The sequence below is a fragment of the Diachasma alloeum genome, unplaced genomic scaffold (assembly GCF_001412515.2).
Source record: "Diachasma alloeum isolate Michigan unplaced genomic scaffold, Dall2.0 Dall_scaffold_00374, whole genome shotgun sequence".
Taxonomy (NCBI): domain Eukaryota; kingdom Metazoa; phylum Arthropoda; class Insecta; order Hymenoptera; family Braconidae; genus Diachasma; species Diachasma alloeum.
The window spans coordinates 411645-478462 of NW_021680513.1; the positions used below are offsets into that span (position 1 = coordinate 411645).

The 66818-nt window shown below is 37.5% G+C and overlaps 4 protein-coding genes across 6 annotated transcripts in view; 2 read left to right on the forward strand and 2 right to left on the reverse strand.

The window, feature by feature from the left end:
- The window catches only part of LOC114841396 (NADH dehydrogenase [ubiquinone] 1 alpha subcomplex subunit 1), a 39171-nt gene extending 36234 nt beyond the window's left edge, over positions 1-2937 (reverse strand). Inside the window, exon 1 of the mRNA XM_029126364.1 lies at positions 2709-2937. Coding sequence (XP_028982197.1) covers positions 2709-2807 — 99 coding nt within the window. The 5' untranslated portion in view covers positions 2808-2937. The remainder of the gene's footprint in view (positions 1-2708) is intronic.
- On the forward strand, positions 1749-9443 carry LOC107041733 (uncharacterized protein C18orf19 homolog A). Its single transcript, XM_015262442.2, is given in 9 exon segments — positions 1749-2603; positions 2685-3081; positions 3171-3424; positions 5157-5442; positions 8585-8730; positions 8939-9006; positions 9094-9116; positions 9219-9312; positions 9314-9443. Coding segments are annotated over 7 exon segments (810 nt in total). The 5' UTR covers positions 1749-2603; positions 2685-3081; positions 3171-3282; the 3' UTR covers positions 9365-9443.
- A 10050-nt stretch (positions 9444-19493) lies between these two features.
- LOC107041734 (LIM domain-containing protein jub) lies at positions 19494-28899 on the reverse strand. 3 transcript variants are annotated; one of them, XM_015262443.2, is made up of 5 exons: positions 27406-28899; positions 25198-26223; positions 22633-22695; positions 22363-22545; positions 19494-20116 (listed from the first exon to the last, which is right to left on the reverse strand). In XM_015262443.2, exons 1-5 carry the CDS (start codon positions 28300-28302, stop codon positions 19895-19897), a joined length of 2391 nt encoding a protein of 796 aa, XP_015117929.1. In that variant the 5' UTR covers positions 28303-28899; the 3' UTR covers positions 19494-19894. The 3 variants fall into 3 exon arrangements, with proteins under 3 accessions (XP_015117929.1, XP_015117930.1, XP_015117931.1); XM_015262444.2 differs by having other exon boundaries at positions 25198-26199; positions 27382-28899; XM_015262445.2 differs by lacking the exon at positions 25198-26223 and having other exon boundaries at positions 26380-28899.
- A 12468-nt stretch (positions 28900-41367) lies between these two features.
- LOC107041721 lies at positions 41368-60524 on the forward strand. Its single transcript, XM_015262408.1, has 6 exons — positions 41368-41875; positions 42106-42322; positions 57516-57772; positions 57861-57924; positions 58009-58257; positions 59168-60524. The coding sequence occupies exons 2-6, from the start codon at positions 42116-42118 to the stop codon at positions 59558-59560; spliced, it is 1170 nt and encodes a 389-aa protein (XP_015117894.1). The 5' UTR covers positions 41368-41875; positions 42106-42115; the 3' UTR covers positions 59561-60524.
- The last annotated feature ends 6294 nt before the right edge of the window (positions 60525-66818 follow it).

A 66818-nucleotide genomic window follows, 5' to 3' on the forward strand; every position in this document is an offset into this window, starting at 1 on the left:
GAGTTGAAGTTAATTTGTTAATATCTTTTCCAACTCTAATTTCTCTAGACAAATACCGACACGATTCTGTTGGAAAATGCCAGTTGAAAATTTTCTTGACTAAAAGTTGAATAGGACCAAATTGTTCGATGTCCATTTTACCCCACTTTTGAATTTTTCGGTTGTGGAGTTTTCGGTTATGGACTCTGCCAGGAAGCAATTTAAAAAAATTCGATTAGTGAAATTTTTCGAAAATTTTTTGAACGTCCATTTTAGTCCATCCTATACGGATTTATCAGGTATCCGGACTGTCCGATGAAACAATTTTAAAAACTTTTGAATTTTGAAAAAAACAATTTTTTTCGTAAATTTTTTGAATGTCTACCCCCCCTAGTATTTTCGAGCCCAAAGCACATTGATTTTCATCATCGTCTCTTGTAGATTGATGTGTTTAGATTTGTAAAAATATCGATAACTTTCGGCAGGAAATTTGGTCAAAAATTTTGAAAATTTGTGGTATTGTGTTGCCCCTTCAGAGAAAACGGTACCCTTTCAGTTTACCGACGAATTTTCGAAGGGACATTTGGAAGTGAAATAATTAACTGAGACTTTTGAGATTTTGTACATTTGTCATTGGAGGGATTATCTATGTCCCGAATAATTTTCATATTCATATGAGGAGTAAAAAATTACAGATTTATTTACCACCGGAAACTGTAATGAAAAAAGTCAAATTTCTTGTCTATCATTGGACGAATTTCAAAATACAGATATCAGAACCAAGGATTTATATTGTACAATCCAATGAAAGTTCAAGAGTTGAGATTCTTCGAATAACTTGGGCGTACGGACCATTTGAAAATTGAGTGATAAATAATTAGGAAGATAAAGTGAGGACTCTGCAAATATAAATATCTATGAATTCGGTAGATGGGTTTGGTCTACCCCCACTCCTCCCATTTTCCGAAGCGTATGGCATCCCCACTGTGGCGCCCAACCCCCAACATGGCTTACCAGAATTCTTTATCGACCAGCATCATTACATTTATGCTAATGCCATCTATCGGTTGGGAGGTATCCATCTAAAGGAGGGTAGCTCTACTACAATTTTTCCGGGGGTACCGTTACCTCTTAACGATGTTCAAGTGAGGATTTTTTCATTTACTTTTTTCACATATTATTTAATGCATTTAGGCATCTCTTGCAAAATTTCAGAAACTCCAAGTTCAGGAGAAAAACAAAAATGAATTTAAAGTTGCTGCTTACATATAAGGTTAAATGGGTCATCGATAAATTCAGTATTTTTTCCACATTACCGACTGGTCGATAATGTAGGGAAAATGTACGAGTTATCGATGCACCCTTTAATCTCATGTATAGATAGCAACTTTGGAATTCATTTTTGTTGTTGTCCTAAACCTGGGATTTCTGAAATTTTGCAAGGAGTGCCTAAACGGATTAAACAATAGGTGAAAAAAATTCATGAAATTGGCTGCATTTTTCGAATATCCTACTTCTTTCCTGAACATCAAAAGTATCAGGGGTAACAGAATGCCCTTAATTTTCCAAATTTTTGAACAAATTTCCTGCCGAAAGTTATCGATATTTTGACAAATCAAAACACATTAATCTCCAGAAGGCGATGATGAATATAAATGTGCTTTGGATGCCAAAAATATTAATAACTTTGCGCAGGAAATTTGTTTGAAAATTTCAGGGAAACGGTGGCCTTCTGTGACCCCTTAAGGAGTCTCCGCAGTTGCGATAAGCGCGTGGGTGAGTGGAGTGTGAAATAGTCAAGTTAGTGAGGTTGGTTTCAAGAGAGACGGGACATCAACATGGCGTATGTTGGATAATGACAGACATCGCCATCGTATTTTTATCATTAATTTATTGAACAAATCAACGATAAAACCCAATGGGACTTCGTACCCATATTGTTTAGGGCTTAATATACAACAATTCAGCTTCCTTTGCTGGCTAGCACCTTAACAGTGTGAGGGGTATGGGACAAAGTAGCGTCCATAAAGGTTGTGTATAAGGCGCAATTTGAATAATTAATTAAACACGAATGAAACCATAAAAGTAGTTCGAATTGCTTTTACAAATACCTTTTTAACATTGTTTATTACTGTATGATATATTTAATCGCAAGCACATTGTCATATTTTACCCAAAAGTACTGCGGAGACCCCTTAATGTCAAGTAGAAACATAACACGCAGCAGTGATATTATCGAATAGTAATGATCAAGGTGACATTAGGTCATCCATAAAACGTGAAATGAAACGAAAGATGATATACATATTCTCCCGTTATTATAAATATATAGTGTCAAAGATTCGGATAGTTTAACTGCTCTCAAATACCAGTGACAGAAAAAGGAACATGGGTAATTGGGGAGGGGACCCAGTAAGTGACATTTCTCGACGGATCGCGTTATTTAATTTGAAATGTTTGTAATTATGTGATTACGATCAGCTTTTCTGACCAGAAGAATAGAAAATTCTTTTTGCACTAAGATGAGTTATTTACTCTGCCTCGGTAAATTTTAAATTCCATCCATTAACAAATCACTAAGGGTCTCGGAAACCAGGATAGTGGGAGTTACCGGGGCATTGAAGGTATATGAAAATTTTTTTGAAACTAAAATTAATTGATGTTTTTTTTTGAAGCAGCGATAAATCTATTTTTTAAACCCACAGGTTATGTAAGAAAACGTCACTTACGTTTCCAAAAATGGCTCTATTCCAGTAATACGCCGCGAATTGAGGGAGTGCAACGCATGTCCCGATGATGACAGCAGCAGGCAACACCTCGAACCACATTGTCTCGGTTTTTCACCTCGAAATTCACTTCAAAACTTCAAAAATTAATTTTCAATAATATTAGGGTGCGATCAGATGTTCGGCCTGGTTCGGCTAACGGCTCTAGCGCGTACTATATGTATACTAAATACCAAAATGGAGTCGAGTCCAGTCTTCGATTTCCCTCATCAGTGGATAATAAAGTTCCCGGATTTCTGTGTCGAAGTGACCGAATTACTGCGGATACAGCCGTCAGTTCTGTGATAAAGACAGTGTAATTTTGGACAGACTAAAGGTAAAACTCGAAAGCAATAATCGGGGAATGTAATATCAAAGAATTATCGACTTGGTTAGTTTGAATTGACTGAATAATTAAAAACTCAGCAGACACAATGATTTGGGGTTAGAGCCATCTGACTGTGGGTTTCAATGGATGCATAGTAAAACCACGTTTTAATCTCTCTCCAATCATCGGATCGACCTTAATGTATTTGAAATGGAATTCATAATAAGTAGAAATTTAAATAAAGCAGGAATTTTACTGAAATCTTACGGAAAATTGCGAGTAACTAGCACTTTGCGTAATATACGATGCTTCTGCCAATTCAACGACACGAGATGGCTCAATAGAGTATATGGTAGGTGAGCAAGGCAGTAAATATTTTTATTTATTCATTTTTATTTTATTTTTGAGTGGAAAAGAAAAAAATTCACTTCGACTCGATTGTACCAAGCCCAGTTAAGGTATATCTCTAGAAACCACGTTCCTGAGATTGTCCCCATAGTTTTCATAGATGTGTATAATAGTCCCCAGCTATTGAAAACATGCTAACTAGCTGTACTACACTTTTTAGGAAATAATAAATAATAATAATAATAATTTATTTCTGCATATAGGGTACATAGCTTGATTGTTGGGTGGAAGTAATATACACATCATGTACAATAAATATAAATATAAATGCAGTTTTAAAATTTGGTAACGCAAAGTGGAGACAAAATGATAACTGGTAAAAAACAATAATACGGGAGGGTGGGGTAAAATGGGCACTTTTGACATTTTTTAACATATTCATGACTCATAAACAGATTTATCAATTGAGCTCAGTCTAAGCTCATCACAAAGAGGAATCTTTCAATTGAAAAATAAAACTGCCATTTCATGAACAATTCAACACGCCATGAACATTTTAAAAAAGTCAAAAGTGTTCATTTTACCCCACCCTCCCCTACATTGATCAGCTAGTGGTCTATCAAAAGAAAAGAGTGATGAAAGATAGAGACAGCTGCTACATTACGCACGGAAGCTAAAAGATTTTGTAAAGTCTCATTTGAACCGAAAAGTATTTGTAATTACCGCGATCTTAATGATATGGATACTCTTGAACACCTCTTTTTCAATTGTTCAGTGACTTTCAACTTGCGTTCAATCCTTTTTGACGGCTTTCCCCACTTTCCCCACTAGTTTTACTGAGATTAAAGCCATTCGTAAATTTACTCTCCATTGTTTATTGCTAGGCGAAATGTTGACAAGCTAAATGCCTCACTACGCTCTTGTACAAAATCCGGGCTTCTAACACGCAAGGCATAGACCAAGGGGGGTATGGATCCCCCCGAACTCGATTTTTCCATCTTATGAGAAAACGGTTCTTACGATGTTCTTGAAAAACTAATCCTTGATAGATTGATAAATTTCGAATACGGTAAATTTTTTGTAAAATTTTGTACTGCCTACTTTCTGCCATATTCAACATAAAAAATGGAAATTCCATGATAACATGTCTTATTTGATTCAAACAGTTATTGTTGCCTGCATTAATAACACATGAAGATCTCAATAAGTTATGAAAATGCAATAAATTGAGTCATTTAGAATTTTTTCCGGAAATCCATAGGGACTAACTTTTGGGTCCGATTGTTTTGAGATGTACATTAAGGAAATCCTCAGTGAAGTGTCAAATTAAATAAAAATACTCTGCCGATCAATTCTCATGTATCATCACGACTTGCGAATAGTGCCACTAATTATGAAGTATTTATTCGATATTCCCGGCCAAATGGCTGAATTGAAGCACTCTACGACGTATTTTTAAAATTGTCCAACTATGAAATAAATTTAGCCGAGACATAAATTTCTCCTGCAAAATTTATTCGGCTAGCAGGGCTTGGTGCAACTGGCCCTTCATGGTTCAGTATTCGATAAGTATTTTCGAAGTTAAATTCTGGAAATTTTTTTTGTAGGGAATTTCAAGAGGAAAGATTTTCATGAAAATTTATCTCTTAAGCTTCAAAATATTTAATAAAAACTCACGAGTTCGGAAATTAAATCGGAGCAATTTCATGATTTATTGTGAATAAGTTTTGTTTCAGATAATAAATCAAGGAATTCGGTCTCTTGGCATAATTTCCTCATCTCCAGCTCTCTTCAACCATTCAGAAACCTCAGGAATCATGAATCCATCGACCAAAATATTTATTCAGTGTATTACAGCACTGCTCCCAAGGACCAGTGCAATCCTCTGCCAGAGGCACAGAAGAAAGTCTCGATTTTTCAGAAAATGAAGCAGTTGACTAAGGACTACTGGCACATACTTATTCCAGTGCATATTGTCACTTCCATTGGATGGGTGTCGATTTTATATGTTGCTGCGAAAAAGTATTTCTCATTTTTATCTACAGGGTGCCCCTAAATGCGATAGCGATTTATTTCAGAGGTGCATTTAGGGGATAATTTGGAGCCGATAAGTCGAAAATTTGTCCAACGTGACGGAATTTTGTTCAACGATTTCTCCTGAACCAATGAACTGATTTAACTTTTTTGCTTCCGAATGGAAGCATTGTAATCGTTCAAATTTGAGTTTTAAACTTTTTGTGTTATATCGATCCATTACGAGAAAAAATAATTTTTTCACTTGTATACCCTTTCGGGTTTTTACGATTTGTTCCCTTTCCACCCCCAATCCCCCGCGAATCTGGTACAGGGGTAAATTGATGGTAAGCTTCCGAATGATTTGGGCAGGATTTTTTTCTTAGTAGAAACCTGTACCAAATTTCTAGTTTATATCTTGTTTTTTTTCAATAGTTAGAGCTCGCACAGGCATTTTGAACGAATGCAATGCTTCCATTCTGAAGCAAAAAATGAACGGAAATTGAAAATAAATCTGTAATTATAGTATCCTTACTAAATGAAGTACAAAAGTTCATACAAAATTGAATATCTCAGGAACTAATCATCGGATTCAGCCCAGGTTCAATACCAAACGTCACAATGATAAGAAATAACTCCATGCCAAAATTCAAGTTGATATCTCGATTTTTGCGAAAGTGAGAAAACGTACAAGGATTTTAAACAAAAAACGGAAAAATGGAAATATCTTGAAAATTTTATAAAAACGGGTATGCATATTTTGATTGATTGAGATAGAAGACATCGAGGTGAATATTAAAAAAATAAAATATTGAAATCGGTTGCACAGTTTTTGAGATATTCACAAAAAACCAACCAAAAACAAATTGCTTTTTCTCAAAAACTAATGGACCGATCGGGCTGAAATTTTACAGAGAGGTAGTCCAATTCAATACCAAATATCTGACAAAATTTCAATTTTTTTGGAAGTGTTTTCGCCGTTTATTCATTTAATTTACGAAAAAATGACCACCCGATGACCATTTACACACACACACACACACGGGGTGCTCAAATTTCGAATTTTTTGGTTTTAGACCATTCTATATCATTTCCAAGCAAAATTAGAAAAAGTAAAAATTGAACGATTGCCAGGGTTCTATTCATAAGTGAAAATTTTCTGAATTGATTGAATGATGGCTTAAAAAAATTGTTTGGATGACCCTTTGACCGACATCGAAGATGAAGGCGGCAGCAATAATCGTTACTTTGATTTAATCGAAAATTTTCAAAAATTTTGTATTCTTTGAAAATCAAAAGTCCGGGGATATCTTTGAATATCCTGCTTCAAATGAATTCCATCATAACTTAAAATGTTTGTTTTGATGCCTTTAAGTCGAAGTTAGAAAATGATTACGATAGATGTATTGGTTGATATAATTCTTATAATGATTGTTGAAAATTTTGAATTTTTCATGAACTTCCCTGAAAGTGCGCTTTCTGATGGTTTCTTCAAATGTGATGTTTCAAATTCATTCAAGTATGTGTAAATAAAATTTTTCTATCAGCATTTTATCGAAGGGCTGAGGGGAGAGATAGAATTGTAATAAAGACAATCGTTTGTATAGAAGAAAAGGGATGATAAGAATAATGTTACTGATAACATTCAACTAAGTTGAAAATCGAACAAAATTAGGTCAACAAAAATCTTATTCAATTAAATAAAATTAAATAAACAATGAATTGTATATGATAGAAGGAAATTATGAGCAAAATAACCATTCGGAACCATATTGCTTATTTATTAGCAAAAATAACTATACTATATAACCGACGGCGGGGCTGTGTGGTTAGAGTGTGGGATTGGCATACGGGAGACCTGGGTTCGATTCTCGGCTAGGGGGGCCAAAATTTGTGACACTCTAAATCTCACAGTTTCATTGCCGAGCGGGAGTCTCGTAAGAGAGGACTGTAACTGGGCAGGTTTTTCTCTCAAATGAGGTTTTCCCTTGTCCTTCGGCAAATGTGGTCCAGGGGTCTGGGGGGTGGGAATGGAACAAATCGTAAAGACCCAAAAGGGTATACGAGAAGAAAAAATAAAAAAAAAACTATACTGTATACAATACAAAAACAATTTTTCAATCGATGCGTCTTCATGTAGCTCAGAACCGATTAGATCATGTAAATAGTGGCTTTAGCGGTTTGTTAGTTATTTGCATGAAACTTGTAAGGAAAACGCCAAAAAGCGACAATTCCATTGAAAAGTCGACTATTTTACCTGAGATAATGATGGAATATGAATTAATTTTGTATAATCGACGCGTCTTCACAATCGTCTTAGCGGTTGTTCTGTTATTTGGATTAAACTTGCAAAATTTTTTTTTCCTAATCAACAGAACAAATGGAATCGATCGGGATGTTATTGGTTCGTCCCATAATAGGTCACACCCCAACCCGGGAGTGACCAGCACTGATTGTTTCGGTCAGATGGACTTCTATCAAATTAGGGGAACTCGAAGATGGCCGAATTTCTCCGATTAATAAAACATAAATCTGTGTGAATGAAAGTACAATATTGTATGTTGAACAAGACATCATTTTATGCACAAATTACACATAGACTTATTTTTCGTTGATAGAAGAATCCCATTGGCCTTCTTTGCAATTTATCTATTTTGACAAGTACATCTGATCCAAAAAATCCAAAAGACTTTTCGGCTCAAAATAACCCCCTAAAATTTTTCTACCCTGTTTAAGGACACCCTGTATTATTTCCAATGTTGCGAGCAGTGATGGGCAATTCGAAATTTCTTCAATCCTGAATACTTAAATGCACAAGCACTTGAGAGACGGAAATGATGTGCAAAATGACCATTCAAAAGTATATTGCTAATTAACTAGAAAAAATAACCATACTATATTTAATACAGGAGCAATTTCCCACTTGTTTTCCAATGGTATTAACTATCTTGGAATTTAGCATTTAGACATTTTGAAGTACTAAATCCATTGACAGCTTAGTACGTGAATAGTTCCAAGTGCTAAGTGATTCAATAAATTGTACTCAATGGAGAACTAATTAGTAAGCATGCTTAGAAGTGTCCATCACTGGTCGAGAGATTGATAAACAGGTTATTCAGATTGTATTTCAACGGATAAACTCAATTTTTAGCGGTGTCGATGTCGTACAGCTCATGGAGTACCTTCATCTGAGTGAGAAGTACATAAATATTATCAAGAATTCCAATGCCGGACATTGGGCTGTGGTTTATGCACTCTATAAAATAGTCACGCCATTAAGATACACAGTTACAGTCGGTGAGTTATCGTTTGCCAAACATCTTTAAAACTAGTGAATCTAGCAAGAAAAAGCTAAAGGACCATTTGTAGAGAATCCTTATGTTTTTCTCTGCACTCAGAAGCTTTAGATATATGTGCACAACAATCTATTTAAAATTTGGTAAAAAAATGAATTTTATAAAATTAACTGCGTACTTCTGACATTGAAAAAAAATTATATTTTCAGGTGGAACAACACTGACCATCAGATACTTGGACAAATTGGGTATAATGAAGTTCAGACGATCGACTGAGGTTCGTAAACTCAAACATTTTGTCACTCAGAACTCTCCTTCACAAATAAAATTAAAATCTTCACTTTTACATGCTAACAATGTGCAGAACATCCGTAAGAAATTACCTAGGTTACTGCTTTCACGATTAACCAAATCTCAATTATGTTTTATTATTTCTGTAGCTGAAAACTCTCAGAGGAATAAATAATTAGACTCGATTTCGTTTCGCAGGCAACGCTTACGAGCAGTATCAGCGCCGCAAGCAAGAAAAGCCAAAACACGACTAGTCCGAAAAATATCAAGAACAATTAACAAGATCTACAATCGACCTAGAAAATCTAAAGTTGACAGAACAACAATTGCCACAGAGAATTTAATTTTTATTTTATTCGTGTACAGATATAAATGTTAATGAAGCTTGTTCAAATAAATAAAGTGGTAAGGAGAGATAAATTATCCAAAGCAGATCAGTTCTTACGTATATCTTCTAAGGGGATGCATAGTATTTTTCTGGGCCGTTGCGATAGGGTTTTTAACTCGTGTGGGGTTGGCGTCCGAGCCGAACGACTAGCCAGCCACAAGACTAAAAAAACCCATTGCCACTGTCCAGGACACGATTTTTTGAAGTGATTTTCAAGTTTTCGAGTTTGGGAAGTATGCAATACCGATTCCCAGACAAGAAATCGTGAGAAGTAGTGCAGAATAGTATCTTTGACACTGCTGTTATATACCTGCGGGACACCCCCAAAAAAGCGCGTTCAAATTGACCGATCGACCGACCACTGGCATTCTAATGCGTATTCTTTTTTTCAACAATGAACTATAATCACGGGACGTTAAGTAAACAATTTGCAATCAATTTTAGGCATTGCAACTATTCATTGTCAACAATTTAATTGTTCAAATTGCCCTAGTGCCCAAACTATGAAAGATATATGGGACATTCCATGTTAACTCAGCCACCCTGGATTTTTTTGGTTCTCAGAATCCTGAATTAGCATGCTCCCAATTAAGTACTACATGAGTACATACTTTCTCTAAATTTTCGCTCCTTTAACGTTAATTGTTTGGCCAGGACAAATAACAAAATCTCAAATTTTTGAAAAAATAAAAAAAGATTTTTTTCGTTTTTTTATATGAATAGGATGAATACTAAGCCATTTTTTAAGTTTTTCGTTATTTTAATCCCTGTTTCGCAGGGGCAATTCGAAAATCGAATAATTTTTTTTTTCTTCGATGGATGATGATATCACTCAACTTTTCCGGGGTATTTCAAAATGGGATAGCCATATGGAGATGAGAAAAAGAAAAAAATGCCGTGGAAAAATCGATTTTCCGATCATACATGGGACATTCCATGTCAATTCAGCTACCCTGNTATTTCTAATAGACATTTCTACGAGCAATATCGCAGGGAGTTCTTTGAGATCAGGTAATTCCTTCCATTCAATTGATCCTGATGGNACAAACTTTTACCCCCATAACTTCACTTTTGTACCTGGCAGACATGCCCAATATCTTTCGCAATAGCGTTAATTGCTCGAATTCACATGATTTTTCACTTATCATGATTATTTTTCCACGTACGGATTTTGGACGGTCAGGGCCAATCAGAATGCAGCATTTGATGACAAATGATAGGCTCGAGGAAGTTTTATTTCGGATATTTCGCACTAGGTTATATATATTTTTTCGGTTATTTCGTACTCATATTTATTTTTCCGGATATTTCGTACTAACTCTTCAATTGTTCTCGGATGTCATTTTGAGGTTGCGTAAACGACACTCCTGACCAAAATCCGTACGTGAAAAATAATCCGACAAATACCCCTCGTGCTTCAAAATTATCTGGTATTTCCCTCAAACTTCCCTGCAAACAAACGATCGTGTCAAGTTTTGCAGGTTTACAAATTTTCCTGCAAAACTTGACACTTTTGTTCGTTTACAACGAAGTTATCGAGAAATACCCGATAATTTTGAAGCACTCGGGGTATTACCACTTAATAAAAATTAAAAGCCAACGATAGCTCGGTCGGTAGTGCGAGCGATTTCTAATCCGACGAGTCGGGTTCGAAATCCAATGGCTGCCAATCGGGTTTTGGACTCCGAGAAATCAAACGCCGCATTTCTTTGGGAAATGACCTTGGGATTTCAGTACACAAACATTGGACAATGGATACAAAAAATGGAAGCGCAATGAAATCAAAAGTTCCGAGTGGGGGTGAGAATAAACAACCGATTTCTCGGAATTCAATTTCCATACGAGCCATAGAGTTGCCTCAATAATAACCGTTTGATTAGTCCTCATCACACACTTGAGTGTTGAACATCTTACACGGTTCATTACAGTATCGTTGACAGAAATTCTCCGACCGTTATTCTCCTGTATTTATTCCCCATCAACTTTAATCAAGGTAAGTGATGGTATAAAATATTTCAGTAGTGAAGTTGTAAACTCAATGGATCGTTATTATTTTTTTCCCTTTTTTTGAATGATCAGAACTGTTCTTCATTCCTATTCCACAAGATGCTGCATGTCGAAAGATGTGCAAATCCAATGCAAGTTCCTGGGGAGAAAGGTCACAATGGAAAAGACTTGCGTTGAATCTCAAGAAGACTACGACAGACATTTCCATTCTTGCCAGAAAATGCAAAACTATGTAGCTCCTGTAGGAAAAGAGCTTTGACTTACATTCCTGGATCACTACCCTCTGAATCTTCATCGAATCGGGAAGTCTCTTCATCGTCATCAAATGTTCCAGCCGATCGTTCGTCCAGTGCCACACTATTTCTAATAGACATTTCTACGAGCAATATCGCAGGGAGTTCTTTGAGATCAGGTAATTCCTTCCATTCAATTGATCCTGATGGGGATGTGATTTTCAACGAAGCTTCAGAGGAGTACGATGTTCCAACAGCAGATGATGATTTAGAGACAGAGCACCACAGGAACATTCCAGCAAATTTTCGTTCTCCACGAGAATTGGAATTGGAGGAATTGTTGGATGGACTCAAGCAAAAATTCAATACGACAGAATATTCTGAACGTATTCAACTCTTGACTATTGCTCCACCTTCATAGAGTGAGCGAAAAGTGACCCGTGAATTTGGTACGACAAGGTACATGGCTATGAGAGCAAATGTGGGATTCAGCAAGTTTGCGGAATTGAGGCCGAAACACTGTAGTGGCAGGAGCGAGTGGTACGCACATGGTATGTGTCTGTACCTATCATCAANGGTCAGGGCCAATCAGAATGCAGCATTTGATGACAAATGATAGGCTCGAGGAAGTTTTATTTCGGATATTTCGCACTAGGTTATATATATTTTTTCGGTTATTTCGTACTCATATTTATTTTTCCGGATATTTCGTACTAACTCTTCAATTGTTCTCGGATGTCATTTTGAGGTTGCGTAAACGACACTCCTGACCAAAATCCGTACGTGAAAAATAATCCGACAAATACCCCTCGTGCTTCAAAATTATCTGGTATTTCCCTCAAACTTCCCTGCAAACAAACGATCGTGTCAAGTTTTGCAGGTTTACAAATTTTCCTGCAAAACTTGACACTTTTGTTCGTTTACAACGAAGTTATCGAGAAATACCCGATAATTTTGAAGCACTCGGGGTATTACCACTTAATAAAAATTAAAAGCCAACGATAGCTCGGTCGGTAGTGCGAGCGATTTCTAATCCGACGAGTCGGGTTCGAAATCCAATGGCTGCCAATCGGGTTTTGGACTCCGAGAAATCAAACGCCGCATTTCTTTGGGAAATGACCTTGGGATTTCAGTACACAAACATTGGACAATGGATACAAAAAATGGAAGCGCAATGAAATCAAAAGTTCCGAGTGGGGGTGAGAATAAACAACCGATTTCTCGGAATTCAATTTCCATACGAGCCATAGAGTTGCCTCAATAATAACCGTTTGATTAGTCCTCATCACACACTTGAGTGTTGAACATCTTACACGGTTCATTACAGTATCGTTGACAGAAATTCTCCGACCGTTATTCTCCTGTATTTATTCCCCATCAACTTTAATCAAGGTAAGTGATGGTATAAAATATTTCAGTAGTGAAGTTGTAAACTCAATGGATCGTTATTATTTTTTTCCCTTTTTTTGAATGATCAGAACTGTTCTTCATTCCTATTCCACAAGATGCTGCATGTCGAAAGATGTGCAAATCCAATGCAAGTTCCTGGGGAGAAAGGTCACAATGGAAAAGACTTGCGTTGAATCTCAAGAAGACTACGACAGACATTTCCATTCTTGCCAGAAAATGCAAAACTATGTAGCTCCTGTAGGAAAAGAGCTTTGACTTACATTCCTGGATCACTACCCTCTGAATCTTCATCGAATCGGGAAGTCTCTTCATCGTCATCAAATGTTCCAGCCGATCGTTCGTCCAGTGCCACACTATTTCTAATAGACATTTCTACGAGCAATATCGCAGGGAGTTCTTTGAGATCAGGTAATTCCTTCCATTCAATTGATCCTGATGGGGATGTGATTTTCAACGAAGCTTCAGAGGAGTACGATGTTCCAACAGCAGATGATGATTTAGAGACAGAGCACCACAGGAACATTCCAGCAAATTTTCGTTCTCCACGAGAATTGGAATTGGAGGAATTGTTGGATGGACTCAAGCAAAAATTCAATACGACAGAATATTCTGAACGTATTCAACTCTTGACTATTGCTCCACCTTCATAGAGTGAGCGAAAAGTGACCCGTGAATTTGGTACGACAAGGTACATGGCTATGAGAGCAAATGTGGGATTCAGCAAGTTTGCGGAATTGAGGCCGAAACACTGTAGTGGCAGGAGCGAGTGGTACGCACATGGTATGTGTCTGTACCTATCATCAAAATTGTAAGCTGATGTTGGATGCAATCAACATTTCTACTCTCACTAAAAACTCATCATGTCCCCTTACCGACTATAAAGACTGCCTTACAAGACTCATGTGCCCTAATCCAACGCCTGAATGCCACTTAGATGAGTGTAAAAACTCCTGCAGTTGAAGGATTATCGCTCGAACTGAAAGAACTCCACGATGCTGTGATTGAAACTGTAGAATTCAGGACTTGGCAATCTGTGGATAGAACAACATTACAGACCCAGAGACTTCCAGTGTATGCATTTGTTGATGTACTTTGTGAGAGATTGAAAGTATTGAAATCTCATCATTTTATTGCCATACAACAAAACGCTTTCGTGAAAGAACGAAAGGAAAATTTAATTGAGGGTGAAATTCTAGTGCAGGCCGATTTTTCGGAGAATTATTCTTTCGTAGCTCAAGACGCTGCTCAATCGTTCCATTACAACAATGATCAATGCACTGTCCATCCTGTGGTGTATTATTATCGCCACGGCAATGATATTCGACATAGAAGTCTAGTCCTCTTATCTGACAGTCTCGTTCACGATACTACTGCAGTTCATTTAATGCAACAGATTCTGATACGACACATAAAACAAGTCTGTGCTGTCGTAAACAAATTGATCTATGTTACAGATGGTGCTGGACAGCACTATAAGAATCGATATAACATGGCTAATCTTTTGTTGCATAAAAATGATTTTGGAGTTGAAGCAGAGGCGCACTATCATGCGACCGCGCATGGAAAGACGGCAAGACGAAGAAGTCTGCAAATTACTAATGGTGAACCTATTCTCACTCCAGATGGTCTGTTCCAGTGGGCAAAGAATAATTTCAAGGATCTCGATGTGTTTTTCTACACTAAACAGGAACACGAGGATATCAAAGAACGGTTGAAAACAAAATTCGACAGTTCAAAGGCGATTCCAGCGATACAAAAAAATTACGGCTTCATTCCTGTGGGAGAAAAGGAATTATTGATTAAGAGATATTCTTCTGCGACTACGGGAGAAGTTTTTCCAAAGGCGAAGAAACGAAATGGACGACGTACATTAAGATAGCCATTGTGATTCAGAAAAGTTCGATTTCAAATTGCTTTTTCTCTATAATTTAATGTTTATTTTTCAAATTACAAACTTAAAACAGACATATACTCCATGTTGCGTTTTATTGCGTGGCACTGAAGGTACGAGTGAGACGGCAAATGCCTGTGCTCGTCGTTAGCCAGTGTAGCGAGATGCAGAGATTATGAGATTGTGGTGTGATGGGAAAGGCTTGAATCAATCCACTACTAACAATTAATGTAAAATTATTGTTTATTACTAAACGCGTCTTGGGGATATTTATAAGTGATGAGAGAAGATGGTGACTCCCGAGTATTCGGCGGTCAGTGCCGGACTGAATATAATATTCGCAAAAGGCCAGAATTCGGATACGCATTACAATAGGTGCGAGTGAGAAGTATACATTTTATTGGCGCGTGACAGAGAGCGATAATGTCACTGATGTCCAGTCGTCTCAATTACGTACGAGTCGTGTCCGTGTACTAATGCGTAAATGTGGAGTAGCGAGGCGCTACACCCCCCCCCCCCCGCCCTCTTGTAGACCACTTAGTTCGTTGGCGAGTTTTTCAAGGATATCTCCGAAACTAAGGAAGATAAAATTTTTACTGAAGCGAATTTTTACTGAAAAATTTGGCAGGAGGGGGGGGGGGGGGTGCATTGAGAATTCACAACCAAAAAAATTGAGAACCCCCCCCCNCAAGACGTAGACTACATGCAAAAAGTGAAAATAGATAATGTAAGGAGTAGGTGTTCACTCCTGAGTATTCGGCGGTCGGTGCCGGACTGAATATAATATTCGCAAAAGGCGAGAATTCGGAAACGCGTTACAGTAGGAGTGAGAAGTATACATTAGACGGTTGAGCGACAGAGAGCGATGATGTCACTGATGTCCAGTCGTCTCAACTGCACGCGTTGTTGTGTCCGTGTATTGACACGTGAGTGTGGATGTAGCGAGGCGCTACATGACTCCCCTTCTTAGTGAAAAACGTAGTTTCTCTAAACTGAAACACTAAACAAAAAAATAAGAAGGGGAGTCATGTAGCGCCTCGCTACATCCGCACTCACGTGTCAATACACGGACACAACACGCGTGCAGTTAAGACGACTGGACATCAGTGACATCATCGCTGTCTACGTCTCGTAAATATACTGTGATTGTTTTATAACTATTGCATTTGTTAGTGAACCGTTACATCCCTCAACAACCTCGATTCCTACACCCCCTCTCCCAAAATTTCATAACTCATCGACGAGCTAAGTCGAGTACGGGGGGGCTGTGCACCGAAAATTCAGTACAACACCCCCCCCCCCNTTGAAAATCGACACGGATCAGACCGAAAAATCTACTTGAATCAAGTCGCTCACGGAGAGAAATTTTTGATAAAAATTATCCTACCGTTCTGTAAAAGTGTATCATGAGTCGTCGTTTCTTCATTTCTATCCCGAAATTGAGTAAAAACTGATATATGATGATCAAATTTTATTCTATGTTAGAGCCTGATAAAAATAAAAATTACCCTGCCGGTAGAGTAAAAATTACTGTACCAGTAGGATAAAATTTACCAACCGTTGAATTTTCGTTGTCATCTACATAAAAATTACTGGACTGGAGGGGTAAAATTTATTACACTGAGAAAAAAATTTATTCCTTCCAAGAAAATGTTATTGGTGATATCTTTTTCATACTCTTAGTAGAAGAAAATATCTCTTTTGGAACGTATTTCTCCAGGCCAGTCATTTCCAGGTGCTCCGAAATCAGTTCCAAGCGTGAGAATTATGGTGATCTATAAGAATATTCTTCTGCATATGACCTCGAAGAAACTCCAATAATAATTATTAACATTTGGAATTATTCCAATTTTCTTTACCTGAGAAAATCGCCAATTTGTAAAATCCGGAAGATATCGGAGAACATTTTGTCAAGGTCATATGTAGCATAATAATCAGATTGTTCAACATCACTGTAATTTTTGAGGATAGACTTGGACTCTGAAAATGACTGTCCTGGAAAAATTCGAAAAAATATTATCTTCTGACGAAAATATCAATCCTTGGCAGGAATAATATTTTCTCTCAGTGTATGCGTCAGGATAAAATTTCTCTAACGTAGAATAAAATTTAATCATCATATATTAATTTTCACTAAATTTCGGGATAGAAATGCGGAAACGATGACTCATGATACACTTTTATAGAAGGGTAGGGTAATTTTTATCAAAAATTTCTCTCCGTGTATCTACTACTTGAAACAGGCAGAATTTCGGCGTGAATCACTCCGTTTTTCAGTTTGATTCTCATCGATTTTTCGGCTTCATGCAAACCGATGTCGGCGTGACACATTTCTACTCGAAATAAACCACTTTTCGACTTATGTCACACCCGGAATCCGGATTGGTGTAGTCCGAGTCACTCGGCTTGAATCAAGCCGAACATCGGTTAGAATCAAGTCGACGTCGACTTGAATCCGTACTTTTTTTGAGTGCATAAAAAAATATTTTATAAAGCTCGGACGAAGATCGTGTGAGATTCTCTCGCGGCGCAAGTAAAGTCGATTGTGTGGCTCGCTTACATCGAGCGGTTCCGTGAGACGTTCGATGATACTTGGCAAGTAAACCAGTCCCACGGATAGCTCGAACATGTTTGTCTAACTAGTTTTCGCGCAATACGTCAGAGATTCTCTCTCGGCGCGAGTAAGAGTTCTCGGTCAAATGGCACGTGCTGTCGCAGCCATGATTATAGAACACCCTCGATTTTCACACTGAATTTTCAGATATACCGACCACTTGCGTCCTACTGCGTAATTCTTTTGTTAAACAATAAAATATGATCACTAAACGTTAAATAAACAATTTTCAATTAATTGTAGACATTGGAATTATGTATCATCAACAATTAAATTGTTTAAATCGCCCTAGCACCCAAATTATGAAGAATAGAGAAAAATTATTCCTTATTAAATTCTAGATGATCCATGATTTGAAAATTTTTGTAGGAATAGTTTTTGTCTATTATCAATGTTAGGTATTTTTCGTAGATTTCGAGATGTGAGCAAGAAACTAGTTACGCGACCCCACATAGCGCTCTCTGCTTGGGGTGCGCGGTGGGTTTGAGAACGCTATGTTGGGCCAGCCGACTCTTTCCTCGCTCATATCTCGAAATCTAAAATAGGTGCATGAAATTATTCTACAAATAACAGACAAAAATTATTCCACAAATTCTAAATGATTTGTGATCCGAAAATTTTCGTATATCTTTCATAGTTTGAGCGCTTGGGCAATTTGAATAATTAAATTGTTGATAATAAATAGTTGCAATGCTTAAAATTGATTGGAAATTGTTTACTTCACGTTCCCTGATCATATTTCATTGTTCGAAAAAAGCATTACGTATTAGAACGCGAGTGGTCGGTCGGTCAATTTAGAAGCGCTTTTTTGCGTGTCCCACAGTTCCATTATTGATATCATTGGCTTCCGGATGGATGCCGCGTATATGCTCTCAGTGTTGCGCCGACGTTTCGCATACATTGCAGTCTGCATCTTCAGAGTTATGAGCTCCGATGTCTAGGGGTATAGTCCTTATATGCCCTGCCCTGCGATGGTGCGCGGTGTATATAGGAGGTGGGGGTGCCAATCATTTTTAATTACTCAGCTGGTCAATTGAACAATCGAGCGGACGGTTTTCCAAATAGGATTCACTTGATATCCTCTGTCCCTGTTGAGGTTGTTAAGGTTTTTATAGATCTCCAGGCGCTCTCGATATTTCCTTTCGAAATATGCTTGAGATTTGGCTAACATTCTTGCTTGATCATACTGGATATAATAGTATGTCCAAAGTGTCAGTGTTCAAACTGGATAGTATATCCAAAGACAAATTTGATGATTGAAAATGGTGGAATCTATAGTGCAATCTGTACCAAACTGTAAAAGATATCCTTAAGGATATCCAAGTTGTTTGGACATTTTGTTCTGGGGAAATCCTCTTCAGAGTTTTATTTATTTATTTATTGCTTTACAGGGGACACCCTATAGCAGTGGAGGTACAATTAAAAATAAAACATACAGGTCAGAGTAGGCAAAAATATGATTTAACAAAGAATATTAACCTATAAAATATAAAGTCTAGTTATATAATTTTTGGAATGAATAATTACACTTAATTCTGAACCATTTTAAACAAGCGCTTCAATTTTGTACAAGAATTTCTCTTCCCTCTTCAGAGTTTATAGAATAGACCAAGAAATTTTTAGGCGCAATATTAACCTTAGTTTCCGAACGTTTGTCTGTGAAAACGAATTGCGAAGAACAGAAATTTAACACATTGTGTCCATAAGAGCTGTACACTCCCATCTTCAATTCAATGGGTCATAGTCTTAAAGCGGTTTCTCGTACACATAACCGTGTATGACTTTGTTCGTTATACTCTCTAGTTTTTTTTGCGACATTAAAAAACATAAGTTTCTGGACAGATAATTGTAAACAATCAAATTAAAATCTTCTTGCGCAATGAAGTGGAGTTGTATCTATAATAGGAGCTGTGAATAAAATCTTTAAACATTGAATTAGAAGGTTTTATTGTATTAGTCAATGGTATACACCGTTTGTACGTTGAATATAAATAAGTACTTATCTACAACGATTTCAAAACTACTGGAGTATATAGCTGATGCTGGAACGATAGTGATTTGAATGACGATAATAATCTAATAGATATTACATTACCAATATTATGGACATCGAAGTTATGATAGATATAGTATCCTGTGAATTCGCATTACCTAACGTTAAAATTATAAAAAAATATCCGTGTCAAGATGAATTAAAAATAAATTATGCTATTATCATTTATCACAGCAACAGGCTCCTCTTGTCGATTCAAATAAAAAAGAATGTTAAAATAATAAATATTGATCTCTAGAATTACTTAATAAATTAGTCTGCAGGAATAAAATAAAGAATTAACCCATGAATTGATAGCTAGCGGAGACTGGTTGTGGTGCACGTGGTTGAGTATGGGATATTCTTTGAATGTGACACGCACGACACATGAGTCTACCGTCCAGTGGATAACAGCGTTTATCCGGCTCATCAGTCAGTTGCATACCACAGTCCTCGCAAACGTAGCAATCTACGTGGAAATCACGATCCATTGATACTACTCTGACAGTTTCTTCCGTACCCTGAGACATAAAAATGTATTACATAGCATGATTCGAAGTAGAACATTAAGGCCCAGGTGAACTATCTTTCAAACGTTATCTCGATGTTTTTTTCATCTTTCGTCATCTGAAATTGTCAATGGAGTCCTGCTGCATCATGCAGAAGTTTTGAAAAATTATGAATGAATAATAAAAAAAAAGTAGAAAAAATTCTTAATTTTTTCAAAGAGCATTTTTAATTTATATTTAGAATAAGTTGAATAACAACAAATTGAAAAATGTATCTGAATTACGGTGACAAATGGCAGCCTGTCACCCAACATCATGCAGGGGGAAGACTGATTTCGTAAATCTTTTCCCACACTGCACAGAGACATTTATTACGGAAAAGGCTCTTTGAAAAAAGTTGTAATATTTTGGAGAATTTTTTAATCACACTTTTATCACATAAAAATGGCAGGTGACTACATACCACTATTTTAAAAATTGAGATACCTAGCTGTCACTTCCCATGAGGAGTTAGTGTTTTGTTATTCACCATGGAAAATGACAGCTAATAGATAATTTGCCACAGCGAATCAGATATTTGTAATTCAACTTTATTCAACTCATTCTGAATCAATTAAAAACGCTTTTTAAAAAAGTTCAGAATTTTTTCCATTTTTTGATGTACCACTCAATTGACAATTTTGGATTCCTAAAGATAAAAAAAATCCAGGTAACATTCGAAAGATCGTATTCCCGGGCCTTAAATTGAATATAAAAGAGTATCTAATAAGCGTTATGCACTTTCAAAGGAAGAAATACAGAACAAAATGTCTTTTCATCTGGTTGTTTCTAATTGTTTTTTGAAAATAGTATGCAAAAAAGCTTTAAATTTTTTAAAGATTTTTGCTACTTTAATGCTGTCATAATACGATGAGATAATTGTTTAAATTAGTGAATTAGAAGGAAAACGTCAAGAGACATCTTTTGTGGAAAATTTAATAATTTTTTAAAACAGGTCTCTCTATTTTTCGCTGCACCTATTAACGTCGGAAATATTTGAAGAATAGTCGTTGTGAGATTGTTCAATCCATAGAATCTAAAACAAGTAGTCAAGGGAAGACCGTACCGGAATTAAAAAATCGTATTCTCATGGAAAATGTATTAGACTTGATGATACGGAGTAAAACAAAATTGAAAACGAGAGAATTTTGATGTACTTTCAAAGAGAAAACTGGTAGAAAGAAATGTAAAGAAGCGGGGTTTAACGTATCAAATTTACTAGAAAAAGGTTTTTTAATATTTTTCTCTACAGCTAGTAGTTTCTGGCATCTTTTAAAAAATCAGCATGGAATTTTTATTGTTTCTCCAATCGTTACTATTTTACTATTATAATAACGCAATGGGGTCATTTTTGAAATTGGTGAACTTGAAGGAAAATTCCAAGGAAAAGGTCAAAAGACCTCTCTTGTGGAAAACTTAATTTTTTCCATTTTTCTCTAAACCTGACACTGCGAGAAAAACAGCAGAGTTCTCAAACAATTCTTACTTATGCCAAAAAAATCGTTTGTTAAAAATGATCAAAAAAGGACTTTTTTGTGCTAAACATGCGAAATGTGCGCCGAGATTGAATATTTTTATTGCAAAAAATAGATTTAGTCTTTTCAAAAAAAAATTATTCTCTGTGCAAGCAAGAAATGTAATTTCTAGCACTACTTCTTCGTTATTCGATGCTCCTATATATATTTTGTTCCCGAAAAACGCTTGTTTTATATGAAACAAGGGATAGTAGTTTGTCATTTCAGAACTATTTAATTATCACAGACAAAAATGAATTCTTAAATTAAATAATAATAATAATAATGATATGGCTGCAATCTTCTAACTTGGGGACAAAATATTTTTTGGTAAATTTCCCTCTATAAATGATATTTTTATTTTGAAAAGGCACAGTCTTATATGAATGATCCGCCTCTTGAGCCAAATATTTCGTTGTTGTTGAAAGCAGAGCAATTATTCATTTTTGAAACTTTCAAATTCAAACCAAACAATTAGTTTTTTAATAATTTGCAACTAACGATTTTGTTGGCCCAAACAAGACTTGTTTGAGAATTTTTTCGTTTTTCTCTCCGTGAACAGTTTCAGAGATAATGGCAAAATGTGAAATTGTTTATGGAATTTTCAACCATTCGATAAAGCCCACATAATCAAATAGCTTTTCTCTCTTAAAACATTCTCTTCTCAGTACTGCCTATAATGACGACAAAACGAAAATAATTTACCTCAACCGGTGTAATGCCTTTACCACAAGAAGCACACTTGGGCGCAAACATTCTGTGATAATCATTAACACAATAAATTTTATTATCTACATCAACAGTGAATGGAACACCATCAAGGCATTCATTGCAAACGCAGCATCTAAAGCACCCAGGATGATACGATTTACCCATGGCTTGGAGAATCTAGAACATAACCAAACAATTATTTAATTGAACCACCTCGGAACAATGGTACTATATAAAAAAAAACATTAAATAAGAATAACATACCATTTCCATAATGAGGTGTCCGCAAATCGCGCATTTCTCCGCAGTCTGTTGGAATCCAGAGTACTGAATGGAAAAGTAACACGTTTAGAAACAATGACTTCGAATATATTCAAGTGGAACAGTTTCTGCAGTGCAATAATTTTTGGAGGAAACTGTGAAATCCCAGCGAGAAATCGTTACCGATCTGAATCGTAAACGGCAATAGCAAATTCCTCCACTCATTTCCGACGTATTGATGTATTGTCGGCTGCGAAGTGATTACTTCTACTTCATTGGCGTCGATCAAGTTCAGTTGAATGAAATATAACTTAATCAAATGGATTCCATGAAACAAGTCTAATCATTCTTAGAATGCAAGTCTAATTAATTTTGAGAAATTGATTTTTTTGCATTTTCTTCGCAATATTTCCCTAGTAGAATTGGTTTTTATATTCAGATTCGGTTTTGTTTCTACATGGAGAATAAATACATAGCCTGATGAGGGAACCTTGTGCGAGGAACATGATTTTATTCTTTCAATTTAATTAATAATTAATTAGACGTGCACTAATGACTGTGAGTGACTCAGGAGTTGAAGTATTTCTGAATAAATGCAACAAATTGGATAATTTTCGTCATAAATGTAATTGTCTAATGAAAACCCAATGTTTTTCACTCTCACTTTGCCAGCCTCAACTTCTCAACGGTTAAAAAGGTTCCATTTTACGTTTCTTCCATACATTTGGAGATCTCAAAAATGTAATTTCTTAAAACGAACTTCAACTCCCCAGTGATTCACAGTCCTTAATCCGAGTCTAATTAATTTTGAGAAAAGAATTTTTTTTGCATCTATTGCTTCGCAATATTTCTGTAGTAGAAACGGTTTTCACATTCAGATTGAGTTTGGTTTCTGCATCAACAATAAGTGCATGGCCTAATAAAGAAACCTGGTGTCAGGTGATGTTTTTTTTTCTCTCAATTTAGTTAATATAACATAATTCAACAAAATTCGGACGTATTCGACCTCGAAAACGAAACCGACCCCTCTTATAGATATTTTAATGCTGATTTTAAATTGTTTTTGAGAAATCTTTCTAGCACGTCTAGTTTTCGAGAAAGAGAACGCTGAAATGTTGACAAATAGCTAAAATGAATAATTTGAAAAATTTGTAATAAAATGAATTTGGACGTAGTTTTTTTCAGAAAAAACTATGAATTAATGAAAATGCGATTTGTTTAGTGGATTTGATTTCATCCCAAGTGGTTCAGTCGAAACGAGTAAAAAAAATCATGAAAAAGTCCCAATTTCATGATTTTTCGTGTGAAATCAAATGATCGGAAGTTGGTTACACACACTTTGATGCACAACTATTTTAAATCTATCTCCACCCGTATGTTAACCTCGACTTGACTCAGCATGAAGTTTGAAGATTCCTGCTAGGTAACCGGTTAATTGCTCTTACGAGAAGTCACCCTCAATTGTTGAGTGATTTAGTTGCCGAAATAAAGTTGAAAAATAAAGAGATTAACACACAAGGTTAACACACGGGTGTAGGTAGATTTGAGATTGAAATGCATTAAAGGGTGCGTAACCAACTTCCGATCATTTAATTTTCCAAAAAAATCATTCAATTTTGATTTTTTCAAGATTTGTTTTACTCACTACGACTTAACCAATTGGGATGAACCCAAATCCACTAAACAAATGGCATTGTCATTAATTCATTGTATTTTTTCTGAAAAAAGCTACGTCCAAATTCATTTTTTAATATTTTTTTTAAATTGCCATTTTCAACCACTTTTCAACACTTAAACATTTTTTTTTTCACAAAAACTAGACGTGCTAAAAAGATTTTCCGAACGAAATTTAAAATCAGCATCAAAGTATCTATAAAATGGGGTCAATCTCATTTTTGTGGTCGACAACGTCCAAATTTTGTCAAACCGTATAATTACACTACTAGAAAAAAAAAGAAATTTCACGGACAGTTGATTAGGAATGTTCAGAGCAGACACTGAATGCGATTTAGGGGAAAAAAAATTATGAAATTTCAGGTTTCAGTGAAAATTCAGTAAAATTCCAGAATTGTAAGCGGCATAAAGACGAGAATTACTTAATTGATTGGAATTTCCAATCTAATACGAATATTCAATGTCAAATTACATTGAACTTTCTGTGAAATCTGAAATGTCATGATTTTTTCCCCAGTAAATCGCATGCAGTGTCACTGTCCTGAAAATTCAAGAATATATTTACCAGAATTTTCTGGATTTCTTTTCATTTTCAGGGAAAAATGGAATGGAAATTTACAGTTCTGTTTAATTTTTCCACGAAATTCTGAATTTTCAATGATAAGATTTCCTAAAATTTCAGTGGAACTTAAACACGATAAAAATTTCCGGAATTTGGCACGGAAAATTCAAACGAAAATTTTTAACAGTGTAATCAGACGTGCGGAGTAAAAGTTTTTCTGAATGAATGCACACGATTGTAGGGTTTTCGCCAAAAATGTAACTGTTCAATGGAAAACCGATTTCATAGCCGAGACTCCTTAAAGAACCCACTCCAAATATTTAGTATCTCACCAGATAATCCTCCTCGCAGTAAACCTTGCCATGTACATTATAGAAAGCCTTCCCCCGCAGAGCTCGTCCGCACGAGCAGCAGATGAAACAATTGGTGTGATAAAGATTTCCCATAGCTTGACAAGCCTGTCCCGCACCAGTGACTTTCTCCCCGCACGTATGACAAATCCCGAAGTACTCTCCCTCCTCCTCCTGCTTCTCCATCTCCTCCTCGAGTTGTCTCGTGAGCTCCTCGATCTTCCTCTCTGCCTCGGTGGGGCCAGAAGGCCTGGGTGGAGTGACATTATAAGGTAGCAGACCCTTCCCCCCAACAGGCTTGGGACTCGCAGTTCTCTTCTCCTCGAGTTCAATCGACTTCTGAAGAACAGGAACCCCAGCATTAAGGAACACCGGTCCAGCAACACCACTGGTGACACCCGGAGGTAGACTCGTGATCCTGGGGGCATTCCTCGACAAATCATCGCTTGATATTGTCGCTGCACTGGTTACAGCTGCCTGAACCCGTCCTCGAACAGGAGACCCCGCCGAAGTAGCTGAATTCGAAGCTGAAACTTGTCTTGAGACAACGGAAGAATTCAAGTGTCCTTGAGGACTCATTGGCGCATGAGTGGGACTCGTCTTGGGTGAACTCTTCACCTCCTGACTGGCATTCCTCTGCTCTCGACCTGCGTGAGGAATCGCATAGAGTGGAGAACTCCTGTTCGACGTTGGCGACTCATGTCCCTCGGAATTTTTATCATTTTGCTGCATATTAATCCTCATCTCTGGACGATTAGGTGGGTACATCCCCGGATTCCTCGGATAATCCCTCCGTTCGTTCTGAGGAGTCCAGGACCCAGTGACACTCCTCTGGTACCCCGCAGGCATCGATCTCGATGATGGAGAGGGCACCTGGGGGGCCCGTCCCTGACCTGGCTCAACGTAATGCTTGTAATTCTGTCCATTCTCCTGACGATAGCCCTCAGGTTGGATGAAACTCCGGTAGTTGTGGCCTCCATGGATCTCGGAATTCCCTCGGTAATGAGCCTCTGTTGGCAATCGANCAGACGTGCGGAGTAAAAGTTTTTCTGAATGAATGCACACGATTGTAGGGTTTTCGCCAAAAATGTAACTGTTCAATGGAAAACCGATTTCATAGCCGAGACTCCTTAAAGAACCCACTCCAAATATTTAGTATCTCACCAGATAATCCTCCTCGCAGTAAACCTTGCCATGTACATTATAGAAAGCCTTCCCCCGCAGAGCTCGTCCGCACGAGCAGCAGATGAAACAATTGGTGTGATAAAGATTTCCCATAGCTTGACAAGCCTGTCCCGCACCAGTGACTTTCTCCCCGCACGTATGACAAATCCCGAAGTACTCTCCCTCCTCCTCCTGCTTCTCCATCTCCTCCTCGAGTTGTCTCGTGAGCTCCTCGATCTTCCTCTCTGCCTCGGTGGGGCCAGAAGGCCTGGGTGGAGTGACATTATAAGGTAGCAGACCCTTCCCCCCAACAGGCTTGGGACTCGCAGTTCTCTTCTCCTCGAGTTCAATCGACTTCTGAAGAACAGGAACCCCAGCATTAAGGAACACCGGTCCAGCAACACCACTGGTGACACCCGGAGGTAGACTCGTGATCCTGGGGGCATTCCTCGACAAATCATCGCTTGATATTGTCGCTGCACTGGTTACAGCTGCCTGAACCCGTCCTCGAACAGGAGACCCCGCCGAAGTAGCTGAATTCGAAGCTGAAACTTGTCTTGAGACAACGGAAGAATTCAAGTGTCCTTGAGGACTCATTGGCGCATGAGTGGGACTCGTCTTGGGTGAACTCTTCACCTCCTGACTGGCATTCCTCTGCTCTCGACCTGCGTGAGGAATCGCATAGAGTGGAGAACTCCTGTTCGACGTTGGCGACTCATGTCCCTCGGAATTTTTATCATTTTGCTGCATATTAATCCTCATCTCTGGACGATTAGGTGGGTACATCCCCGGATTCCTCGGATAATCCCTCCGTTCGTTCTGAGGAGTCCAGGACCCAGTGACACTCCTCTGGTACCCCGCAGGCATCGATCTCGATGATGGAGAGGGCACCTGGGGGGCCCGTCCCTGACCTGGCTCAACGTAATGCTTGTAATTCTGTCCATTCTCCTGACGATAGCCCTCAGGTTGGATGAAACTCCGGTAGTTGTGGCCTCCATGGATCTCGGAATTCCCTCGGTAATGAGCCTCTGTTGGCAATCGAATTGGGGGTGAATCACTCTGATAAGGATTCGATAAGGATCTCGGGGAACTCGGGTGCTGGAGCTCTGAGGGGGGGACGTAGGCACTCCTCCCGGCTTGGAGATCCCCGGATGAGTTCGATGATACTAGGTATCTCGAGGAGTTTGTACCCAGTGCTGCGTCGAACGATTGGACACGAGTGGGTCTCTGCTGCTGAGCTTTTCCCGTCATCACGACGTAGTCACCTCCGTTGATGTTGGTCGAGTGGTAGTAGTTTGGCACCTGGGGGCCAGGTTTGTTCTGCGGCTCTGGGTCGTGATAAGCGATTTCTTGGATGTTCTCGTAGACTGGGGGTGCCTCGTAGGGGGGGAGTTCTTTCGCTGGGGAGGACGTTTGGTAGCGGTTGCCAGTGGGCACCTGTGGCTGAGCTTTTCTGAATGAAGCTTCGTAGGATTCAGCGAGCGAGGCTCGAGGGCTACCCCGCGGGCTCTTTTTATCTATCGCGTGGTAGTAAGGGGGGTGCGTTGGTGCTGAGGGCGGATAGTACTCTATATTTTCGTACAGCGGTGCGTGACCTCGACTCTGATCCTGATCTATTGGATCCATGGACTTTGGGGGAAACCTCGAGACGGAAATGTTATCTCGGTCGTAGTGCTTGTAATCTCCTGGTGGTTGTCTAGGATCCCCCGAGTCATCGATGAAATTATCGATGGCTACCAATGATCTGTTTGATCGTATGTCACGGTACTGTGGGTAATACTGGGGATGATGGTGCTGGGGGCTTGGCACTGGCACCTGGCCCTCTGGCTTGGAGCCAGTGCCATGCGAACCAACTCGTTCCACTTCATCCCCCAGGTGGAGGTAACTGAGTTTTTGTACATAAGCGTCAGTCGAGTCACACATTGGCTAGTGCTGGTGGAGTTGTTAACCACCTGCCAACACTTGAAATTTATTCAAGGACCTTTTGATTATAGCTCTTGGTCTCTTCCGTTTTTGCCCCTCTTTCTGTTTTTTTTAAAAGGTGTTAATTCTTGCGCTGACGAGTCATCGGTTCCATGGAAATCTCCGTGACGAATTCAGCATTTTTTTCTGAGGTTGATGATTAGTGAGAAATTGTTTCTTTGTTCTTGTTCGTGCTCTTGGAGAAGACTCATGGGTCGTGCTGGGGTCGATTTTAATTTTTCGGAGGTTTTGGTATCACAGTCTTGGCAGTGGTTTGATTACGGGTTTCGTTGATGTATGAGTGTAGAAAATTGTTGGAATTGTGTCAAACAAATTGGAGCAATGAGTCCCCGAATTTTTGGGATACGCCCCGGCGTCATGAACTCGTTATTGCTGGTTTAAAAATTGGGAGTATTAAAGTATTTAAAAATCACTTGGTCACTGGGAATTTTTTTGATATTTGGGGATTGTAGAAAAACTATATTTTTAACACCATTGTTTGTACTTAATGGGAGAACACGCACTGTACGTACGACAAGCTTGATGCCAGTGAGACATTTTTTCTCTCTCGTTTTATGCTGAGTGTCGGTGAAAATCGGAGAACATCGGGGATCTTCGTGGATGTGCGGCACTTGGTACATAACAACTGTCAATGTATCACTGCATCCAGCGACACACAGATGTCGCTATCAACGAATTATGGAGAACATGAGAATCAATAAATTTGTGAGGATGGAATTTTAAATGTCTGATTCAGACGATATCTTTATTGAATGCCAATGCCTATTTTGTGTTTCATCAAACATCAGAGGTCGAATACATTACGATAACGAATACTAATGCGAGATGAGATGCGGTTAAAAATAGCAAAGATATGTTTTCATTCTGGGTATTAATTCAAATGAGTTGTGCGAAATGTAAACACAGTATTTTCCTACTACGCAATCGATTCGCGGAAGACATTAGCGGGTTTCTAATTACCACATTTGCTTCACGCAAACGAGGGGTTAAAAGTGCAACGCATCACCGCACCTCTCGCCAAGGGTGTGCCGAGGGTGTGGCGAGATTTATAGAGCATCAACTGGACTTTTTTTATCGGGTTTCAACCCCCATTAATACACATCACCAGAGTTGGGTCGTTCACTGAAAATTGGAGTTTTTTACGGTACATAGTAGAATACTGGTAATTTACGTCTAAATGGTAAAAAACGTAAATAAGGCGCAGAAAACCCTTTAACGCGATTAGTGATGCCGCGAGAGACTTTACGAAATATCACGAAACAATACTTTGGAGGAATTGTCTCGGTCTCAGTGAAGACGGAAATTTTTGGTCTCATCTCAGTCTCGAAATACATAGTATCGACTCCTCTCGTGATGACTCCGAGTCAATTTACCTCATCTCGGTCTCCAGTTTTCCGCGTTTTTATATGTAGAAAGAGGAAACGAGATAACCGGAGAGAAAAATCGAGATTTTACATTAAAAAACACGAAAAACTAGAGAGGAGTCGATACCGCGTATTTCGAGACTGAGACAAAACCAAACATTTCCATGTTCATCGAGACCGAGACCATCTCTCCAAAGTATTGTCGCGTAAAGTCACTCGCGTCATCACTAAACCCGACTATCAGTGCAGTAATCCTCGTGATTGAATTTCACGAGGGTTGTACCTTGCGAGGGTGACAGGTCATAAGGGTCAATCGTCAAACGTCATGTCTCATTTGACATTTAAGATTGTCCTCTACCTACCTCTGTTGTTTAACCGTTACAACATTTGACCCTGGTGATGTATAACCCTTGCGATGTTTGATCCTCGCCAGGTATGACCATTGCGATGTTTGCCCTTTGTGGGACATGGCCCTTGCAACCCTGTCAACGGGGTTATCCTCGCACCAGAACAACTGTGTTATTCTTAATCACGCAGTAAAATACTTGTTTTTTTACGTGTAGAAAACTTGGTAAAATACCGGTCGTATTTTACTTGCCCAAGCCTGCACATTACATTAAGTCGGATTTGATTTGTGGAGAAAGGTTTGATGGAGTCGGGGGAATCGGGGAGGATGAGGAGAGACGAACAAAAAGAGTTTTGATGCCGAGTTGAGGCTGTGCGGGATTTTTATCAGTGAAAATTCCGAACGAGTTAGATCGGACAACACAGCAGTGTTCCAGAGGGCAAAAGGGAATTATATATGACCCCGGAGCACCCTTTAGATGTTCAACAAAGAGACGGTTTATTTTTTTGCGAGGCAATCTTATCTTGGTAAATATTTCCCTTGAGTACTTACATTGGGTACAATGAAGATCGTGGAGAGTTGGATTTTGACGGGAAGTATTGTAGGGTGGATAGCTATGTGGTACAGTTCTTTACGTGAGATTGATTCTTGGAGAATTTTACTTCCGGATTTTTGAACTAGGTGAGGTAGAATCTCAGTGGAAGTGTCACGTTATATTTTTCATCTAATTTTGATGTCGAGGTCAATTTATTCGTTGACAGATTTCTCTTTAAGTTCCTAGACAATTTCTGTTAGATGAATCATGACGTTTGGACGTTCATTAGTTGTGTCTTATGAAAATAACTATGGAAATAAAATCATTACAAAAATAGGGCCATCATTACAAAAAACTGGGTCAATTGGAGTGGAATTGATGAAAAACTGTGGCATGAAAGAATCTTTTTGAGGTGGATTTGAGGCGTAATATTGCCCGTCTCTACTAATGACAGTATCCAATGAACCGATTTTTTCCAGCGATCTTAAGGAGAAACTACTATGAGGTTTTGAAGTCGCGGGCTATTGAAGTGAGATTTCTCATGCAGTGAAGATCGATTATATGTATATGTCTAGAAACGAATAATTAGTGAAAAAAATGTGTTTATTGTTCGTTTGCCCCGCAGACGCTTAAAATGTTAAAAATAGTCCAGGGCCTCCAATTTTTGAGCTACAGAAGTTTTTTTTCAAAATTTTTGAAAAAATCTGTACAATAACAATTACGAATTAGTTTTTTGAAATTTGACTCCTTCACAGCTAATTTCGTTTTGTTTCATATAAAAATTTACGCCATTCATGTAAAATAGACAGAAAAACTATCCTTAAAATATTTAAAACATATTCTCGATTCTTTCAGAAACATTTTTCGTGCTATTTTATATGAATGGTGCAATTTTTTATTAAAAAACAAACGAAATTGATTGTGTAGGAGGTGAATTTCAGAAAACGAATTCGTAATTGTTATTGCATCTATTTTTTCAAAAATTTTCATATACAAAAAACCTCTGTAGCTGAAAAATTGGCGGCCCTGGACTATTTTTAACATTTTAAACGTCTACGGGGCAAACGAATAATAAACAATTAATTTTTTTGCACTAATTATTAGTTTTTAGACATATATAATCAATCTTCAATATATGAGAGATCTCATTTCAATAGAGCCTGCGACTTTTAAAACTCAGAGTGGTCTTCTCTTAAAGTAGTATAGACATAGCTTAAATTTTGAAGATAGAAATGTGAAATAAATTCTAAATAGAAGTTGATATGAATAAAAACAATCTGTTTGAGTTCGTACTCAATCGGCAGTCTAGTATGATTGATAGTAATTCATTCGGAAGTGGCAAAATAACACAGTCTTATGAGAAAATTAATTTTTCGAGGTTGGAGAGAAGATTAAAATGTAAAAAAAATGTCAAAATATCAGAAGAAAGTAAATTCAATTTTTATATCTAATACGAAAACTGTCGTCAGCGTCAAACTTTTGTGATAAATAATCGGTTTCTGGGTACTCCGAATGTACATTACTCTAACTAAATGAGAAACTATTGTTTAAAAAAATAATGGTAGAGCGAATTTGATGGATCAATTTCTTCCCTCTCCAATGCACCCTACAGTGACCGAGTAGGAGAAATTCCATTATTCGGATTTCACATGAAATTCACTCAAGGACACGTCCCGAGCCGGGAAAATAAAGGGAACACTACTGTACCATGGTTCTAAATTTCGATACGGTGTTGCGAGAAACCAATTTTTTTTTCTGTGTCCATTAAATATTACTGTTACTATGGAGAGCATTACTGGATAGTGCCACGGAATTAAATACTGTGGCTCTAAGAAATTTTATTGTACTTATAGTACAAGAATGTTTGCCAGATCAGCCAGTAATTTTTTCCTGATTTTTTTTTGTGCTGAGAGAGTGAGTTGATTTTGTTCAACGGAACGATTTTTGTCTGGATTTAGAGAAAACAAAAATGTATTTAATTCTTTTTTTAAAATTAATTCTCGTATTTCTTTCTCCGTGCAGTTGAAATATCACAGGAATTCAATAGGTATCATCGAAACAGATTTTGCTGCAAAGACTGTCCCAGTTAGATACCCTCAAAATCTCCAGTGCAGGATGCAACATGTAATCGAATAGAAAAATGTAAAAATAAATCGAATGATTGGAATTCCCGCGGTGATACGCAACTGTCGATTCGGCCGAGTGGACACAGGTATCACCTTGCCACCTCACGGATATATCATTCGCTCATGGCCGTACTGAACATGTAGGATCAACGAAAAACCAGTGTCCCACACACGTGTGTGTTCACTCGCGCAATTCTTCGATGCTAACGCAGGTGCATGTGGGCGATCCTCCCGGCGATTCCCCACACCCTTCCCTGTGTTGTTGTTTTTTATGCGTTTTCCGCGTTTATTATGTACGTACACAAGTGGGACTGATGCGTTGGTGGTGGTGTATTCGTGAAAGTTGGGCTGATCGCGGTGTGGGAAAGTAACGCAATACCATGGGACCCTAGGGATCCACGTTTGGAAGAGCTGGACCGCGATTCCCCGCTGTCAAACTCCCACGAAGGTGGAAGTATACGACATTTTTCGAGAATTTTTAGTTTTCTATTTGAATAAATTCGCAATGCTCTTCCTTCATGTATTCAAATTTGAATTGAGATTTCGTCACGATCAATTTGAAATATGATGAACGAAAAAGTCAGAAGTAACAATTGTATCGTTGAGTGATTATGGGAATTCCTGATTGGATTAAATTTTCAACCATTGATCACATCTAGAATTTTTTGGGAATGAATAAATTCAAGAGTTGAGATGAGGAGAATTGGACAATGTGATTTTTTACATCTTGTTGGATTGAGTTATGACAAAATATGTGAAGAGATATTGTTGACAAATTTGATTCAAGCACTGAAAATTTTTCTTATCGTTTTTTTTTGCTTGAATCGTTCTTTTTCGAGATAATTGAGAAACTTTGAAATGTAAAGGAAGTGATGAATAGCAATTGCTTTATTGAGAAATTGTGGAAATCCATTCTATGAAATTGTTATTAATTCAAAAGTGAAAATGAGTGAAATAGGGAATTCGATTGTTCACATCTTGTTAAACCCAAAATTATTTCACTAGAATAAAATTATTTACTTTATTGTTTTGGTGAGTAATGGTGGAAGAAACGTCGAGGGACATTTTTCCAAAGATCCTCAACAACAAAAATTTTTCCGTCATTTTCTTTTGGAATCAACGATTTTTAAGATAATGAGGCAAATGAGAAAGGCAAATAACAGTAAATGGACAACAATTATTCGTTAGATAATAGTGGAGATGCTTGATTCCACAACATTATTGAGAAGTCATTACCTCCATTAATTTATGAGAATGAATCAACTCGTCAGTGCAGTAAATGACGCAATCCATTTTCCATAGTGTGTTTGAACATAATTTCGCTTCCATAATGAGCGACATTAGCAGAAAACACTCGCTGACATTTTTAGTTTGGAATGCTATCAGCCGTGAAAGGTTTTCTGTAATTATCCCATAAAAACATTCGTTTCTAAGATAACCTATCTTTACATTATGAGCGTCGTTGCATTTTCGGACCATTTTGTCTCTTCCCCACTAGGATTTGCGCAAATGTTTGGAGAATTTAGAGAATAGATATTCTTCTTCTCAGGATGTGGACAACGACACAGGACTTCCGACTATCTGACGATGACCGGGGTAACAGAACAAATCTCCTGACACCTGACAATACTGTTCAGTGTTCAAAAAACCATAAAAAAGAATAATAATCAATTTTTGTTCTGACTCTGAATACACTACATACGACAGTTCGAATCCAACCGCGGGCAATTTTCCTTCTGTCAATTGGTCTATCAATTGGTTATTGAGAAAAATGCAAAAAGAAATCGGTCACATACATATATGCATACATACGAACATGGTCTAAAAACATTATATTCTGATTTCTGAATCTAAAATCAGTCATTCCAACACAAAAGACTTGAAACTTGTATTTTGAAGATTACAACGCTTACTTCAAAAGCCCAAATGATAAATTCAAGTTACGTCAATTCGCAACAGTATCAACCTGAGTATCGCAATAAGAACTCGGGGATTCCCCCGTTCAATTCCTTGAAACTCTCCACTATCAATATGTACACCGTTTCACCTGGAATTACCCATGAAAATTCCTGAAGCCTTCAACAGAAGCCGACCAGTGAGTGATTAATTGAGACCTGATTGAGCTTTGAATATTCATGACATTCAACGCATCTTCATCTCCAAGCTCCAACATAAATTGCGACTCTATTATAGAACTACCACTTCAACCTCTCATTATTCATCTCAACGCGGCTGATTCCACTCCCCAACCCCAATTAAAAATCAAATGTTTCTAAAAAAGTTTCTCCATAAGTCAATTGAAAAACCCTATGGGAATGAAAAAGAATCCCGATTTCCGAATAAATCAACAGGGTTAGAAACAAAAATCGAAATTTCATGGATAGTTTGGTAGTAATTTTCAATATTTTCAAGATCAACACAATTTTCAATACCAAATTACACTGATTGCGCCGCTCGCGGCAGAAAATTAAAACTTGTGGGCATAAAAAATGGTTGGATTGGAATAATTGGAATGTTTTTTTTCTCAATTTTAACCTGTCACTGGATGTCATAACCACACTTAAATGTAATAGACTCATACCACCAAATTCATCCCTAGATCAAGAAAAGGGTGCATATCCACTATCTGACTGGAATAATTTACATCAAATGATATACATTTTTCGGTTGTGTTTACTTTGATGTTAATGATGTAAGTCATTTATCTATTGAAAGGTTTAGTGTGAATTGAAAATTCAAGAGACGGAGCTATCAAGTCGGTCATTAACCCTAGATTGGGCACCATCCCGAGTGGAAATTTCACTCAGTTAGCTTGGGTCTAAATCAGTCATAGGTCCATACTGGTCAGACTTTATTGATTAGATTTTCGGATCAGGATCAGATGAGATTCTGAATGGTTCTGAATCTGGATCCAATGTGGCAGAGTGAATTGTGTTCCTATTTAGAGCTGGGAGAAATCCCCAGATAAGTGCTCGAAAATTGACCGATCGACCAATCGCGTACTAGTGTCCATTTTTTTTCTTACTCAAGTCCGTAATATTCAGAGATGGTAAAAATGTAATTTTGCGTCAATTATAGAGGGCGCAATGGTTCCAAAGGCGTGGATACTGGTAAAAAATAGATCGAAATGGATCTCTCGATATCCGATGCCTTTGAATATTTATTCATATACTGTGTGACATTTTTTCTTGCAGAAATTTCCAACATCATAGCTCTCTTAAATATATCGAGTCATTATTACTGAATGTTAAAGAGAATTTCGCGGAATTGACCCCATAGAGTCTTATTGCAGAGGGTTTCCGGCCTTTACATTGATTAAAAAATGAATTTTCCATACATCTTGAACATATTCAATGGAGTAAAGAAAAAATTACGCACTAGTACGCGATTGGTCGGTACATGGTTGAAAACCGGCGGTGTCCCACAACTCTAATTCTGATCAGTTAAATCTCGACTAGATCCGTGTCGGATCTGGTACTGTGCAAAAAGATCGGATCCTAGAATTTTTACCAGGCATGGATCCAAACAAGCCTTCCGTTTGTGATCCAAAACTGATCAAAGTCAGTTTTTATTGTTCAGTCTCTTATTCTACCCTGATTTGAATTTCCACTCGGGATACGCGGAAAACGCCACAGTGCGTAGTTTTTTCCTTCTTGCCATTTATTGGTTGGTCGGAAAAGTCAGAAAAAATTTGAACTCGTCAATTGAAGTATCTGGAAAATTTTAGTATTAAAAAAAAATATTACATCTCAAATTCTTGGAGAAAAAAAATCATTTCCAACAGTTGAACAATTTTTGCTCATGTTAAATGAAATTGCCCGTTACGCGACGTTGCCGAAAACTCGTAAATCGCGACCGGGCAGTGTTATGTAGAGTGAATTAAGCAACGCTCGAGCCTGAATAACACGGCGGCAAATCCCCGCGGACGTGACCAAATCACAAGTTCGCGTCATGGTGACCAAACTAGGGTTAACACCCAAAAGATTCCAAAAAACAGCGCCCTTTATCAGATACGCAACTAACGTATATAAATGCAGTATTCTACGTTTTGCATAGGAGGGGTAGAAGTTTCTTACTCTATATAATTTGAGCTGTCCGTTTCTTCGGAAATTCATGACAGGTTCTACAAAATTTAAGAAAGGTCCAGAACGGTACAGAATCCTCTGAAAAGTTCGCGAATTGTCTGGGAAATTCGCCAATTTTCCGATGGCAATGGATGTTCCAGAAGACTCGAATGGTCTAGAAATCTTTAGGAATTTCGCGATTAATTCAAAAGCTAACGCTTCGGAAAATTGTGGAAGGTTATTCTAGGAAATTATTAACGATTCCAGACCGATACAGCAATTTCCTGCAGGTGAATTTTTTAATAAATTGTGCGTAATTGTATCGTAAGATTAGCGTTAAAATTGATAAAAACTTCTCAATTGATTTGAGAACTTACCTACGAGACCCATTCATCATCGATACACTTTCTACATACGCCGACAATATTTTAGAATATTCTAGACTTTTTTGTCATTGATCGGCTAAATGTCGATTTCAACATGAACAAAATTGGACCTCCGTAAGGCACTAGTGTTTATAATTTTCGGTTATTTCCATTTAGTTGCATGGCAATCTTGAAAGACCATTTTCTGTTTAAATGAATGCAATTTTGGTATGAATATGGCTTTACACCACAAAAACGTTAAATACTGCATTTCTATCGGTGAAAATGCAAATGAGGGAATAATACCACCAAATGCCCCTTGTGCTCCAAAACGGTAATAAATTTGGAGCACTACAGGCATTATGGCTGAATGTTTAAAAATTTTAAAAATCAAAAATATGTTCATGTACATTTTCCTGATTTTTATCAATTTTCATGGAATAATGGAACTGCAATTTACAGGTTTCATTGTTTTTTTCAAATTGTAAGTTATCAATAGAATTTTACCTTGATAAGAATTTTCAAAAGTATCGCCAATGTTCGCCAACAATATTTTAATTTGAACTCTGTAGTTTCTCTCTAAAACCTCCTAGCAATTTCTCCTTCCAATTGCACAAGAGTGAAAAACCCCAACATTCCGTCGTTAATAAAGCCCAGATATTCAAATAAATGTACACAAGCTCTCCGTTGTCTCCGCTGAATCTTGCATCTCTCAAAGCGCTGATTCTTCTTGCATTCTTCATACATTCGCGATGAGCGAGAATGATGCCGCGAGACTTGCCTCATTCAATCTCAAATAAAACAAACCAATCAAATCAACACGGAGAAAAATATTTGCTGAAATTCATCAAATATTTGTTGAATTCATCGGCTGGTCCTTAAATTGAACAATTGTTGAAAAAAATGCATTAACAATAAACGATTAAATTTCAACAATGAATTGCTAAAATTTAGCGATGGAATACACATTTTGTTCAGAGTCAAATGATTTCAGTTTTGTTGGCCGTCCACTTCTTTCAGTGTTGAAAATTTTCGATTGAAATTTCCGGCAAACTTCTTATTTGCAGTAAACTTTTATCACACTATAAAAAACGAATTACACTGAATTTTGTCTTTAAAAATGAAAAATTTTATGGAAAAATCTACTGAACCTGTAAATTTCATCAGTTCCATCATGAATATTCATGTCTTTATTCAAAATTCAAGTAAGTTGGGAAAATTTTCATCGTCCTTCTGCTCAAAAATTTACAATTTCATTGAATTTTTTGAGATGCTACAATTTTTTTCCTCCTTAATCGCGTTGAAAGTCACTACTCTTTTGAAAATTAGTAGTCAACTCCCCATGGAATTTCACTCTCAATCGATGCCTCTGAGTTCAATTTCTTTGTAAGTGCATTCGTCTCTCCTGTTTGACCCTCAAGGACCTTCGACTGTTTTAGAGCTGCGGGGCTCCATCGGCCCCGAGCTCTAAAACAGATAATTTATACCACCCATATCTCCAAATGTTTAGCTACAAAAGCGTTGTGAACAGTAAAATAGTTATAAATAATTCTTTCAAGGGTTATAAAGGGTTGTAACGTATATATGATTACTCCTAACGATATTCAATTTATTAAAAAAATACGCATTAGTACGCGATTGGTTAGTTCACCGATCTCCAAGCAGTTTTTGGGGATGTTCCATAGCTCTATTTTGATTATACCACACTGACAGAAAATATGGAAAGACTCTGTTGTTGTTAACAAGGCTTCCTAACTATGACTGTTATTCGTCAACTATTGACGGATGGTGTTAGCCGTTAAGAAGCCTCGATTAACAATAACTAAATCTTTCTGCACTGTTAAAAATGTTCGTCTGACTTTTCCGTGGCAAATTTCGGAAATTTTTATCATGTTCAAGTTTCACTCAAATTTAAGGAAATCATGTCATTGAAAAATCAAATATTCCATTTATTTTCTGTTCAAATGATCTGGAAATCAATGAACTACTTGATGTTTCTGTTCGATTATTCTGTGAAAATAGAGAAAAATCAGGAAAATTCAGGGAAAAAACGTTAATTCATGTCATTTTGTTTCTGAATATTCATATTTCACTGAAAATTCAATCAAGTTGTGAAATTTCCATCTCACTCTCACTGGAAACTCATGAATTTCCGTGAATTCNTTTTATGGAAAAATCTACTGAACCTGTAAATTTCATCAGTTCCATCATGAATATTCATGTCTTTATTCAAAATTCAAGTAAGTTGGGAAAATTTTCATCGTCCTTCTGCTCAAAAATTTACAATTTCATTGAATTTTTTGAGATGCTACAATTTTTTTCCTCCTTAATCGCGTTGAAAGTCACTACTCTTTTGAAAATTAGTAGTCAACTCCCCATGGAATTTCACTCTCAATCGATGCCTCTGAGTTCAATTTCTTTGTAAGTGCATTCGTCTCTCCTGTTTGACCCTCAAGGACCTTCGACTGTTTTAGAGCTGCGGGGCTCCATCGGCCCCGAGCTCTAAAACAGATAATTTATACCACCCATATCTCCAAATGTTTAGCTACAAAAGCGTTGTGAACAGTAAAATAGTTATAAATAATTCTTTCAAGGGTTATAAAGGGTTGTAACGTATATATGATTACTCCTAACGATATTCAATTTATTAAAAAAATACGCATTAGTACGCGATTGGTTAGTTCACCGATCTCCAAGCAGTTTTTGGGGATGTTCCATAGCTCTATTTTGATTATACCACACTGACAGAAAATATGGAAAGACTCTGTTGTTGTTAACAAGGCTTCCTAACTATGACTGTTATTCGTCAACTATTGACGGATGGTGTTAGCCGTTAAGAAGCCTCGATTAACAATAACTAAATCTTTCTGCACTGTTAAAAATGTTCGTCTGACTTTTCCGTGGCAAATTTCGGAAATTTTTATCATGTTCAAGTTTCACTCAAATTTAAGGAAATCATGTCATTGAAAAATCAAATATTCCATTTATTTTCTGTTCAAATGATCTGGAAATCAATGAACTACTTGATGTTTCTGTTCGATTATTCTGTGAAAATAGAGAAAAATCAGGAAAATTCAGGGAAAAAACGTTAATTCATGTCATTTTGTTTCTGAATATTCATATTTCACTGAAAATTCAATCAAGTTGTGAAATTTCCATCTCACTCTCACTGGAAACTCATGAATTTCCGTGAATTCTACTTGAAACTTGAAATTTCATGACCATTTTTTCCCTAAATCCAATTCAATGTCACTTTCATGACACTTACTATATCTTCCATGAAATTTCAAAAAAATTTCCAACAGTATATCAGTGCACCCATTCGACTCTTCAAACCTTTTACACTGTTAGAAAAAAAATGAAATTTGGTGACATTGAATGCAATTTAGAGGGAAAAATAATGAAAATTCAGATTTCATTGAATTCAGATTTCAATATAAAAATTTTGAGTGGCATTATGATAAGAATTCCTCCACGTATTTGAATTTTCAATGAAAACATGAATATTCAGTGTCAAATTACACCGAATTTTCAATTAATTTTCCATTAATTGAAAATTCAAAAATATATTCACCAGACTTTTACTGATTTCTATCAATTTTCAGGGAATCATTACACTGATATTTACAGTTCTCATTGATTTTTCCATGAAATTTGAATTTTCAACGAAGAAATCCCTTGAAATTTCAGTGGAACTAAAATATGATGCGAAATTCCAAAAAGTGTATCCAAAATGTGAGCCAAAAACTCTTAACAGTGAGATGCCATGATCGTTTTATTTATTTTTCTCGTTTGACTCTTGTAACGATTTGTCTCTTGGGATCGTTTTGCTCTTCCTCTCTCCCGTTCGACCTCGTCATTATTGTTCGACTCTGACCAAAATATCCGATTTGTTAAATTTCAAAAAATATATTCTACAGTGAATACAGCCCCCACTCCAGAAGTTGTAAAAAAATCGTGAAAACAACATCACAACTCAACCTCCAATTGCGTGCAGGTATTATGAAGTTTAAAAGAGCGAGACAGTGAGAATAATACAGGACGCCCCCGCATGGGTTTGACAGTGTAGGAGGGAACACCGGGGGTTATACGCTTGTCGTGGCTTGGTAGTCGGTCGCGCATAAAACGCTGTGTCGCTTCGTACCGCTCTGCACGTTATAGTACTCCCTCTCTCTCCTCTTCTGTGTTCTGTGCTACACCGGACGTGGGCTGGCCCCCACAAGCGAAAATACAAGCGAGTAAGAGGCCCAAGCATTCAAGAGGAAGAGAGATGGAGCGGGGGAACAACACAAGAGTGTCTGGCCGGAGGAACTGAGTGGAGTAAACTCGACAGTCGAGCCGCAGCTACCGTGACGAAAGCCTCGTCATCCTTATCATTCAATTCTCAGTTCATTCGAAACTTCATGTTTCCTCTTGAACAATAACATTCGAAGTGAATCTTGATCAAAATAGATCAACCAATTCTTCAGGAGAATTAAAACCCATGGGACTATTCGAATACTTGAATGTTTATCAATGGAGGAAATCGAGTGCAAAAGTGATGACAAAAAATTGTCACCTCGCGTTGTAATTGACCGATGACTGTGCCGAGTAAAATTGTAGTGCGGTGACTCGTCTCGGTAGTGACTCGACGCCTCACGGAATTCAATCCGAGTGGTATTTTCAATAAACCAGAGGAATTTCCCAGTGATTACAGCGGTTTTGTTACCAGAGGTGTGGCATAACCGCGTTTAAAAAATATTTTAATATCATTTTCCATTTGTCCATACCTGGCAATTAAAGGTCCACGCACGTGCGGCTGTACAGCCGTCACGCGCACCCCCTCTCTCATTTGCATTCTAATCCCGATTTAGTGTATTGAATTTTTAACACTCACTGTCTGTCCACTTGGTGATTAACTTATCATCTTGTTTTTTTTCCTCTGTTCTTGATGTTTGCAATAGGTGATAAGGGATGCTGAAACACGTATCGATATCGCCGTGGCGCAGTCGATCGGACAGCGTGAGTCTGGCATCGAGCATCGGTGATACGAGCAGTTGTGAAAGCGGAAGTCCAACCCCAGGTCACACACCACCACCCTCGAGGGCATCATCATGCGCATCGCTGGCACCCCTCACTGCGCTCTCAAGCTTTTCACTTGCTGACACGGCACCTCAACAGGTATACACTGATTTTTTTCCCACATTTGGCCGTGAATAGGGAAAATTTTCGGGCGAGATGAATTGGAGATGAAATTTATTTGTTATTTCACACCAACACCAGACGCTTTCTTCTTTTTGCGTCTGTCTAACTACCACCGTGGGAAGATTCTCGCAGTCTCTCGTGTTTGTTATGTATCGTCTCGTATGGCGAATGAAAAAAAAAGTTTATGAACGCAACAGACACTGGGCCCGTTGGGGCCCCCACACATGGTTACGATGATATTTTTCTCTCATTTCTCCTCACGTTTTTCTAATCAAATCTCATATTTTTTCGGTTTCCCTCTCTTTAAACACTTGAGCCTCCGATAACCGAGACGTATTATGCGGCGAAGTGTTGAAAAGAGATAAAAATAGCGTGCAGTTAAGTCACTCGAATCAGTTTAATGAGAAATAAAAGAGTCATAGGAGAAGAAATAAAGGAGATAATGAATGAAATGAGACTGAATTGGTTTAACCGGCTGGAGGAATTTTTCTGTTATGCTTCCTCGATGCAATTACATCTCCGGCCTCTGACTTCCGTCGCGGTGTCCACTACGGGTTGTTTCCGGTCCTCGAGCCGCTCTCTCGTAGAGGACGATCGTTCCCATCTGTCGTGAGGGGGGAAATTCTCCGGAGAGGCCGTACATCCTGCGGGCTCGCGTGCGCGTGCGGGCGAGGGATTGACGGAAAAATAATAAGGGTCGAAAGGGGGGGGGGGGAGGAATTTAAATCACGTTGGTATGTCTTCCCTTGGAGGATCGATTACCCAAAGAAGATCTGAGTGGTATTTATAAAGTCGTTTCCCGGGTTAGCTCTGGGATTATTTGGTATGTGAGATTATCGATATATACTGGAGACCTGTTTCACGTTCGATTAGTTCCCTTTTAATTGTACAAATGTTTATTCACTAAATGCTGCTAAATATCGAGGACCAATAGATGATAAACAAGTGGATAACTGAGTTTTTTGGAAATGAGTGTGAATGTTCATATTGCGTATGAACTAAATGAAAATTTAGTTCATACGCAATACTCCCTCCCGTGTTCACTAATAAGCAGATGAAATTTTATTATTGAATTTCAGGTTTTGGGGGTGAGGAATCTGAATTTATTTGCTATGTTTTCCTCCAGTCGTGCAATAATTTGTTATATACAAATTAGTCCCCATTTTCAGTAAACAAATTATTTTCCGCAAAAACCGGGAGAGATGCCGAAAAATGTTTCGAATAAAGTTATTCCTATTTTTCTTACGAATAACATGATTTTTGACTCATCGAAATTGGCCCAATAGTTCCCAAGATATGATTTGAAAACTGAGCGCGGGTGGATAGACTGCGCGGAAGACGGGTCACTATGGGCGCGAATCAGACTATCTAAACGAATATCATCTGCTTTCGTATGCTGTATTCCACTGGATAACTGCATAGAGGAATGATATCCGTAATATATTGATTATGTCTGATTTTTCCCATACACTACTCTTTATTACGGGCAAGGGACCAAACGCGTTGCGTGCTTCGGGAGGACGATGTAAAAATGTCACCGGCAACTTATGATGATAATATACAATTCCTATTACCAGATGAACGAAAGTCCCCTTTTCGTTGAAGTTAAAGATGTCTACAAGAATAAAAGAATGAGTCAATTATATGAAAATTCATCAATTTATACTCCACCTTTATTCATAGGGTTTTGGCAAAGTTGAGATAAAGAGTGTAGTTACAATAAGAAATACAAGACACCTGGTTAGCTCGGCAAGCACAAGTGTTACGTGACCATACTTTACACGTGCAAGAAGGAAATAGTTAAAATGATGGAGGAATCAATTTAGTTACTCGACTGGGCTTGAGAATGCCATTGACATTATCAAGCCCAAATAATTCTGGATTCAATTTCTCCCTCATAGGATCAAGACAGTAGATTCTATAAGGATCTATGAGATCCTACTGAGATCCTATAATCCGCGCCCATACTGACCCGTCTTCCGCGCAGTCTATCTACCCGCGCTCACTTTTCAACTGACATCTCGGGAACTATTGGGCCAATTTCGATGAGTCAAAAGTCATTTAATTCATAAGAAAAAAGAGGAATAACTTTCATTCGAGGCATTTTTCTGTAGTTCTCCCGGTTTTTACGGAACATCATTTGTTCACAGAAAATGGGGACTAATTTGATTATGACAAATTATTGGGCGACTGGAGGAAAAAAATAAAAAAATTCGGATTCCTCGCCCCCAGAAACATGAAATCCTGTGATAAAATTTCATCGACCTCTTAGTGACCACGGGAGGGTGGTATTATGTATGGACTAGTTAGCAATTTGCTCCCGAATGGATTCTCGTCTTTAAAACTGTTGTTTTACTATTCTTTTCTTTTCGCTTTTTATATGCTGTAATATAATTAGTAATTTAAATCTGTCGTGAATTGGTAAACTAGGATAAGTGCATTTTTGTCGAAAACGCGTTTTCTGGCTAAATCACGCCCCAACAATGGTCAGGAAGCGATTTGGTTTTGGGAAAAATTTTCGATAAAAATGCACTTATCCTAGTTTACCAATTCACGATAGAAATGTCATCATATTTGTTGTACAATATTCCGTAGTTTACATTATCTTGCCTTGAAATCCGCATGAAACACGACTTCGGTTCCATTTCCAGGTTTCCAAGAAATTATAAAAATTAATTGGTGAAGGACAATACTCCACATTGCGTCCGCATCATCCATATCGACGTTTCTCTGAGATAATTCGGTACGTGAGATTATCAAAATATACTGGAGACCTGTTTCGCGTTCAACTACTTCTCTTTATTCAATTGCACAAATGTTTATTCACTAAATGCCGATAAATATCGAGGCCCCGATAAATATAGAAGGTAAACAAGGGGATACTTGCTTTATTTATAAAGAGTATATACACGGAGAGAAATATTCAAGAAAAATTACGGAACATTTCACGTAATCCGCAAGCGAGAATCGTTGTCACTGAATTTCTATAGGAATATAAGAGAATAAATCTGAAACATTCAGTAAATTTTCGGGTCTGTCACCGAAAAAATACGAAAAAGTCACGGAATTTTTCTGGAAGTTGTAAAATCTAACAGAAACTTCAAGACTTATTATGCCTCAGAACATGAAAATTCTTGGATGTTTAAGATTTTTTACGAAAAGTTCCGGAAAAATTACGGAACGTGTTAAAATCTCCCCCTCACGGTGACTCAAGGCTAGCCCTGAGGCGTCGGACGGATGAGTAATTTTTACGGAACAGATCGTAGAATTTACGTGACGATTGACACTTTTTATTGAATTTTACTTCGCTCCCAGATTACGTTTCGAAACGTAATTTTCACGTCTTTTTTCTGGTAATTTTTATTGAATATTATTCTCCGTGTACTGTTGCTAACGACTTAGCAATTAGTTTTTGAATGGATTCTCTTCTTTTAGAATTTTTATTTTACTATTCATTCCTTTTTTCGTGTTGTATATTATACTATTAGAAATTTTTTAAAATTTCATGGAAGATATAGTAGATTTCATGAGAGTGACATTGAATCGGATTTAGGGAAAAAATGGTTATGAAATTTCAAATTTTAAGTATAATTCACGGAAATCCATGAGTTTTCAGTAGGAGTGAGATGGAAATTTCACAACTTGATTGAATTTTCAGTGGAACATGAATATTCAGAAGCAAAATGACATGAATTTTCAATTTTCCCCTGAATTTCCCTGATTTTTATGAATTTTCACAGAATAATTGAACTGAACAATCAAGTATTTTATTGATTTCCAGATCATTTGAACAGAAAATCAATGGAATATTCGATTTTTCAATGATAAGATTTCCTGAAACTGTAGTGGAACTTGGACACGATAAAAATTTCCGGAATTTGACATGGAAAATTCACGATTAGTAATTGAAATGTTATCATATTTATTGCTTAATAACCCGTTTTTCGCATTATCCTGCATTCTAACCCTCATGAGCCCCGAATTTGATTTCGATTGTAGGTTTCCAAAAAATTATAAAAATTAATTGGTGAAATACTTAACATTGCACACCACGTCATTCACGTCGACGTATCTCCGGTATAAGTCGGCACGTTCAATTACTTCGCTTTATTTAATTACACAGAATGTTTATTCACTAAATGCCGTGTGAATTCCATTTTTCGAAACCCGAGTAATAGCCAACGACACGAAATAACGCAGAACTGCCAGAATAAACATCTCATGCGCTGAAAATAGTGCGAAATATGTTTAAACAGTTCTGTGGGAATTTAGAACTGTACAAAACATCCTGAAGGAATTGTTTCACAGTTTACCTTATTCTTTTTGTTTTCGCGAAAAAATGAAATGCTCCCTCCTGCCATCTGGCACCAAGGTCTCTCGGTGCCATGTAATTGCGTCAAAACCAGCAACAGATGCATCACGTTTAAGCGGTCAACGACGTGCCAAACCCCAAAAGTTCAATTGCAGTTGCTGTATCTTCTTTTTTATTCTTGAATAAAGAGGAATGAAATAACAGAAATAAAGTTCAATGAAGGAAGGAATGTATATCGATGGCTGGGAGGAATAGCGTGATGAAGGGGCTTTCGTCGGGTTTGCGGTTACGAATGCAAAAGTAACAATGAATAGAAAGCCTTTGGGAATTTTGTTAAAAAGAAGAATTGAGTGTTTCTCGGTGTATTCCCTGTATCACGCAACATCCATAACACACGGAGGTTCTCAATTTCCGTTCCAATGGATATTTCAGTGATGAATACTGATAGACGTATTTATTTACTAATAAATTATTAATATTCTTCACTAATTAACGAGTGTACATTTAAGGGAAAAAATATGAGACGCAAGACTTCCATAAAAATCATTTATTGATAACAAATACTCGTCCATATATGCACTGAAAAGAATATAAACGTTTCCCCAAACAACACATTTGAACTAAAAATATCACAAGTTGAGAATTGTCAAGATAGAAATTGTCTCCTTTGAACAAACGAAAGTTTCCATCATGAATAACCAGCAACGGAATGTTCGATTCAAGAGGCGAATGATTCGCGCGAGATGGTGCCTGTTCAGGATGGAAATATCTTTCATAAAGTGAAGTTGATCAAGAAATATTTTGTTCCCAAGTTACAGAATTCCCATCATATCATCGTTATGATTCTTTTCAAAAATTAATTTTTCATTGTTAAGTATTTGATGGTCGAAATGAAGGACTAATCTCCCATGTGTCGCATAAAACGAACATTTTCCGGGACCAAAATACGTACGGCACTATGGATTAACGAATAAGGAGTGTTAGGAATAAGATTCCTTGCATCTACAGAAAATAACAATTTTGGAAACAACTAATAGTATACTGTGTTACTAGTACGTAAAGTTCCACTTTTTCGCACGCACGTGTAACGCATCCAATTTTTTGTGATATCTGCCGAGTTTATTGTTCGGAACGGTAGTGGGGGTAAAGTGGTTGTTTTTGTGCAGAAGTGCATAAGTTAGCTTTTCGCACGAGAATTCACTTTACGCACGCCATGCGGAAAACAACCGCTTTACGCACACTAAACCGTTTTAAAATAGTACATTTCGACACTAGGCCGTGAAGAACTTTTCTGGCTAATATGAGGTGGGATCATAAAAACTAACCAATTTGGGGATTGTTTTTAAGAACGAATGTTTTCTAAAATCAATGCTGAATTTTTCTCAATTTTAGAACATTTTCAGATTGAACTAAAACATTGCGGCCGAGGTATTTAAAGGGCGTAAGTGCTCCATACATAGGGAGGGGTGCCTAAATATCGGGAATTTCAGATGTAAGGAGGGGGGATTTTGCAAAGAGGAAGAGGGGGAGTTGTGAATTAAGAAAAAAATTTGGTCCTTGAATTTAAGACTCCACAATTAAGGGTCACAAGGGTTAGCGTAAGGGTCACAAGGGTCAAAATTAGGGTCTCTGTATTTTCTCTATATTATAAAAATCCAAATCGACTTCTGGTGATGAAAATTTGGTACTCGAAATTAAGGCTCCAAAATTAAGGGTCAAAATAAGAATCACGAAGGGTATAATGAGGGTCAAAATAAAAATCATGAGGGTCATATTGGAGTTGGTGAGCGGAGCGAGCAGGGGGCATAGCCTCATAGTCTCGCTCATAGTTGTATAATATAATTGATATATTTTCATTAGAAAAAAACAAATACTTTACCCATACTATACTCCCGAACACTAAACACGACAGGTGCGTCCGCATAAGTGCAACTTTACGCACTAGTAACACAATATATTTTTTTGAAACAAGCAAATTAATTTCTATGACAAAGGTGTTTCATCTCAGGGGATTGTTCAAATATTCAGCACAAGATTTGTCATTTTCAGTAATTTTCAATTTACGATTGTTTCGGTCCCAACATGTCCTGTTTGAGAACATATTGCTTCTTGATGAAGAGAAACATATGGAGGACTGGGGAATATGAGGCTCCACTAAGGAATTGTTGTTTTTGGTTTTGAAGAATTGAAACTAGCCGTCTCGATATCCGATTCAAGGGCAATCTCTCTCGCGCGCCACTCGCGATCTATTGACACTTGGTCAAGTGATGTTAAACGGCGAGGTTAATTGATACACCGAGCAGTATACGTGTACTCGAGGCCTATTTTTGGAGTCAATTTGTGAGCAGTCTCAGTTTGTGAGCCGAGACAGTTGGAAAATCGGATAATTGAGGGTTTTGGTTTTGTGGGAGGAATTGGAAAATTGAGACGAGGGTCAATTGCTCGGAGTTATTTCCTTTTGTTGGGGGCAATATTTGTTACGGTAGTGGAGGGGGTGAGGCAAAATAGAACCTTTGGAATTTTTAATGTGTGCTGAGCAAACGCTATGATTCAGAGGATGTTGATCTCATTGTTGTTGGAAATCGGCTTTTGGGAGATATCTTGGAATCTAAGGGAGGTAACGAAATATTCGTAGAAAACTTTTTTGACGAGCAATGTAAAATTTGCGTGGATAGAGTGAGACCTCAGATGCTCCTGAAATATTTGACAAACATAAATTTATGTGAAACTCTAATGAAGTTTGTTAGTGAAAAATCTGAGTGATTAATAAAATTTTATTCGGACTTCAAACTTGAATTAGACATGATAGTAAAATGCTTGAAAATTATGAACAATCAGGTAAGTATTTTCTTCGAATTCTGATCTATTCGCAATTGAATTTCATGAGATGTTCAATTTTAGTTGTCAAATCTCGTAAAGACGAATGGTATTGTTCCCCTCACTGTACCGCACAGATAACAAAAATAATTTTCAAGCATTTCTAATTTTTAGGGACTCTTGATCCTACCTCAAGTCATCCTTGGAATAAAGGATCTTCTTATTGAAATCTAGAGAGAAGTTTCCGTAAAATTCAAAATTGAAAAGTCATTAAATCTCAGTGACAAATTTAATAGAAAGAGGTACTGTCAGAATTTTTGTCTGATTTTCAAGATCATATTGGAGAAAACGTGGGTTTCAATTAATAAGGGATTATTCAATTAAAATGAGACGAACAAAAAAATACAAAGGGAAATTTCAAAATTAGAGCAAAGAATGAATAACAATTGAGTGACGCTAACTTCAAAGAAGAGGTTCGGAGAAAGAAAAAAGAATCTATGAACGGTGGAATGTAATTGGAAAACTTGGAGATTTGTTATAAAATGACTGAAAAATTACTGACAAAAACACTTGTTTAAAGGACTCGTTCGCTGTTAGAACTGCCCTGTCCCTAGAAATTAAGGATCTTCCCTTAAAAACCAAAACTTTTGTTTCTTCGGGTGAGTTTTTGGTATTCTAAATCGATATCTTGCAATCTAGAAGAGATTGTGAGATATTCATACAGACCTTTTTTGTAGATCAAGTAAGATCCACAAAAAGATCTATTCAGATGCCGCTAGGGCCCCTAATTTTAAAGTTGAGATATCATAGTTTTTTGAAAGTCACCACACATTCTGTCTATTCAATGACAAAAAAAATTACCTGGAGGCAATTACACATACTTTAAACAAAGGGAACAAAAAGAATTGATCCACAGACCTGTATATTTTCCGTATGTGCCCTACTTTCAAAATTTGGCTTTCTAAATTCCCAAAATTTTGATAACCATTATAATTAGATTGCAGATAGGCTTGTGAAACTAGCAGGCACGGAGTTTCCTGTCCTAGAAAATCCGGAAGAAAATTGAACACGAAACTTCAGGATCCAACACTGCGACAAAAAGTGAAATTTCTTGGACGGTTCAAAAGTAATTTTTAGGAAACCAACATTATTTTCAATTTGTGGGAAAAAAGTAATAAAACTTCGAATTTCACTGAAAATTGAATGAAATTCCAAATTAACTTCAAATTCAAGGATTTTTATTCATTTTCATGGAATAATTCAACTAACTTCTAGTTTCAAACGATTTTTCCAACAAATTGTGAATTTTCTACAGGGAAAGTCACTGCATAATAATTTCCAAGAAGTCTACCGGAAATTTCTCCCAAACTTTATCAACAATGAACACTAAAACGCCGAAAAAGAAAATCTCATCAACTTGCAACTGCGTTCCCCCTAAAATTACAGTAGGCCCAAATGATGTAAGCCATCCATTCGACAATTAGAACAAAGGTATCTCACAACACATCTGGAACTTCTCCCTCCACCACTACCACCACCACCACAGATGTATCATCCTCCCATTAATATCAACAAGGAAACAAGAGAAGAAAAAAAATCCTAAAGCGAATTTTTTCTTAATTAGGCTGCCCCAGCTGTCGAAGCACTTGATCCTTTATATAAAAATCCGGAAAAAACAATTACCGTGTGCCCGCATATAAGGCACGACGACAAAGCCCGAGGTAGAAAGGCATCAGGGCAGCCGGATGCTCATTCACACGTACAACGCGTATGACAAGGAATAAAAGAAATCCACCAATAGGACTATCAACCACGTTTTTGTCTACACATGTGTGTAGACTCGATATACATGGATGTTGAGGGCGCGTGCGAGAGTGAAAAAAAGGAAAATACATTACATCAAGTTGATGGTTTGAAGGCACTAGTGCACACCATTGGGTTATGCTAGCTCGTTTAAAACAATCAGCCTCTGGCTGCTGGCGCTGTGGCGCATGAGGAAGAAGCAATTAAGCCAAGTCGTATCCGTTTGTTGGGATGACGCTTGAATTGTACAGTAGGTACTAGAGAGAAGTGAGGACTATAAGTACATCGGTACTACCCCGATATATCCAGAGCCTTTGGAACAACATCTGCCGCCATTTCCTCTTGTGTTTCAACCTCTTCGCATGGGGGCACGAGCGCACGCGCCAACGAGAGCGAGGATGTTCGCTCGAGAGAAGGGAAACACCTTTGTTTCCTCCTTCAAAAATCCATCAACGTATATAGGCCTTTGGTGATGTAAATGCGTGTGGTTGAGAGTTGCAAATACAGAACAAAGAGGAGGAAATGTTACGGGGGATGGATTATGGAAAATGAGTTTTCTTGTTTTTATTAGTCATTCTTGAATAATTGTCATTGGGGGGATTCATCACAGGTACATTGTTAGGAGTACATTGTTTGATTTTAATTGATCGATTTTCAACTAATTGACATATTTTCATATGCTAACACTTCGTTGGTCGCGCTATGAGCGCAGCGCGGCGCCGCACTTTTTCAGATTTTTTAAATTACACTGCAGTAAAGCTTCGGAAAATTTTTAAGAAATTTGACATCTTATGTTGAAGTGTCTAGAAGTCCTATCAATGAAAAAATCCGCAAACAATATGATAAGTAGTTGGATTTTCAAATTTATATTCCGAAGCCCCGGGCCGTGTCCCGTGTATAAGGCGAATTTTCAGAAAAACATGGCAAATTTCAGCTTGAATATATAATTAAGGGCAATATTGAACATAACTAGTGGATTGGGCTGTTGGTCACTCGCTGCGCTCGCTCCCATTGCGGGTGGGTTGGTAGCGGATGTATTCATGTGGGTCTGACCCGTCAGACGGGTCGCACCAACAACTTCCCGATATTATTATTCCTCCCATTTTGACTAAAAGAATCCTTTTCAACTCTCAATACTCTGTTTATTTGTTCATGAGAAACCCTTGTTTTTAATTACATCATATTCATAACTATACTCACATCATTAACATTGCCAGGGAGGAAAGCATCAATTTCCGCACTGCTCGTAAAGTCATACTCAAGCGACATTTTGGTAAACACAGTTCTCACTTGATAATTTTATCAAAGCACACGCCGGTTCGACACAGTCGGTGTACATGCCGGAAGTAGACGTAAAAACTTGGTCAATCAAAAGATGTCGCGTTCATGAGAAATGTGTCGCATTTTCATGAGACGAAGCACACCACTGATCTCAGCATTTGTTTTCATATAATATTTCTCTTAACTCGAAATACGATAAGATTTCTAGTATTGAGAGTTAATATTAACATCGGAGTGATATAAATAATAAGAAATTTGGAAAAACAACACACTTTCTTGGCAACTAACTTCAGATGAGTTAGTGACCAATTAATAGAGGCGCCAGTCGATAACGATGTATTCCAATTGGAATTTTTTTATTTCTCATTTATTGATAGAAAACGGCAATTTTTGGAAGGAATCGAAGAGAAGTATGAAATTTTTTTCATTATAATCGTTCTATATGTGATTTTCATGAGTTTAAGAAAGTGTTCGTTGCTTTTTTGACCTTTTGAAATTTTCTTTCCGGGAAAACTCAAAAACCACTAAACAGATATCATCCAAAATCTAATCCGCTCTAAGTTGAGTGAAAATCTATCGATTGGAAAAAAAAAGTCAAATCGGACAATTCGTTCACGAGAAATCGTTAACCAANCGGCAATTTTTGGAAGGAATCGAAGAGAAGTATGAAATTTTTTTCATTATAATCGTTCTATATGTGATTTTCATGAGTTTAAGAAAGTGTTCGTTGCTTTTTTGACCTTTTGAAATTTTCTTTCCGGGAAAACTCAAAAACCACTAAACAGATATCATCCAAAATCTAATCCGCTCTAAGTTGAGTGAAAATCTATCGATTGGAAAAAAAAAGTCAAATCGGACAATTCGTTCACGAGAAATCGTTAACCAAAATTTTGACCACGTACATACCTAGTAACACACACACACACACAGACAGACATTTTGTTTAAAATTGTCTAGGAACATCGAAAAGACCTTGAAACATGGATATTTGATGAAAAATCGATTTTTGGTTTTCGGGGCCATTACAATAACTTCCCTGCCGGGAAGTTGAAAAATCTCACGGGACTTCTTCAAGCATACGATCTAGATCACTCTTGATTTTTTCCAGATTTTTCCTAGATCTTTCAAATTTATCATTATGTTGATTTATACTGGTGCAGCGCGGCGCCTACAGTGCGTCCAACGGCGTTCATAACACCAAGAGTGTTAATTGTGAACTTCGAGACTTTAAAAAACAGGTGTAATAATTCGTGAAATTCTCACTGGTTTTTTTAATTTTTACAAGTCAAAGACGAGTTCATCAATTGAGCTCATTATGGATTCATTACAACGCGCAAGAATTGTATCTTATGAGAAAAAAATATTTCGTTTGATGAACATTTCAATGAATCGTCAACATTAAAAAAGTCAAGAGTGTCCGCATTGCCTTACCCCTTTATTCATAATCCTTGAAACTTCTATCATTTAAACTATACTAGTTACATAACATAACTTCAATTTTGAAGAGTAAAATCTCCAGTAAATTTTACACAAAAGGTAATATGAATAAAAACATTCTGGTTAAGTTTGTGTTCAATCGGCCGTCTAGTATTATCGATAATAATTAATCTAGAAGTGCAAAAATATTACAACGTCAATGTCACTTTCGTAATAAATAATTCATATTTCTGTGTGTTCGAAACGGTGTGTTATGCCCAATCACGTTAGTCAACTGAGAGACTATTGTTTAAAAAAATAATTCAAGAATGAATTTGATGGATCAACTTCGTACACTCACCAAAGTTAGAATTCATTCCCAAAAAACCTAAATGATGAATAATTTATTTTGCCTTTTTTAATCTGGAGTTTATACATGCTACTTAAAGAAATTTCATTCATCAAATCCTCTTCAAATCACCTGATTTTCCATTAACTAAATTACTAAACATTTCAACTAATTCAATTCAGCAGCGAAGCGGTAAAACGGTCCAAGTTGATTTTTTTTTTTTTTTTTTTGGCCTCGGAGTCCCTTTTTCGGGTCCCATTCGGCACTCTATCCAACCCTATGCATGCGGCTGTGGATTCTACACTGTACCGCATTCGCACTTCTATAGAACATAGAAGTAGCATGGAGAAACCACAGAAAACCCATGCCGGTACAGGCGCGGTTCCTCTATTAGCAACCTCCCGCTCGCCGGAGCCTTCCGTTGAAAAATTCGGTTCCACGGGGAATCGAACTCACAACCTTTCGCACACTAGACTTGCGTCTAATCCACTCGGCCACCGACGTCGGTGGTCCAAGTTGATTTAACCCTTAGCCGAGTTTGCGAGGAATATCTCCGAATGCAAGAGAGATAATGAAATTTTCGTACTAACCATTTTTAGTAGAGCCAATTGAGGACTACAAGAAAGGTCATGACAAAAATTTTTCTATCTCCCTTAGCTTAGATTTCGAGATATTCATTGAAAACTAACCAATCAAAATCGACTTGAGCAGTTTTACCGCTTTGCTACTGAATTGTTCTTGAATCTTCCAATAATTTCCCCTCGAAATCCGACACAAAATTATCCATTATTTCTCGAAAAACTTGATCCACGCCATCCCACAATTTGAAGGTCTTCAAAAGGTCAACCAATCCCCACTCCAAAAATCTGTCGAAACGGTTTCCCTATCACTTACCAAATAAAAAACAACCAAAGAATGTCGATTATCGATAGGACGAAGTTTCCAGCAATTTGGAAAGGATTCACGATCCACCGGTCATATATGGTTTCGTTGGACGGGGCACTCAACGATACACAGTCAGAGGGGGAAATTGGATGAATTGTGTATTGGCCAATGGATATAATTCCAGGCGGCGGGCCATCGGATGTCGTAGTGCACCTCGGGCCCCGCTTCGATTATGTAAACCGGGTCGTGTGACGGGCCCGCAGTGTACAAAGGAAGACGAGGGTGAATAAAACAGTTCGATCAACCGATGTTTCGTTTCCTATCTGAATTTTTTTCCCTTCTTTCAGCCGATTTTACCTCCATCCTCTCTAGAAAACATCTCGTGCGAAAATTCATTCGGCACACAACGAGGCGTTATAATATACCCGGTACAAGCAAGACAATAATAATTCCCGAGGCAGCTCCCAGGCTTTCTTATGAACACAGAGACGCGTCGTTGACGATGCCTATTGTCTTTTATAAACTTTGAAATGAGAGAGAGGGATTAATGAGACGCGTTGGAGGAGTAGGCGAGTGATTTCATCCGGGAAAGCGTGGATATTGTTCTTATTAGTGTTACGAATGCTTTCGAAAGTAAGAAGACGCGTCATCTATGATTTAATTGTATTTTGTTATATGCGTGTCGAGTAACGTTTTCCTACACCGGGAGAATCAAGTTTAGTCTACGTTAGCATTTATTATTCGATCTCCCCCTTTGTGTATATTAATATCATTAGGGCCATGCGACACCGGTGCAGTGTCGCAGTGTCAACTTCGTATACATTTTTTTTCACTATCTTATTGCGATAGCGTGAAGCATATCGTCATTGCCGTCGCGCGATTAATTCAATTTGGAGGGAATGAGGAGAGCGTACGCGTTCGCACGAACTACTTTTTCATCATTTTTATTCTTGTCTATTTTCTGGCGCTCGTTGATGCTCACTCGGAAATGTACAATTTTAATCAACCTCGTTTTTTTTCTTTTCATTCTTTTCGCTATTGAATGATGTGGGGTAATTGTAATGGCATTTTCAAGGCTTATTTACCGGTTTGAAATAGAAAAAAGTAGAATAGGCATAACATGCTCGAAAAATTGTTATCAAAGTGGGGCTGAGACTGTCGTTTGGGATGTAAAAAATTAATTTTGAACGGAAATAGAGTGGGCTTTTGGGGTATTTTGGGAACACCCCAGGGCACCGGGTGGAAGATATTAGGCCCTCGACGAATCACTGGGCACGGCACACAACAGCCGGGAAATTGGGGAAAGGATGTGACTGCACGTGCTACCGGAGTCGGTGATCTCAAGTGTCTTCTTGAAATCGTACGATCCTACGATCTTCTTGGGATTTTTTTCGAAGTTTTTTTGCTCTTGACGGCGTTTCCGTTTTTATTTTTATGGGGAGGAAGAGTTAACCCATTACCACTCGTGCGACAAATCGTTAATGAGACTCGGCGGCTCTGTAATTTTTGGTGTCATTTTTCGAGTTTTGAAGGTTTTGCTGCTGTTGATTTAATGGTTCTCTTTCATGTTTTGTTATGTTCAATGTTCAAACAATTGACATATTGCCATATGTTTATTTTGAATAGGGAGGCTTTCAATTGCATTTGACATCGAAGGACGCGTGGAATATTCGAATCATTTCTAAAATTCAAACAAAATTGAACATTTTCCTTCGTTGGAAATTTGGTAATTCTTCAAGATTTCATTTTATTGTCGTATCAAAGTTAAATTTCACGTTCCACAAAACGCTTGATTGAAGCAGAAATGTAAATTCTTCAGAGAATTTTTTTTTAATTACTTGATTTTTCACCAACAAAATTCATTATTGTATGTCATCATAGTTAAATATTGGTAAACGTGAAACTACTTTAATGGGGTTTATTACACAATAAATTGTTAGAAATATATTGGAATTCATTTAATGATTTTCAAACTAATTGACGCATCTTCGCATATGAATTTTTCAGTGTTAAGATGATTCTATTTGAGATAAAATTGCTCCACAAATATTTGAGGAAATTAAACATTACATTGAATTGAATTTCTCATTAACTGACCCTGTTATCTTTTTGAGATTTTTGTCACCTTTTTTTGCCCGCGACGGCGCTGCCGTTTTTATTTTCATGGGAAGGAAGAGTTAACCCATTCGTGCGATAGATTGTTAGAGAGACTTGGCGGTTATGTAATTTTTTGGAATAATTGTTTGAGTTTTGAAGGGGATCCTGTTGATGTTTTTTTAATGTTTCTTCTTTGTATTTTGTTTCAGACGACGATTAAGGTCTATGCCAACTGTCTGCGATCTGACATCGAATATAAAACGCTGTCAATCACTTATGAAACAACATGTCGTGAGGTTGTAGAAAATTTGTTGAACAAATATAGAATGCGACACCGTGATCCACGATTATTTTATTTAACGATGGAGGTGACGGTTAGAAGAGCCAACGTAAGGACTATTCTGCCACTTGACGAGGATGCAAGACCTGCAGTTTTGCAGTCGTGTCATCCGAGAGGTGACTCGAGGTGAGAAACATGGATTAAAATTTGACGTAAAGAAAATTGCTGGCGCTTGTTTTATCGAGTTCATTAGAATATTCGGATTTTTTTGAAGGTTTTCACTGCAAACGAGACGAGGGGGACTTGTGAAAATCTACGACAGTGCACTTATGTCCGGGGTAAGTTCAATAAACGCTGGAGAAAAACCTTAATTGGAATTTACTTCGGGGAATTGACTAATTTCTTACGGGCTTTTGTTGCAGTCTAAATACAAGAGCCTTTTGATCTCGGAGAAAACGACTGTCGACGAATTAATTCAGATGCTGCTGAGCTGTTATAACTCCACTGAGAGGGTTGAACAGTTTTCTCTTTATGAAGTCAGTGAGGGTGAGGAGTATCAGAGGAAATTGCATCCCGATGATTCGCCCCTTAAAGTTACGCACAAGTGGACTAGTGTGGATAGACACCTGCGTATCAGGCGAAATCCAGATTACAACCCACACAGGAGAAAGGTAAATTGAATTCCGGATTATGGAGTTATTAAGCACCAACATTCCAATCTCATTGAGAAGAATTTTTCTTACATTATTTTGCGGACGTTGCGGGAAATTGCGAGCTTAGAGAAATATTTCAAGAGATTTTTCCTGGAGACAATTAGGATTTTGACAAGGAATATTTTTAAACCTATCATTTAGTCCAACATTCTAATGCAATTATTATGATATAACTTTCCTCTTGGAAATCAGTGGATTTGGAGGAAATAGTCGGGAGATTGTTAATAATTATTTGCTTCTTGAAAGTTTAAACTGAATTAATTCTTTCAAAAATTCGAAAAAATCTTGTTTTTCTTGAAAAATTAGAGAAAAAAAATTGAGACATTTGAAAAAATCTCAACTCTTCTTAAAAACACTAAATTCTTGGATTTCTCTTTATATTATGAAAATCCAAATCGACTTCTGTTACTAAAAATTTAATACTCGAAATTAAGACTCCACAATTAAGGGTCGCAAGGGTAAAAATAAGGATTATTGGCGAGCGGAGCGAACAGGGAGCGTAGCCCCCTAGTTCTAAAACAAAACTAAAAACTCCCGGATTTCAACCTTAATTACAGTCCAATCTGTCCTTTTCGTTCCTCTATTTTTCCATAAAATAACTCACGAATCTTACTGTTTATTTGTCTAAAATTACAAAATTATGTTAAATTCCTGAAACACCATTTTGCCCTCCGATCGGCCAGATTGTACCGTAATCTTTCGTGTGATTTTTTCCTCCTTGTTCCCTGTAAGAATGTCTCTTCTCCTTTTCCTCCAAACCCGCCACTTTCTGAAATATCTACAAAATAATCTGTACAGAATTCTCTGGATTTATCCTTTGTCATCCACAAACAGCTTCAATCAACCATTGCAATCTCATTTTTTCCAGAGTATGTGGGCATCAGAGTCGACAATAAGTGCAGCCCTGTCCCGATTAAATCTCCACAACAATCATCGTCTCCATCATCTGTCTCAGCAGTCCCTAAACGATGCCAATCCCCCGCCAACTGCCAGTGCAAACAATTCCCACTGCATGCTCCTACGACAATGCCCCAAGCACAAAATCAACAATCGTCACATGCACAATCACACGTACAATTCAATTCAAAATATCGGGATATCGGGATCAACGAGTCAGCAGCAGGACTGCGTCACAAACGTTGTTCCACGTGTTACGAAATTATCTGGTCTAATGCCACAGAGTTTACCTTCAACGCCATTGACGTCCAAGCATCTCGCAACACCGGGATACACGGATTACGAAAATTATCTCTACATATGATACCGTAACGAGGTCTTTATACATTTCCAGGTATCAATCTGAAACTGCCTTCTTAATCGTCAGTTTAATTTAATGTCTTTCCTAGTATGATGATTTTGTCGTTCAATTTCACTTGAACTATTTTCACTCGTTGGGTAACGAGGGATACAGAGAAATGGAGAAGTAAACTATGTCGTTAATTGTTAAGTAAATGAGACAAAAATGTACCAAAGGTAGCTGTATACTGTTCTCTTTAGGCAGCGTATCGAAGTGTAAAATTAATTTTAAGGAGTTGATGTTGCATTATGCTCGCCACAGGGAAAAAATTCTTCTTTTATTGAGAAAGGTGTTCCTTGAATCGATAATATTGTTTTCAAATGTAGAACAATGTTTTTAATTCTAAAACAGTGTTCTTTATTGAAGAGAATTACAATCATTTTTGTACCCAATCGTCTTTCTTTTCTGCAAACTGACTGTCTCAGTTTTCCGTGAAGAAAATGATGAACAAGCTCAAACTTTTGTTTTTCAGAAAAAGTTTACGAAAATAATTTGGATCTGTTCCGTATTCAAAGAGCATTTTTCTTAATTCCAGAAGACGCATTTAGTTCAGTTGTTATATTGATTCACAATGTTCAATTGAGGATATGCGAACAAACACTGTTTTACTCTCAAAATGATTCATTTGGATAAAGTGATGGATTTTCCTCTGTTCACAATCGTAACATTATTCTCTGATGTATATAAACAACGATTCTTTATTTATTGTCTGAAATTATAAGTTTAATTCTACTATTCGACGCAAATGCTTTTATTTAAGTCAATTGAAGAAGTTTGGTGATTAATTGTCAGAATAAAGTGTTCAATTTTTTACATGTGAAATTTTTATAAAACAACTTAGAGAATTGTGAAATAAGTGACTGGATTTTCTATGGCTTCATGACTACATAAACGCGAATAAATGGAGGAATAAATAATATGACTTGAAGCACTAAAGAGAGACTCATTTCTTCGCCAGTCGTACCCACATCTACTTTCAGGGGTAATAATGCTATACTTGGTAGGGTCGTAAAACACTCACCGATAGTCCGAAAATAGTGTATGCACCTGCCTTCTTAGAAAAGTGGAGCAGGAAAATATAAAAATAAAATGTGCAACAACAACTCACGGCTCCAGTGCTTAGTTCTGATTTGCATAGAAAAATATTCCTGGATATTTCCTTGTTTGATGAAGTATTTCAGGAGAAACCAATTATGCCAGCATAGAAAATTGCATGATTAATTTTTGAAACGTGTAATAATCACTCAAAAATGACTGCAAACTTCGCTTTAACCAGATTAAAAATTTATCAATTATTGAGATTAACAAAGAATGAATGATTCATGGGGTGCTTACAATTTGAAAATTACTGATTTTTTAGGTCCATCTCATCTTCAAAACACTTAGATTTTTATTAGAATTGTTTTTTCAAATAATATTATCAATTATTGTCAATTAAACTTTCAATTAGAATTCAATTGTCATTCAATTGGAGTTTTCAAGAAAGTGAAATTTTGTAGTTTTGAAATTATTAGTTCACACAATGATTTTATCAACTGTTAATTAAATCTCTCGATTGTGATTAAAATCTCGTCACATGTGATTACAAAATGTTCTTGCATTTGCTCAATGCTATAGTTCTGGAAGAATTGATATTTTCTCTTCACAGAAATGACTGTAGCACTGAAGATCGCAACCCCTCATGCATACAAAATAATTGGATTCTGATTGAAATTAGTTCTCCATGCAATAACATCGTCAATTGGAATTCTCAGTGATGATTAAATTCTCGTTGAATTCGATTTAAAAAAATTATGTGCAATTTTACTGTTTCAAAATAGGTGTGTCACATGATAAAATCATCAATTATCGTCAAATTTTATTTAAAATTTTTCTCGGTGGACTTCACTTGTGGGAATCACTTTGGCGCTGATAATTTTGAGCCCCTCCCTTATTCAAGACAATCAGATTCTGATTGCAATTAGTTCTTCGCGCAATAAAATCATCGATTATTGTCAATTGAGCCCCCACATTTAGATTGAATTCTCATACAATTTGAGTATTTTTTTTCATCACACTGTCCGTAAAACATCGTTTTAGGGATACTTCGTGTCCGCCAAACGCTGTTTGCGGACATTGTGAGGAATTAGTATAGTTCATCATTAGGCCGAAAGACACTTTTCTGACGAATATGAGTTTGCAGAAAAATTTTTTTAGGCCGTACGATGAACAATATTTTTTGTCATAACACGAATAAAAAATCTGGGAAAAGTGTTTTCGTCATATTTGCACGGAAAGTTCGATTTTCCTCTCCAAATGATGGGTGAAAGTGGCTTATTTCATAAACCTCGGATTTCTATTGTTTTTGAGGATCCTCCGAATGACATAACCCACGTTCCTCTCTGCATTTATGTAGTAAAATCGAACTATACCGTGCAGTTATGACGAAATAGTATATTATGTCATCAGGCGATAAAAGTATTATCTGGCGAATATGGCTTTATAATCCGAGCCGAAGGCGAGGATTATAATCACATTCGCCAGATAATACTTTTATCGCCGTGTGACATACGATATTTTATGTCGTTGGGCTCGAAAATTCGCTGCGCGAATCTTCGCGATGCAAAGATCACGAACCTCGCTTCGCTCGGTTAAATCGCGGTTTATCGGGCCTAATGACATAAAATATCATTTGACCTACGGCCTAAAAAAACTTTTCAAGCTCATATGATTACAACCCTCGTCTTTGGCTCGGGCTGCAAACTCATATTCACCCAAAATAGTACATTACACGCCCGAGCCTTGGAAAACAGATCACCGTCCCCCACGTGCAAGATTGCACGAACCAAAGGCGGGATGTCAAGCACGTGGGGGAGGGTGATGTTTTCCATGGCGAGGTGTGTATATTAATTTTCGTGTCGAGGGACCTGAAAAACACTAACTTCGTGGCGCGCAATGCCCTCGACATGAAATACATACGAAAACACCATGCCTTCGGCTCGGAAGGCAATCTTGCGCGTGGGGGACGGTGTGATCTGTTTTCCAAAGCTCGGGCATGTAATGTACTATTTCAGCCTAATAACGAAACATTCTATTTCATCACAATGTGTGGCACGCTTCGCGTGCCTAAAAAGTTACTTTTTTGCACAGTGTGATGAAATAGTATATTACGTTACAAGTGTGAAAAAGAGGAAATGTTAATACGAGTGGGGTAATGTTTTTAGGGAGAGTCGTAACACACGCGCAACCGAGTGATAGACGAGACGAGACAAGCCTTCGGCTCGACTCGTGCCTCCTCCGCTTGTCTCGTCGAGTCTAGCGCGAGGTTGCGTGTGTCCTACGACTCTCCCTAAAAATATTAGCACACGAGTTTAACGTTCCCCCTTTTTCACACGTGTAACGTTTACTATTTTTTGAAATAAGTGTTTGGAAAAGTCATCTTATTCTGACATGCGTTTTGTTAATCGTTAATTCACTTTTTTTCGCAAATACTTTTGATTTACGGATGAGAGGCGACCGACTAACGCATGATGTCTGCCGTATGGCTGATGTAATTCAGTCAAGACGAGTATGGTTGAACTGAGGAGATTGTGGTCCTCAAATTTACCCCCACTTTTCCCAATCCCCACTACAATTCTTATCTCCCACCTCTGACACTCAGGGCTACGATCTCCTCAGTCCGACAGTAGACCGATGTTTTCAGTGGCGCACCTAGTTATAGGATGTCGCGTAGACCCCTAGTTGCGACGTAGAGTCCCTATGACGGCCATATTTCTCACTAAATTACACCGCTAAGATTCAAATTCTTTTTAAATCAATTTTATAATTTTTTTATTCATGTTAGTCGAAATATTCTCACGAGATGAAATTTGAGAAGAAACAAACTTTTAGAAAGTACGTTGGAAACTCGGGTCAACAGGAAATGAGTAATAAAACTGGAAATTCTTCACCGTAGTTCGGACCACCCGAAGATAAAGCCCTTTTGTTTTGTTTTTCTTATAGAGTTTTCAAGTGCAATTTGAACTCAGTTTCGAACCGTATAAGTCGTAAAATCTTTTCCCGGAGACAGTTTATTTTTCCCCGAGAGAAACTCAAGTATTTGGTCTCTCTCACTCCGCACATGTCAGGCTCATTGTTCGGGTCACGTACACTTGAGAGTTCGGGGCTGGGCCAGCGCGATCGACTATGGGGGTGTAAGACCAACCCCATCGACCGAATTCAGGGTCACGATTGGTTCCCTACTCTTTCCTGTGGGATGAGTTTCCACGCTAGCGAGACTTAGAGTAATTTTAAGAGAAAATGTAAGAGCAGTTCCACTACCTACGTGGACCAGAGAACTTCTGGAGCGATAACTAGTTCAATTTAAAGTCAAGAGTTTGCTGTTGTTGTGAATTAAGTAACATGTCTAATGGATTAAATCGAATATTGTGTACTAGCATAAAAATCAGTGTTTCTGTCTACATTTATTTCGAATATTCCCGCATTTGTGAAGCAGAGTACTTTTGCACTCCACGGGCAGTGAACCCGCCATCTGGGATCAACTCTAACTAGCTCGATACGTAACAAGGAATAACGACACTGGATTGGTCGAAAACCTACAGACTGGTGCCATCTTTCAAACGGTGATATAGAATTGAACTCTAAACTCGTAACTGCAAAGTCAGCTGTTGTAAACGAAAAGTGAATCCTGTAAACGAGGAGCACGTCTGAATATTTTCCGTCAAAAACACTTCGTCATAAAAACTCGGTTTTTTTAACTTTTGCGATTACAACGTTTGTCATAAAAAAACTTTCCAAAACAACTTCTTTACAAATAACTTTGTTAAAAACCCGAATATTTTTTTGTGTTTTTCCGTTTTTATTTCTATTCGGAGAGATTGAGCTGTATTGCTTATTTTGTTTTGGGTCCCGTGTATACCTGAATTTCATAATAATCGAGTGGAGAGGGGAATAATAGAATTGAGTGGAGGCGGTAATCACGCTGTTACCGCATTTTTCGTCAGTTGTAATCATCACTGTGCGTGAGCTGGTAACAAGAAATTCTTCAATGTTGAATTATGGGTCTACAGTTTGTGTTGAGTCAGAAGAATAAATTTATCAATTGTCTCAAGGATGAGCAAGGAGTAACAGAGGTTGTGCTCGAGCAGTTGGATGCAGGTCGTGACATCGCGTCTCGTAAGCGCAAGCGTTATGTTGCTTATGATGAACGTTTGAGTGCTGTTGTTCGTGATTCCGCTAATCGTTCGTACATGAAATATTTGAAAGGAATTGCTCTGAATATCACCCTTTAATTGCATAATTTTTTTTGTCTACCACTCATTTATTCTGTTAATAAAATTTCGTTCAATTTCATTGATAGTCGTTGGTTTTTTTCTTTCATCATTGATTATTTTTCAGGTGGTTTTTTGAGTTGTTTTTTCATGGAATTTTTAATGAGAGAAGTTGTTTTTGGGTTGGGTTTATTTAACAAAGGTTTTTTTTAACCAAGTTTTTTTGACGGAGTTTTTTTGACGGAAAATATTTAGACATGGACCCCTGTAAACGAAAAGTGAATCCCGTAAACGGAAAGTTACTTTTCAAGTAACTTTTTTTTTCAAAAGTTACTTTTCGTTTACGTTTACAACTTTAAAAGTGACGAAAAGTGCCACTTTTCGCACAAAAATCGGTAAACGAAAAGGGACTTTTCCAAGCACGTGGTAATTTTCACGAGAGTCATTGACAACCCTCGGCTTCGCTTCGGACCACCTACTTCACTCTCGTGAAAATTCCGTCTCGTACCGAAATATACTATTCTGACTCGTGTGATTGCAGTCCTCAGCTTCGCTTGAGCCTCCCTGGTAGGAGGTGAGAAAAGGCCCAGGGTAGGCCGAGGATGGCCCGGTGCTGGCTAATATTGGGCGAGCCTTGAACAATCTTGGCCCGTTCTTCATCTCCTACCAAGGCTGCAACCTTCACACTCGTCAGAAAAGTTTTTTATATGATACGTGCATGTAACCGCATGGGTTTCAGTTGACTATAGTCAACTGGAAAGTAGCGGGTTTCAAGCGCCTACCCACACTCAACTGAAACCCGAAATAACGCATGACGCGCATGCGCATCACCTATTAAAAGAGAATAACAAGGAAGGAAATCTAACCTCCGAATAGTGAATACATGGAATGACTGAAAAATGAAACGGTGATTTTCGAAGCAGATAAAATGAGCCAAAATCGTATAATTCCTGATAGTGATGAAGAGTTAGGCAGTGAGGAGAATTTATTTACTGATGAGGAGGAGTTTATTGGTGATGTGACATTTGAAGAAAATGGAAATAAAATATTCTCCGATTTTTCAATTACGTTTTGTATCATATTTTTTTATAATTATAACTTTCTTTTTTTTGCGAATTCTTAATGATTTTTAAAAATTGTATTTTGTAATTATTATAATTAATTTTTTTCAATTAAAAATACTTTACAAGTTTTTTGAACTACATATTTAATGAATATAATTAATTTTTTCTTCAGAAGTTCCGCATAATTTTTAAATCACACTTTTTTATGGACTGGACCCCCTTTTCTCGTGGGGGGCTTCGTGGATAAAAGGTAATTCTTACCGTGGATATAAGATAAAGCAGTGGTGTGCATCGGGCCCATTTTTACGGTGCATATAGGGAAGATTTTCACCGTGGATATAAAGTAATTTTTTTTACCGTGCATATAAGGTGAGTGAATGGCGTGCGTGTTTCCACTTTTTACCGTGGATGCAAGGGAGATTTTACCGTGGATCTATTATATACACGGTGATGTCTACCGTGTATATAAGGGAGATCAGTGGTAAGCATCGCGTAGGGAAATTATCTCGCGGATCTAGTTGTATTATGGGTTAGAGCCTTTAAAATTTCAAAGATCAGGGGGGTGACGACCAGGGTTAAACGAGAGACGAATAAAGTTAGTAGGCCAATCAAATAAGGACTTTTTTTTGCCAAAATCGAGGATGATAGAAGAAGGATAAAAACCATGAGATATCATGCGGAAAAATGATATGAAATACATACTGAGTTTTTGGGATTGTAGCAAACCGGGAAATTGTTTGAAAAAATTAAAAACTGAAAAATTAAGCGTCCACGCGACCTTTTTTGCTTTACGCCGACGAAACCGTGATAGGATAAAAATGCATAAGGCTTAATTTGTAGAGCATAAAATTTCCTACAAAAAAGTCAATGGCGGCATTTTCGCAATTTAAACCGTCAAGTCGCCAAGCG

Coding starts and splice junctions, on each gene's coding strand:
- LOC107041734 (XM_015262443.2), bottom strand. CDS start 28,302: ATGTGTGACTCGACTGACGCTTATGTACAAAAACTCAGTTACCTCCAC. Junction 26,224..27,405: donor CAATTCGATTGCCAACAGAG/GCTCATTACCGA, acceptor TTGCCAACAGAG/GCTCATTACCGAGGGAATTC. Junction 20,117..22,362: donor AAGGCATTACACCGGTTGAG/GTAAATTATTTT, acceptor TTTATGTCTCAG/GGTACGGAAGAAACTGTCAG.
- LOC107041721 (XM_015262408.1), top strand. CDS start 42,116: ATGCTGAAACACGTATCGATATCGCCGTGGCGCAGTCGATCGGACAGC. Junction 42,323..57,515: donor CTGACACGGCACCTCAACAG/GTATACACTGAT, acceptor ATTTTGTTTCAG/ACGACGATTAAGGTCTATGC. Junction 57,773..57,860: donor CATCCGAGAGGTGACTCGAG/GTGAGAAACATG, acceptor ATTTTTTTGAAG/GTTTTCACTGCAAACGAGAC.